This window comes from Nomascus leucogenys, chromosome 17 (genome assembly GCF_006542625.1).
Source record: "Nomascus leucogenys isolate Asia chromosome 17, Asia_NLE_v1, whole genome shotgun sequence".
NCBI classification, from domain to species: Eukaryota; Metazoa; Chordata; class Mammalia; order Primates; family Hylobatidae; genus Nomascus; species Nomascus leucogenys.
Window position 1 is genome coordinate 51,100,328 of NC_044397.1, and position 70,372 is coordinate 51,170,699.

At 38.8% G+C, this 70,372-nt stretch overlaps 1 protein-coding gene across 6 annotated transcripts; it reads right to left on the bottom strand.

The window, feature by feature from the left end:
• Positions 1-27,611: 27,611 nt before the first annotated feature.
• VSTM2A (V-set and transmembrane domain containing 2A) lies at positions 27,612-59,413 on the bottom strand. Of its 6 annotated transcripts, none has more exons than XM_030796556.1 (5): positions 58,661-59,411; positions 56,683-56,849; positions 54,476-54,526; positions 51,303-51,639; positions 27,612-32,257 (listed from the first exon to the last, which is right to left on the bottom strand). In XM_030796556.1, the coding sequence occupies exons 1-5, from the start codon at positions 58,737-58,739 to the stop codon at positions 32,169-32,171; spliced, it is 723 nt and encodes a 240-aa protein (XP_030652416.1). In that variant the 5' UTR covers positions 58,740-59,411; the 3' UTR covers positions 27,612-32,168. The 6 variants fall into 6 exon arrangements, with proteins under 6 accessions (XP_030652416.1, XP_030652417.1, XP_030652418.1 ...); XM_030796557.1 differs by having other exon boundaries at positions 30,322-32,379; positions 58,661-59,412; XM_030796558.1 differs by lacking the exon at positions 27,612-32,257 and adding an exon at positions 32,386-32,517 and having other exon boundaries at positions 58,661-59,412.
• Between the last annotated feature and the right edge of the window lie 10,959 nt (positions 59,414-70,372).

Genomic DNA, 70,372 nt, shown 5'->3' on the forward strand with positions numbered 1-70,372 from the left:
CATTCATTGGGAATATTTAGCTTTCAAATTCTCTAGAGAAATGGTATTTTATTATGGTTGATGGTCTTGGTGAGGCCAGTGGGAAGGGAAGCATTTCCAGGGGCTTCCATCTAGCCTTTTCTACTGGATTAGTGTCTAATTTATTGACCAGAAAAGAAACAAGGAAATTCTCTCAGTAGCTGAGTCTATTAAAGAGTCTATTATCTTTACTGTGTTTTCAGGGACTCGCACAGCACCACAGGTCGAACCCCCAGTCCTTCTAGCTCCATTGTGGGAAGGACACAGGTCATGGCTCCATCTATCACCTGACCTTCACTGCACCACTTTGGTCAGGGGACACAGCAAGCATCTATATCTCCAGGGGCATAGATGGAGAGCTAGAGTCAGAGTCAGATCAGAGCTAGTCTAATTTGAAGAGAGTTTAATAAAGAGACTGTTTACAAATGTGTGGGCAGAGCACAGGGGGTTGCAGTGCTCTGAAGCACCCTGGAATGTCTTTGTTCTCACTGCATCAGTATACTGGTTAATGTTGATAGACTCCTTCGGGACATCATGGGGAGATTTGTGATAGACTCCTGAATTCACATTGCAGGGGCCGCTTCCAAAGAACCCAGCACTTCCTCTGCACCTTTGGACTCCTTCCTCTGGTGGCTGTCAATCTTGTGTGCCAAGTAGAATAATCTGGGAAGCTTCAAAAAGCACTGGTGCTTGGTGCCACCCCCAGAGATTCTGATTTGATTGGTCTGGAAGGTGACCTAAGCTTTGTGAATTCTGAAGGCTCCCCAAGTGCCTCTGATGTGACTGGAGTTTGAAAGCCACTGCTCTAGAATAGTAGAGGAGACTAGCAGCAGAGTAGCTTTTTGTATTTTTAGCAAGTTCCCCAGATGACCCTGATAGGACCAGAGAATCTCTGCCAGAACATGCCAGGGTAGTTGCAGGATTTGCACTTCACAGACTGTAAACCACTGTTGAGTTTCAGCTTCAGTCAGCCAACCTAGTGGATGATCTACATTAGACCAAGAGCTGGATGCAGCACATTAAATACAAAGCCTGAATTGAGTGCGGAGATTTTATTGACAATGACCTGCTCAAACTTTATGCCTAACTCTCCTTGGTCTGATGCACCCTGCAATCTACTCTCTCACATGCTCCCCAGGCCCCGTCGATAGAGTTTGGCGTGATAGTAGACATTTTCTGATAGATATCCTTTTCCAGAGAAGCCCTGGTACTTCTTTGTCCTGGCTGTACTGGAATCTAACTTTAACTATGGGCCTGTAGGCATGGAGGAGAGGGTGTGTTCTGAGGAAAAGTGGCATCAGCTTGTGGCTGTAGTGGTTTAGGTAAAGTCATTTCTAAGGTTTTACGTGAAGGAAGACTGCCTCCTTCTCATGGGGAAGTTAAGGGGCTCTCAGAAAGATGTAGGACTTCTACGTCCTGAGCCTGTCTTCTGGGTCTATTGTCTCATGGGCCCATGCCTTTGTAGCAGGACCCTGATATTGGTGTGAGAGGCCTATGAGGGCTAAGTATTCCTCTGCAGTCCTGTGATCAGACGCCTGGCTTGGTCTTTCATCTCACCTGCCCCCTGACTCCAGGAGATAAGGAGATCTTTCAAATTTGTTGCAGAGACTCTTGATTTCTACACGTGTTCTTAATTTGATATTCACTGCTTTCCAGTCCACCCTAGGGCAGTTTCTCAACTTCATCACTGTTGACATTTTGGGTTGGATAATTGTGGTGGTTGTACATTGTAGGGTGTTTAACTGTATCCCTGGTATCTATCCACTAGATGCCAATAGTAACCTTCCATCCCCAAGTTATGACTATCAGAAATGTCTTCAGACATTGCCAAAAGTCTCCTGGAGGGCCAAATTGCCACCAGTTGAGAACCACTGCTCTAAAGCTATCAGAAAATCCACATAATGCCATGATCTTGCAATCTATATCCTCACTATAGGGACTAATTGCTACAGCAAATCGACTTTCTAACAACTGGCCCTCTACTTGCCCTTTATTCTCTTCCACTTTAATTTGAATAATCATGATCTCCTACATGCAGTTGGTTACTCATGTCCCCATTTCCTATGGCAAAGAGAGTAACTCAATCCTAGAATCCCATGTTGAGGGGCTGTTTCCTGGAGCTATTTCTAGTACCAATTTCTGTATCAGTTAACATCCCAGCAGGAAACAGATGTTACACTCAATTTGAGCAATTTGACAACAGTTTAATCAAGGCACTATTTACATAGATGTGGGCAGAATGTAGGGAAACCAAAAAGAAGTGTACAGCACCCCTGATTTAGTAGTGGGGGAAGGCTCCATTCCCAACTGTAGGACTGAATAAGCCAGAAGAGAAGGGAAGGGAAGTGTCCCGAAATCCTCAGAACCAATCTGGAGAGATGGAGAGAGAGCTTTATGTGGTGGTTGGGGCCCTTGCCAGCAACTCTCCTGCACAGAAGGCTGGAGCCTGGAAAACCAACCCCTCTTCCTTTCTGCTCCTTCTCCCTTCTGCTGGTGGTCCTTATCGGCAGCCCAACTGCAAGATGGGGCAAGGAACCCGCCTTTACCAAGGTGTGACTGATCAGCCTTCAGGGACACACAACAGGATGACGAAAGGTGAAGACCAGATTTAGAGGAGCAAAAGTAAGACATTCAGCCTAGAAGCTGTGTTTCCACTACTGGAAGGGAGGAACACACTGGGGAGAAGAAAAAAATTCAGACACAGAGCACTGCTTGAAAAGATTGTCAGCAGCAAGAGAGATTTAAAAAGAGATGGGAGACAGTTTGGAAGATGGGAGGAAAAAAATCCCCAGAATAAAGGGTATGTGTGTATGCATGTGTGCGCGTGTATTCCTCCTCTTTTCCTCATATTCTCCAAGTTGTTAGGGTGAAAATTCCCATTTTGTTTGGTCAAGGTAAAAATTAAAGTGCTAAATTTTCCCTTAGCACTAAAATCCAATTGCTCACAAACTTAGAGATTCTACCTTGGAAACACTCCTTGCTTCCATTCTCTTCACATCTCCTCAGCCACTGGCTTTGTTCTTTCTTCTAGACCAAGCTTGTCCAACCTGTGTTCCCCTTATTTTGTTGTTGTTATTGCTCTGTTTTGTTTTGTTTTAGGCTGTTAGCAGCCTGAAGCCATGGTATTAATTTCTGTCTCCAGTGATAAGTGGAAAAAATGGATGAGGAAGGGGTTTACTGGCCCAACAGGAAATAGAAACTAAGAATGCATAGCTGTATTCTCTCCCTTGGACAACCCTGTTCTAGATGATTCCAAAGGCCTGACATTTTGTGTTTCAGCTTTCTTTTTTCCAACTTGTCCTCTTCACTACCTTCAATTATGATTCTAAAACAAAATCTGTCAATGCAAATTAATTGATTAAATAATTTTTGTTTTGTAAACAAGGTTTACAAAACTTACCATAGCTTAAAAAGAACCTGCACTGTATTTGTCCATCCTTGTTTTCTGAAATTCTACCCACATATTTCCGGGGTACATTAAACAGATCACGGCCTCTCAAGTCCTCCTCATTCCACACCTCCTCCTGTGTGCTCCTTACTCTACTGAGAATGAAGCCCTCCACACTGCCCCCCATGCTTCTCAGGGAAACATTAGTAGCCTACTTTCAGAAGTCACCTCCACTATCAATATTCCATGAAAGCTTAACCAAAGCTTTTGGGCAGATTTAGTGCTAGGAAATATAATTTTTATATGCATAAAGAATATTTAACACTTAAAAAAATTTTGTTGTGGTAAAAACACTGAATGTAACATCCACCCTCTTAATAAATGCTTAAGTGAATAATGCATTGTTGTTTACTGTTGGTCAACACTGTTAACATAAACAACAACAACAAATTACAACAATGTGTTGTCTTTTGCCTATTAAACGATCATGGCAGGTGTCCCATGCTGGTAGGGATTTGATAGGATGACCACTCTCACAGATTTTCAGTTACATGTTAAAGCAATAAAACATCTTCTGGAAGGGAAAACAAAAGTTACCAATCCAAGTTGTTGCAGAAATAAATTTGGCTCTAAAACCCAATAATTTATTAACAATTAATTTATAAGACCCATTAATGAGACACGTGACTATTACTCCTGATATCAATATTATTTCTACTGCAGCCTCATGCTTGTTAGCAGTTGTTACAGATAGGCATTGGACTAAGCACTTTTCTATTACACTGTTCAAGCCTCATCATGATTCTAGATGAAGAATTCTAATATCTTCATTTTACAGATGAGGAACTGAAACTCTGAGAGGTGAATTACATGCAAAAAGCTATTCAACTAGTAAATGGCACATCTTGGAGTAACACCCAGGTGTCTCTGCCTGCAAAGTCTATGCCTGTAACCATGACACAGAACCACAAGGAACCATCATGAAATTCATTGCAGCTTAATTGTTCTTTCAAACAATTCTAAGAACCATGGATAAAAGTGAAGTGGTATCATTGTCTGGGGTAAATACCTGGGGTTCACTGTCTCATGCCAAGAAGATTTAGGACACAGACACGCATGACAAGTTTAGGAACGGAGGTTTAACAAGCAAAAGAAAGAGAAAGGAGAACAGCTTTCTCCCTTATGAGAGAGAGGGGCTTCTGAAAGGAAAATCCCGCCCATGGCAGACTGCACTAGATTTTATAGACAGGCTTGAGGTGGCAGTGTCTGATTTAATTAGGGCCCACAGATTGGTTTGATCAGGTGTGACGTTTACATAGCACACGGAGAAGGCTGGTTGCCCAACCCTAATCTTATTATGCAAATGGGGTCTTTGCCTGGCTGGTGCCATATTTTCTTTTTACTGTACCTGTGGTTTGGTAAGAGAAGGGAAGATAGAACCGCCATTTTGAACATGCCTAGTCCCAGGTAGCTTTTTCCTATTGGCACAACTGCCAGCATTCACCTGTGCAAGCTTCCAGCTTGCTTGTCTATGTCTGCAGCTTGATATTACAGGCTGCTCTTTGTTAAAAAAGAAAATGGTTTTGGGGCTGCTTTCCATTAAAACAAAAACCTTACTGAGGACTCCCATACCCTCACTATCTGCCTAAGTAATTTCTTCTTAAGTCCTATATCAAAAGAGCATTTTTATAAATCTTACTACTACTATCTTATGAAACATGCAGGCAGTACAATAGGGTTTTAGAAGATATTTGAATAATATAGAAAATATTATATAAATTTGAATAAAAATAATATTAAAAAGGTATATGCCATATAATTCAAATATATATATATATATACATGTTTACGATGTTATTTTCTGGATTATGAAATTGTAGAGGATTTTTCTTTTTCATTTATGTTTTTCTATATTTTCCAAAATATCAGTTGAGATCGTGTATTATTTTCAAAATAAGACTAAAACTCATTAAAAAATAAACCCATGTTAGAAACCTAGAACAGGCCTTAGGGAAATAGGTATGACAAGAAAGACATCTGAGAATTGGGGCACCCAGCCAGTGGCTCTCACACCTGTGTTGCAGCAGAAACCTTGAGAGGGCTAAATGCAGCGTGGATTTGGATTGCTGTGTCCCCAGCCCTGGATTTTGATCCCGTAGATCTGGGAAGAACCCTGAGAATTTACATTTTTCACAAGTTTCCAGGTGAATTGAGAGCTACTATTTGAGAATCACTGATTTAGGGAAAATTGTTAAGAGGCTCTTTCTGGGCAGCAAAACTTATGATGCATTTCGTAACTGCCTTACTGAGATGTTCCTTCTCCTCTCTCACTGCAGATCTCATGGCTTGTAATTTCTTGGCCTGTTTTCTACTTTTCTCCAATGAAGTATAGTCTCTATTAACTTCCTGAGAAGGAGTAGTTAGGAGATCTTCCTTTAAAAATTTTTTTTTGAAATATTCAACTTTGAATTCATTGCCGCATTGTTTTTTGGTGTCAGAAATGCTCTGAAAAGTCAAATGCCCTCCTGATCTCTAGGCCTTTGAAAGGCTTTCTTGATCTGGTTTTCTTTCTTGGAGGCTTTAAGATTTGTTCTTTATCCTTGATGTTCAAAATTTCACAATTATGATTTCTCATGTGGCACTGTTTTTGTTTACTTTTCAATCTGGTCAAGTTCTGTGAATAACTCTTGAAATTTTTATGACAATTACTCTGAATTTATAGATTAATTTGGGAAGCACTGTCATCTTTATGATATTTAGCCTTTCTATCTATGAACACATTGTAAATCTCTCATTTTTTAGCTTTTTTGTTTTGTAATCACATGTGTTATAATTTTCTTTTGAATGGCTTTCACTTGTATTCCTAGATGTTCTTTTTATTCTAACAACTCATGATTCATACTCTCTTGGTTATGCCAATATTTTCATGGAAAATGTTTTTAATACCCTGGCACTTCTCATTTCCTTGAGTTTTCCACTTCTAGTAATCTTGCCCACAATCAATGGTCAGTCATTTTTACCTTTAATATTGTTATTACCAATAATGACAACCCCTCCACAACTTCAGTTTTAAGTATTACACTCTCTAACCACCACTTTGAATCACCTCTGCTTCCTTTCTCTACACTCCAACTTCATTCATTCACGGTATCCTCCAATCAGTTGCTCCACAGCTTTGCCACTGTCCCTCAGACCCCACACATGCCACGCTTCCTTTCCTTCCTAGCCGAAGAAGGCCCCTTGTCATTTGCTGTTGTCACTTTCACATACTTTCCTTTTATTCCTGGCAAAACATTCCATGCAGTGAATTCCAATTCCCCATGCACTTTAAACGAGACTAGAGGAAAACATGCAGTGATACTGGTGGGTCTCACACTAAATTCACAATCAGTGTACTTCAGAGAGTTTTTGGTGACAGTAATCCCACATTTCCCTAGTCTTTTTAATTTCCACTTTTCCAGAAGTCTCCTTTAGTCCCTCCCTCTCTTTCTATTTCTCTAAGAAAATGTAAATGTGAAAACATTCATAGCTCCTGCACCAATATACCTGCATCTCTCTCACACACTCACTCTTTCTGTGTGTGTATGTGTATGTTTTTTTCCCTCCTTTGTCTTCCATTAAATTTACATCTTTCTCCTTCCAAAGATGATTCCTCTATTCCTGTACTCACATTTATTCCCTATTTCAGACTCAGGCACGTGCTTGAATCATCTGTGTTTTGTATTATTAGGTTTTTTTTTCTCTGTTGGACCATTTTAATCATCATACATGTAAGCTAAAAAAAAAAACTAAAAAAGTCCTCCCTTGACTCTGTGTTCCCCTCCAGCAATGCCCTCCTTATCTGCTTATTTTTTAGAGAAATTTCTTGAAAACATTTTCTACATTTCTTTTCTTCGTTTTACATTCTCTCATTCCCTCTTGAACCTGTGCAACAAGCCTCCACTCCTACCATTCTACAGAAACCTCACTCAAGGTCATTTGTGATCTTTATGTTTTCAATTCCAGTGACTATTATTTCTCGGTCCTCATTTTTTTCCATGTGACAGCAGCAGTTAAACAATTTGCTCTTCTGCTCTTGCTTTAAAAAGTTTCTTCACTTGGCTTCGGGGAATAGTTTAATCCTCCATCTCAAGGTATTTCTGCTAATGTAAAATCTCTCAGAGGAAAATTCTTCGGAAGTCAAGAACCTCTAGAGAATTATTAAAGAGGGACCGTTTTCTTAAATAGAAATTATCTTTATTCATGTAAATGGAGGAGGTGAGTAAGCACCAGTTATTTTTCATTTAAAACTCCTTTTCTCCCATTTGCCTGTTTATCTCAGGAATAAGAATTTCGTGGTCAGCAAAGTTTCGCCTTGTTTTATCAATGCAATTTCTTTTGTTGTTTTGTTTAATAAGAAATTAAAGTGCACAATAGGATGCCCACGGTAGTTTCCAGACGCATTGTTCAGAAGGATGTGTCCTTCATGTGCGCATAGCTTTGGGTGGGCACATGGTCTCCTGATGGCAGTCACCTGTCTCTGCTGTTAACTTACCTACTTCTTGTTTAAGATTTATGGTAGTTTACAAAGGAAATTAAAATCCAAGCAGATAATAAATGTTAAAAGTGGAAGCATCAGAAAATAGACTAAAGATGGAGACAAAAAATGGTGCCAGAAATCAGACAAAGTTGAAAGAACTGGGTCAGCCAGAAGCTTTCCAGCAGAGAAAGCAGAAAGGAAAGCCTTTTAGTTATATAAATCATTGTCCACAAGATGAAAATAAACTAAATTTTCAGAAGACATACAACTAATTTCTTATGAGCACCAAAGAGGACTTCCTCTCAGAGGTAATCACTGCATGCGGTACATAAAATTACCCTTGACAGCATCATTTACATAAGCTCCATTAATGTGTTCACAGCTTTTTTATTTTTCATATGATACTCATTAGATGTATGTGCTATCACGCTAAAGTGAACTAGAATGAGAGTAAGAATTCTCATGGCCAGTGTGACAAGGCCTAGCTACTTAGATCTCTGATTTCTTTTGACTTAGAGATGAGGAAGTATCTTCAGGCAGGGAAAGATAGCAGTGTTTCCCCTGAAGTGTGGATTAGCTCAATAGAATTTTAATAAATTCTGAGTAGCAATGAGCTCAAGGCTGTGTGCCCCAGATGAGTAGCTTGAGTGCACTGAATCTGCTTCCTAATGGGGACCAAGCCACATGACATAACAAATAATCACTTGAGGTAGTGTTGATATTCTCTTCTGAAAGCTTGAGATTACCAAGGCATCTGCCCAAATGGAGATATACCTTCCTCCATTTCAATGACACTCTCTCTTACAGGTGGGCAAAGCAGTCAAGAAAACCAGAGTGACACCAAAAAGCTGGTTCATTGAATAAGAGCAGATAATTACAGTCATGTTAGGACACAGGGTATGAGCCCAGGAGCTTAACACCCACTAATGTCGATATAGAATGCTCAATGTGTAGACAAATTAAATACCCACTAGACAAGTGGACATTCTAGATGGTTCCAAATTAAAATTGGGTGCCTTTTCTCTTCATGAGTTTAAAAATGCCTCAATGCTTTCATCATCTCATGTTCCCTTTCTATTTTCAGATGCATGTAAAGTGGTTGTTGGTGATGTGTATTTGTAATACTGGAGTCTTCTCTATCGTGTTCAATTAAACAAATCACCAGTGCATAACAAACAGCCTACAATCACATAAAATTACTCCTGCCTTGTTAAAATCTCATTTGTTATAGGAACTCTTAAAAACTTAAGGTGCCTCCGAGGAAAAATTATTACTACTCATACTGCAATAGGAAATAATGCTCCCTATAAATCAATACCAGCAGGGATGTTCTTATTAAAAAGGGATGCACAGGTCAATTGCTAATTTCCAGTTGACAGCGTAATTTAGTAAGGCATACTGTGCCCTTATGGTGACTAGTGATCATTTTCAGAAAGAGCAGGGGTTATTTTTGTCAGGTTCTGCTAGAAGCAATTTGCGATAGAAATAAAATAGAATCAAAATTTCAGATAGCAACTTCTTTTTAGACATTTTCTTTATCATAGACTTAAAACCGAACGGCAGGAAAATTAGTGACAGGTGACTGTCTTGGCCGGGCCAAGTTTGGTTGAAGGAGTGCTTCGCCAAATGAAGCTGGGACTCCCGAACCCAGAGGCCTCAGGAAGGAGGCTGGAGGGGTGGCATGCAGCCGAGCCTCTGACCTCAGGTGTGAGGACAGCCACACAGTAACAAGCCGCATCTGTGCTCTGGATCAGGGCTTCCTGAACAGCATCTCCCGGGAGGTCTTGCTGAAATGCAGATTTTGATTCAGGCATGTGGGAGGGCGCTGAGCTTCTTCATTTCTAACAAACTTGCTGGTGATGAAGGTGCTGCTAATCTCAGAAACACACGGGGTAGAAAGGCTCTAGTCTATTCATTTTCATCCAAGGCAGCCTTGTCCACCCACTACCCACAGGAATTACCCTTCTATAAGAGAACATAGGAAGGCATGGTGCTGCTTATTTCCATTGCCCGTTACTTTATTTCCTAAATAAGAATAGTAGTTAACATCTTTTGAACACTTACTATATAGCAAGCACTGTTCTAATTAAGAATCAGCCTAGGCAACCTAGTGAGACTCTGTCTCTACACAAAAACTGAAAAAAATTAGCCGGGCATGAATCTGTGTGCTTGTAGTCCCAGCTACTCCAGAGGCTGAGGTGGGAGGATGGCTTGGGCCCAGGAGGTTGAGGCTGCAGTGAGCCATGATCGCACCACTATACTCCAGCCTGGGCAGCACAATGAGACCCCATATCAAAACAAGCAAACAAACAAAAAAAAGAACCTCACACGAACATTACATTTTATGACAACATTTTATTTAATTTTCCCAACAACCTTATGATACAGGTTCTATTATTATCCCTAGTTTATGGAAGGAGAAATTGAGACACAGGGGTTAAGATCTGAAATGATCCCAAAATGTGGCTGCCTGAGCCTGTGCTCATTGCACTAGTTCCTGTTCAACATGGCCTGAGCAACAGGTAGTTTAAACTCCAACTCACTGCATCATCTTGAATGTGTTGTGCACAGTTTACTTCCTTTCAGGTTCTAGGGTCTGGTCCACTTATTTGAATATTATTTATGATTTTACCTTTTTACACTATCTGATTTAAAAGTGTTGTTTTAAACAATGTATAAATACAACTAAAGAAATAAAGAAGCCCTAAATAGAAAGAATGGAATAAGCCACCTAAATTAAGTCAACTTGGAAACAATACATCACTGAATCAACATGCTTACTTTAACAATAATAAAATCCACTTGGATTTGTCTATACAATTGTGCAGATGGTGTCTTTCATACTGTTTATGTTTATCCTGTTGCTCATGTCTGCGTCAATGGATGGTAAAGTTATTTTTTTAGATAAAGTAACATTTTAGAAGTATTAATAGAGGGGCTTTCATGATAAAAATTATTAAGTTGTACAGGACTGTAAATATCCTTGAATCCTATAGCTTAATACAACAGTCAATAGTATTTCTGTGTATAGCCTTCTAGCATTAACTATATGTGTGTGTATACTGTGTGCATACTGTATGCATATGTTGTATACTGCATGTGTGTGCATATGTGCATGATGCCTGTGTGTATATTGTATGTGTGTGTATACTGTGTGTATACTGCATGCATATGTTGTATACTGTATGTGGTGTGTATATGTGTATACTGTATGTGTGTATATGTGTATACTGTATGTGTGTATACTGTGTATATGTTATATACTGTATGTGTGTATATGTGTATACTGTGTGTATACATGTATACTTTATGTGTGTATACTATATGTGTGTATACTGTGTATACTATATGTATATGTTGTATACATGTATACCATATGTGTATGTATACTGTATGTGTGTGTACACTATATGTATATGTTGTATACTGTATGTGTGTATATGTGTATACTGTATGTGTGTATACTGCATGTATGTGTTGTTGCTGTTGTTAATGTAGTACAGTCATTATAAGTGAGGAATCTGAAACCAGAGAGTGATGTATTTTAAATTCTGATTCTACCATACCATCTTGGTGACATTGAGTCATTGAGATTCTACCATACTCTCTTGGTGACATTGTGTCACAGATTCACATTAATTAACCTCTTTGAATCAAGTTTCTTCCTTCAAGTGAGAAAATTGCAGTGTCTACTTCACATGTTTATGAGAATGAAATAAGTTAATATGTGTAAATATCAGAAATGTGGTTGGCACATTGTGAGTACTTGGTAGTATTAGTTATTATCATATTTTGTGTAAAATTTCATGTTTTGATATTTTTCAAAAACTTTTTATAATGTTTGTAAACACATATCCTTTTACCCACCCCCAGAATACTTTGATTATAAAACCTCTGAATTGATATATTATTTTTTCCATGTTTGGATCCATTTGTCTTGGAATAGACTATGAAAAGTGGCTATAAATAATTTAAGGCTTTATATATTATTACATTTATTTAAAACATAGTAGTAGCACTTATATCTGATTGGTTTTGTGATCAACATGTACCTTTTTCATTAAATCCCACTGTTTTGGGTTCATTTATTTTTCAATGTATTTATGCATGAGTTTTCTCTTTTTGCAAAATAAGAACTAAAAGAGAGGGCTATATCAAGACCTATTGTCTGCTTTCGGGGTAGGAGTATTGGTCTCAGCACTTCTAACATCCACCCTGGTCCTTCGTGAGTTCCCATCTCCAATCTGTAACTGCTGAACAAGCAAAGCCTCGGAGTAAATGTCCAGCGATTCACTTCATGTGGTTCTGCTGGACTAAAATCAGATCATTCTTCAGTGCGATCTGGCTTGTTTATTGATGTTGAAGAGATGGTAGCATCGATGAAAAACCCTAATTCCCAGATTGCTTGGACATCAGACCTCTTCCTGTCTTCCCTGACCTCATCCTCTGATTGGGAGCATGCATTTCTCTGCTGCCTCACAGCAGCTACAGCTCAGCCGAGGATGGCCTCTCCTTCCTCCCGGGGAAGAACCATTGTAATCTGTGAGCAGCCAGCCCTGTGTGATGGAGGCTTCTCTGTTTTGAGTGTGGTAGACTCCCAGGGACAATTCTAAATCCAGCTTCCTTGATGTTGTAATTAATATAAAACCCTTGCAAATTCTAGCAGTACACTTAACTGTCAATCTTAGCTTTTAAAAATGGAATGAATTTTCATTAGTCTTCCTAGGCCTTATTTTGGAACTTTCTAATGAGACTTCAGTTTAATTGAAGCACAATCGGTAATCTTACTCAAAACCCAAAGGCATTGTACTTTAAAGAAGAATGTTTCTAAGAATTCTTAAACACTCTTAATCTTTTGCAAGTTTGCTACTTCTTCTGATGTCTTGAAGGCTATTTTAATTGGTAGGTGGGAAGGCATGAGTCACCATCAGTTTCCCACAAACCTTGGTTCCATCCCTAGTAGGGACTGTGCGAACATTTTGTTTAACATTGTTATTTCATAGTTTGGAAAAACATTAAGCCCAAACAGCTTTCATTATTTGCCATGGCAACACAGTAAGAGGTTAAATCTGGTATTTTTAATCCCAGTGCTCGTGAGTTGTCTTTCATGTGCAGATAATAAAATGACACTTTTAATTTTTTATTAGCACTTCAGAAACTTCTTCACATACATTATCTTATTTGCTTCTTGCAGCTGCCATACGAGATAGGCAGGGCAGAACTCGTAATTACCCCTGACAGATGAGGAAATTGGGGCTCAGGGAGGTTAAGTGGCTCATCATGGCCACGACACTTCTCTGGTGAAAGGCATCATTTTTATGGAAAGGAACGTGGAGGAGGAGGAAGACACCGGCTTAGAAAACAGTATCTGTGAATCCTGTCTTTTCCTGTCTTCTGTAACTGGCTTAGCCATGTCATTTAAATTCCCTGAAATCTGTGTTTTTAAATGAGACACCTAAAATGAAACACACCAAATTACAGAAACACCTTAACTGCAAACCCATAAGGCAAATTAGAAGCTTCAGATAATGAATGTGATGAGCCTAGAGTGGGTAAGTCAGGCAGGGTGGACCAGGCCAACAAAGAGGTCAGGTGACAAGGCAGGGAGGGGTGAAATGCTGGCAATGACATGGAAAGGTAGCTTTTGTGACTATTACAGCCATGTCCCACACAAGTTTCGGTCACTGATGGCCCGCAAATATGATGGTGGTCCCTGAAGATTATAGTGGAGCTGAAAACATCCCTATCTCCTAGTGGCTTAACCTTCCCAGTGTTGCAGCACATGCATTCCTCAGGCATTTGTGGTGACGCTGGTGTAAATGAATCGCTGTGCTGCCGGTCGTAGGAAAGTCTAGTAATACAATGATGTACGGTACTTAATACTTGATCATAATAAATGACTATGTTACTGGTTTATATATTTATACACTATACTTTTATTGTTATTGTTTTGTATTTTTTTTGACACAGTCTCACTTTGTCACTCAGGCTGGAGTGCAGTGGTGTGATCTCCACTCATTGCAACCTCCACCTCCCAAGTTCAAGCAATTCTCCTGCCTCAGCTTCCCAAGCAGCTGAGATTACAGGTGCCCGCCACCACGCCTGGCTAATTTTTGTATTTTTAGTAGAGACGGGGTTTCATCATGTTGGCCAGGCTGGTCTCGAACTCCTGACTTCAGGTGATCCACCTGCCTCTGCCTCCCAAAGTGCTGGGATTACAGGTGTGGGCCACTGTACCCGGCTACTGTTATTTTAAAGTAGAGTATACTTCTACTTATTAAAAAAAGTTAGTTGTAAAGCAGCCTCAGGCAGGTCCTCCAGGAGGTATCTAAAAGAAAGCATTGTTATCATAGGAGGTGACAGCCCCCTGCGTGTTATTGGCCCTGAAGACTCTCCAGTGGGACAAGATGTGGAAGTGGAAGACAGTGATATTGATCATCCTGACCCAGTGTAGGCCTAGGCTAATGTGTGTGTTTGTAAGACATTAAAAAAATTTAAGAAGTAAAAATAAAAAAAAAATTTAAATAGAAAAAGTTTATAGAATAAGGATATAAAGAAAATCATATATATATATATATACATATATATACATACATATATACATATAAAAGCTACGTAATGTGCGTGGTGGCTCATGCCTGTAATCCCAGCACTTTGGGAGGCCGAGGCGGGCAGATCACGAGGTCAGGAGATCCAGACCATCCTGGCCAACACGGTGAAACCCCGTCTCCACTAAAAAAAAAAATACAAAAAATTTAGCCAGGCGCAGTGGTGGGCGCCTGTAGTCCCAGCTACTCGGGAGGCTGAGGCAGGAGAATGGCGTGAACCCGGGAGGCGGAGCTTGCAGTGAGCCGAGATAGTGCCACTGTAGTCTGGCCTGGGGGAAAGAGCGAGACTCCGTCTCAAAAAAAAAAAAAAAAAAGCTACATAATGTCTATTTTAAGCAACATGTTATTACAAAAGGGTTAAAAAATTTAAGTTTGTAAAGAAAAAGTAAACTTGTTAATTTATTATTGAAAAAATATTTCTTTATAAATGGAATGTAGCCTAATTCTACAGTGTTCATAATGTCTACAGCAGTGCACAGTAATGTCCAAGGCCTTTCCATTCACTCATCACTCACTCATTGACTCGCCCAGAGCAACTTCCAGTCCTTCGAGTGGCAAGTGCCCTATGTTGGTGTGCCATGTTTTGTCCTTTATACTATATTTTATGTACCTTTTCTATGTTTAGATATGTTTATATACAAAAATGCCTACTATTATGTTACAACTGCCTACAGTATTCAGGACAGTAGCGTGCTGTGCAGGTTTGTAGCCTAGGATCAATAGGCCATACCATATAGCCTGGGTGTGTAGTGGGCTCTACCAGCTAGGTTTGTGTTAAGCACACTCTATGATGTTCATACAACGATGAAATCACCTGAGGGTGTATTTCTCAGAATATATCCCCATTTAAGTGACACATGACTGTATTTGTGATTATTTCCTCTGTTGAAACACTTATCTGTATATATAATTGATGAAGACCTATGACGTTTTTTGTGCTGAAGAATACGTGGACCTTACTGTTTTGGACATTATAACCTTTTCCCATAGTATCTGCTACTTCTTGAAAATAATTGGATGAACAGGTGGTTTTTGTGTGTGTGTGTGTGAAGAGACATTTAAAAAATAGTCTGAGATGTATCATCCCGAGGCTTGGGTTGTGTCACTAATGACAACTTGCAGTGCATTGGGGTGTGGTAAATAGGATTTTTGTTGAACCAGAGAGTATCTGGGAAGAATCAGTATGGGATGGGGCCAAGACCATAGGCTGAGTCCAGGCCATGAAGACCTCTAATTGCCGACTTAACATAATTTATGTTTTATGGACACATGGGAGATATCGAAAAGTGTTGAGCAAAATTATACTATGCATTCATTGGATGGGTTTATTGGTTACCAACTGGATTAAACAACCTAAGTGACTTTAAAATTGGAAACTATTTACATTATATGGTTTGCATATTATTATAATTGTGTACATGTTTCTTACTTTGTTAGATATTTATAATAAATATGATAGATATTATAAAGAATATATAGGTTACTGCCTTGTGGCAATAGTTCATGAAACCATTCAATATGTACATTCTCTATTGTATATTGTGGGAAAACAATACAGGACCTAAGATGAATTAGAGTGCATCAGCATTCATTTAGGATTCTAATTTTGCTGAGTTTAATGGTGACATCAGTAACTCCACCTCTTCTAGTTTTCTTGTCAATATAATTAGTATTTTGATTTTAGAGATTTTCGATGGAATTCTTCCCTATCATGCTTTAAGATTGGTCTCCTGGGGCCATCTTTATTGTTGTCTAGTACCAAGAGGATCCCCTATTTTTGCAATTTTATCTGTTCTTTCCCAATGCCCATACCTACTCTTCTCAAATTTATGAGTTTCTCCTGTCTACCTTCTCAGTCCCTGAAAGAGCATGAAAGGAAGATAAAAGAGAAAGAAGGAAGGTGATCAAATTAATATGCAACAAAAAGAAGCATCATTGTCATCTAAAAGCCTAGTCATGTTTCGACAGATAGGTATAATTTAAGAAGCTTGTATAAATCATTTCCATTCACCAACTGAAACTGTGGATAATAAAATGCAACGCTGCACCACAATAAACCTCTAAAATGATGTGACAGTGCTGTTCATTCCAACCATGCTGTTGCTATAATAAAGGGAACAGGTATGTGTTAATGCTGGGGAATATGAGAATGTGTGCTGTTGCTGCCAATTTAAAAATGAAGTGAGGCTCTTATTAAACATTTGATGCATTCCTGTCTTGGAACATTAAAATATTTTATGCACATCAGCCTTATCTGTAACTGTCATTGAAGCAAATACATACAAAACAGATTCTTTAAGAAAAATCTGCAAGAGGTTTGGGGGAAAATGAGCTTAGTTGCAAGGCAACCAGTGCTGTATCTAACACTTTCTGATATTCTCAGAAATTTGAAATATAAGTTAAATACAAAAGAGTTTGACTATCTTTCTGATTCCTGAAATTCTGTAGGATGGAGAATACTCAGAACTCTCTCAGGCTTAAACAATGAATTCAGGCATTTTCACACACAGCTCAATCAGGAATCTTGATTCTTTCCTTTATATTTATTTTCTTTTGCTTCCCTCCTCCCTTGTTTCCTCTTTCTTTCTTTATATGCATGCATTGTATTTCTACTCCATTTCAACTCCAAGAGCCTACACTACTGCTAGAGATAGATATATTTTAGAGAGACTTATGAAATGGACCACTGGCATCCACCCATAGGTCTGTGATTCACGTTTTCAAACCTTTGAATTTGACATGCAGGCAGAATGAAATCTTGTAGCAAAAATTCTTAACTTGGCATCATGTAGAAAATGTGTATGATGTAGTTTAAGGGCTCATTGCTTCCATTATAGTTTTCTTTGCATAATCAACATAATCATAACATTTTTAGTAGCATAAGGTTTAGTGTATATTTTGCATCTCAGTGTGTGAAGATATAATTAATGTTTGCCTTGATTTTTAGTTGAAGATATTGACTTCATAATTACTTAGTGACATTGGCATTTGACATTAAAGACATAAAAGTAATAGCAAAGTGATTGCTGCAACCCTGTCCAAATCCTTGACCTCAATCATGCTGAGTGGTTAGAGTGTCTCAAATTTTTTTTTGAAACACAGTAAAGTGTGTTGACATATTTTACAGCATCAGAATCACCTTTTAAAAAAAGATCAATAGCTTTTGTTTTTTAGAGCAGTTTTAGGTTTACAGAAAATTGGGCAGATAGTACAGAGAGCTCTAATATACCCTCTCTCTCCTCTACTGTTTTCTCCTATTATTACCATTGTGTACTGGTGTACATTTGTAAATATTGATGAACTAATATTGATATGTAATTATTAACTGAAGTCTGTAGTTTACATTAGCATTCACACTTTGTCTTGTGTAGTTCTAAAAATGTACTTCATGTACTCTCACTATTATAGTATCATACAGAATAGTTCCCCTGCACCAAAACCCCTGTGCTTCACCTCTTCATATTTCCCCTGTACTCATGAATTCCTGGCAAGCATTAATCCTTTTAAGTCCCTATAGTTTTGCTTTTCCAGAATGTCATATATTTGGAATAATACAGTAAGCACCCTTTTCAGATTGACTTATTTCACTAAGTAATATGCATTTAAGGTTCCCCCATGTCTTTTTTGTGACTTGATAACACATTTCTTTTTGCTAATAGGCTTTTTAAAAATTCATACATAATATTTTCCATATATATGGGGTACATGTGAGTATTTGTTACATGCATATAATGTGTAATGATCAAGTCAGGATATTTGAGGTGTCCAGCACCTTGAGTAGTTATCATTTCTACACATTGGAAATATTTCAAGTCCTCTCTTCTAGCTACTTTGAAATATGCAATACATTCCTGCTAACTATAGTGATCCTACTCTGCTATGGAACATTAGAACTCATATCGCCTATCTAATTGTATGTTTGTACCCACTGATCAACGTCTCTTCATTCCCCCAACCCACACAACCTTCTCAACCTCTGGTATCCATCATTCTCTGCATCTGCATGAGATCATCTTTTTTAGTGCCCACATCTGAGAACATACCTTTCTAGCTTATTTCATTTAACATAACGACCTCCAATTCCATCTATATTGCTGCAAATGACATGATTTCCTTCTTTTTTTTATGACAGAATACTATTCTCTTGTGTATACAGATCACATTTTCTTTGTCCACTTTTCTGTCGATGGACACTTACGATTCCTTATCTTTGCAATTTTGAATAGTGCTGCAATAAGCATGTGAGTGCAAGTATCCCTTTTATATACTGATTTCTAGGTTCACAGTAAAACTGAGCAGAAAGTACAGAGAGTTTCCATAAGCCACCTGCCCCATGCATGCATAGCCTCCCACTCTATTAACATCCCCTACCAAGTTGAAGAACCAACATTGACACACCATTATCAACTAAAGGCCATGCTTTACATTAGGGTTCACACTTGGTGTTGTCCATTCTGTGGGTATTGACAAAGCCAGAATGCTATCTGTCCACCATTATAGTGTCCTACAGAGTAGTTTTACTGTGCTAAAATCCCCAGTGTTTCACTTACCCCACCCTCCCCCCAACACTTGGCAACAACTGATCTTTTTATTGTCTCCATAGTTTTGCTTTTGCCAGCATATCATATATTTGGAATCATACAGTATGTGGCCTTTTTAGACTGGTGTCTTTCACTTAGTAATATGCATTTAAGTTTCTTCCATGTCTTTTCATGACCAGATAGCTCATTTCTTTTTAGTGCTGAACAATATTTGATTGTTGGCAAACCACAGTTTATTTATCTATTCACCTACTGAAGGACATCTTGGTTGTTTCTAATTTGGGTAATTATTAATAAAGCTGCTATAAACATCTTTGTGCAGAGTTTTGTGTAGATGAAGTTTTCAACTGTTTTGAGTAAATACTAAGGAGAATAATTATTGGATCATACGGGACAAGTATGTTGGTTTTGTAAGAAACTGCCAAATTGTTTTCCCAAGATGTTGTACCATGTTGCATTCCTACCGGCATTGAATGAAAATTCCCGTTGCTCCACATCTTCACTAGCATTTGGTGGTGTCAGTGTTTTGGGTTTAGATATTCTCACAGTTATGTAGTGAATCCCATTGTTTTAATTTGGAATTCCCCAGTGGTATATGTGCTGAGCATGTTTTCATAGGTTTTGTTGCCATTGGCATCATATTTTCTTTTGGAAAGATGCCATATTTTCTTTGGTAAGATGACTGTTCAGATGCTTTAACCATTTTTAAAACGAGTCATTTTTAATTTTTTTTTTGTATCTTTGGGATGCAACTCTTTTATCAGATATGTGTTTTGAAAATATTTTCTCCTAGTATGTGGCTTGTTTTTACCTTTTTTTTCCTGTTCTTTCATAGAACAGAAGTTTTTAATTTTAATGAAGTTCAACTTATCAATTTTTTTTCTTTCAAGGAGTATACTTTTAGTATTGTATCTAAAAACAAATTGCCAAATCCAGGGCAATTTTCCCTAAGTTTTCTTCTAAGAGTTTTATAGTTATAGTTTTAGAAGTCTTACATTGTGATACATTTTGAGTTAATTTTTGTGAAAGGTGTAAGGTCTAGGTCTATTTTTTTTTTTTTTTTGACATTTGAGTGTCTGGTTATTCCAGCACCATTGGTAAAAAACTATAGTTGCTCCAAAGCATTGCCTTTGCTCTTTTGTCAGAGGTCAATTGGCTATGAATGTGTGGCTCTATTTCTGAGTTCTCTTTTTCACTCCATTGATCGTTTTGCCTATTTTGTTAATAGCTTTATAGTGAGTCTTGGAGTTAGGAAGTGTCAGTCCTTCACCCGTGCCCTGCTTTAGTGCTGCATTAACTTGAGTCATTCTTTCATAATTTGCATTATATTTTCGCATTGTGGATTTGCCCACCATATCAGAAGAGAAACTGCATGCTGATTAAACCAAAATGGAAGTCTGGACCATTCCATAAAGTGATCTTGTCATCAAGAGAAACTACAGAAGGAAATATTTATTTTCATCTGCTTTGTGCTGGATGCTGAGCAAATCACTCTGGGAAACTTGAGCAAAAACAGATTAAAGCAAATGTCTAAACTGTTCATTCTCAGGCTCGTCCTTGATAGTTTTGCCGTATGTGTATATAGTCTCCTGGAGGCAGTTTTTGCTGCCAAAAAGCTACCATCACATCTTACAGCAACAAAAATGGCAGAGAGTGCTAATATTTAGATAAAGGTTAAATAGATAATTTGAGTGAGAGAAAAAATATTTTCACAACAATTTTTAACATTAAGGAATAAAATTAAAAACCCTAAAAGCTTTTAGAAAAAAAAATTGGACCAACCCTAAGATAAAATTCAGACTGTCTTCAGGCATTTTCTTTGTAATGACAAACACCAGAGGTCACCTAGGCAATGAATGTCTGCACAGTATTGAGTGGATGAAAAAGCATTTAATGCCTATATCCTCACTACATGTGTATTTTCAAATATATTTGCATAGATTTATATAAAATATTCTCTTATAATTTTAATTTCCTCTATATCACTTCTGTGTCCCTTTCTTCCTATTTTAAATATATTTTTTTCTTTTGTCTGGTAGCTGTATGTGTCTTTAGCCCATTTTCCAATTAGTCAGTTCTTTTCTTATTTATAATCTCCTTAATATTAAGCGTATAATTCACTTATCTGTGTGTTTTTTTTCCTTTTTTCAAGTTGTGGTCTTTCAATTTTTTGTTTACTTACAGAAATTTTATGTTTCAACACAGTTTATTACTTTCCCTTGTAATTGCTTATTCCCAGTGCTTCATGCTTAGAAGTTTTTTTGCCACTAGTTTCGAAAGTCTTGATTTTTCCATGTAATTATCTAATCCTCTAGAATGTTCATGGGTTTGTGGTGAATAGGGACTATTCAACTGCCTTTTTAATCAAATCATAATTACTGATTGAATACCTACCTTCCCAGTTCCTGTCCATCTCACCTTCATCAGGTATTATTATTTAAATACAATCAAGCACTTTCTGGACCATTTGTTGTGTTTCATTCATCTTCCTGTCAACTTTTGGACCTGCACCACAATCTTTTAATTATTGTACTTTCATTATCTTGGTGGTTAACTCTCCATTCATTTATCTTTAAAAATCTTCTTTGGCTATTTTCCTTCATTTCTTCTCTAAGATCAAGTTTAAAGTAATTTGGCAAAATTCCAAAAAAGAAAAAATCCACAAAAACTATCTAGGATGTATTTGGAGATGCATGACTTTAGGAAGGATTGTTATCTTTATAGAGGCTCATTCTGAAACAGTGTATAATTTTCCAATAATTAATCTTCCTTTGCGCCCTCAGTATTTTACTTTGTTTTGTTTTCTTCATTTAGGTATGGCATATTTCTTGACATTGTTATTCTTGCTATATTTATGTATGTGTGTTCTCATTGCGAATGCATTTCCATTTCCATTATGTTTTTTCTAACTAACATAGAGGAAAATGCTGTTTTGTATATTCATATTTTATCTTTTATCATACTAGAGTCAATTACTAGCCCTAAAAAAGTCAGTTTATTCTGTTGTGCTTTTTAGCAGATAATTATATTACATTCCAATTGTAATGATTATACTCTTTCCCGTTTTTGTTTCTTATTTCTCTTTTGTGCTCACCAGATTATTAGATCAATATTAAATATTAAACATTAATAGCAGAGATTCTGGTTGTTTCTAAGCTTAACAGAAGTGTTTGTAGTGTTTAAAAGTTAAAAAGGTGGTCTGTTGTTAGTTTTAAATAGATTTAATTTCTTTTATTGAGAAAGTATCTTTCAAATTCAAGTTTATAAGGTTGTTTTAAAAATATTTTAAATGTTATCGAATACTATTTATTGTCTGTGGAGGTGATTACTATTTTTCTAGTGTATTGCAGTCTTGTACTATCTTGCCTAACTTCATCTTATCTTAAGTGTATATATATGCTTGCTTGGATTCAATGCCTGGGGCTCCATCACGCAGGGGCTGTTTTGGTTGCTACAACTGTTGAGTGACCAACTTGCTGATAGTAGAAACTGGCACTGAGACCCCCATATTCCCAGGATGCTCTGGTATTCAGTTGGTGACACTGGATTCTCTCCATCATGGAGGGGGTGGGCCTTTGCTTGGGAAAACACAGGCTTTCTGCATGGGGGTTTTCCTCTCTATGATCGTGCTTTTGCCGACACTATTATCCCAACATTGCCTCTGATTAATGTGCTTATTGCACAGAGGACACGTGTTGAAGGACTCAGGCCCAGAGGACTCACCATACTACACCTAGCCTCCCTCTCACCCAGAAGCAGCTAACCTGATGAAACAAATGGCCTGGCCTCGGGAAGACTTAGCTATATCCTAATTGGAACCAACACCCAGAAAAAAAGAAGCACTGTCCTAAAGATCGTAGATGATTTGAATCAGCATGTGATATGGGGTGCTGATTTTTCCAAAGCTTGAATATATGGGTCCAGGAATCAAGGACCAAGTGGGAGTGTTTTCTCCACTATTACACAAGATTTCTCACTCACAGAATTTTTATATTCTTCCTCTATCAAGCTCTACTACCTTTGGTTCCAACGGAAGCATGCCTCTACCAGGTGAAAACACTAGTTTCATTTAATTGAAAGTGGAGATTACTCCCTGCCATTTTAAGCCTTATATGCCACCGAATATGCTGTAGAGTATCATGACATCTAACTTATATTCTTCTGTAGTTTTTTCATGTTTCATCTCTTTTTTTTTTGTTTGTTTGAGATGGAGTCTTGCTCTGTCACCAGGCTGGAGTGAAGTGGTGTGATCTCAGCTCACTGCAACCTCCACCTCTGGGTTCAAGTGATTCTCAAGCTTCAGCCTCCCAAGTAGCTGGAATTACAGGCACACACCACCGCATCCAGCTAATTTTTGTATTTCTAGTAGAGACAGGGTTTCACTATGCTGGCCAGGATGGTCTCGATCTCCTGACCTCGTGATCCACCAGACTTGGCCTCCCAAAGTGCATGGATTACAGGCATGAGCCACCACGCCTGGCTCATCTCTTCTTATAAGTCTTAAAAATTTATTTCTTCCACTTTTTTCTTGACTTTGTTACCCAGAGTTTTACTTATTTTGCTATTATTTGTCCAACAACTTTCTCATCTGTTCTTTAAAGTTTTCCCATTACATAGTTTATTATTTTTATCTTTATTATTTCTTTTTATCCTGTGGTTCATTTGAATGGTAATTGTTACCTTCTCAGGTTGAGAATATAATTTATACAATTTCTTTCTTGTTTGGAAATAAAATATTTAAGAACATCCATTTTTCTAAAATTCAGAATTATGTAGACAAAGCATTAATTACTCTTTGTTTTAGTTTGTTCAGACTGAAAATAAGAATACCATAGGCTGGATGACTTAATCAAACGCTGACTTCCTATGGTTCTGCAGGCTGGGAAGTTCGCAGATTTGCTGAGGATTTGCTTCCAGCCCATAGGTTCATAGTCAGCTGTCTTCTCACTGCGTCCTCACATGGTGAAAAAGGAAGAGGCAGGTCTCTGGTTCTCTTTTATAAGAGCAGTAATCCCATTTCATAGACTTCACTCTCATGACCTAATTATTTCTCAAAGGCCTCAGCTCTAAATACCCTCACTTTAGAATTAGAATTTCAATTTATGAATTGATGGTTCACAAATATTTAGTCCATCATGGTCATGGTGTAATTGTTTTCTTTTATTTTCAGTGAGGCTGAAAATTTTCATGTACTGGCTATTTTTTTCTAGAAAAATTATGATTTGCCCAAATTTTAAATTACTGAGGTATTTTTCTCTGTTTATTGAAATAAGATTTTTAAAATTAATATGTGAGGATACTGATTTTTGACAATTATGTATGTTGGTTTTTTTCCCTTAGTTTTATATCTTTTGATGTTGAATCTATACCTACTTAAAATTTAGGTGCTGTACTGTCATTTACTCTTTTCTCATTTAGATTTTACTTTGCTAGATTTTTTTCAAAGAGTCCACCAATTATTCATTCATAATGCTGTGAATAGCCCTAATTTATTTATTTTCTTTACTGCCCGGTCTTCCTTTTGGTGAATATACAACTTGCTTATATATTGAACTGTTAATGATTGTCATTTATGTTCTTCCCAATTGTGAATTAGTAAAATGTTTCTAAGAACAGTTTTGCATGGGAGATAGATGTGGGGTAATGGGCATCGTTGTTTTGTTCCTCATTTCTGATTATAAAAGGAAAAATATTCCATGTGTCATAATTAAGAACAATGTTTGATAACATTTTTAAAAAATACCCTTTACCAGGGTAAAGATGGATGTTTTTCTGTTCCTATAGTTTTCTAATTATGAATGGATATTGAATTTCATCAAATGCCTTTCCCTCATCTAATGAGATCTATGTATGCTTTTTTCTTTTGTTCTGTGAATTGAGCACATCAATATGTAAGCAAGTCTCCAGCTGCCACCATCTGCAGTTCTCCTACTGAAGACTGTCCTGGAAGCTGCAGAAAACTGTTCTCTTTCCTCACAAGGCAGGCTTGAAGTGCCTGGGTATCAAACTCTAACTTTCTTTTTTCCCTCCCAGGGCCAGCACCCTCAACCAGTGACTGACAGGAGCTGGTATTTATATATTCCAGATTCTCCTTTGGCTGGGGACAACCCTGAGATGTGCGTTTCATGCTATCTGAAATCCCCGTGGGATTAAACTCCTGTTGCATGCAGTGGTAACGAGTTTGATAACACATTCTGCCTAATTTTTTTACCTTATTTCCTCCTCCTCTACTGGTGGTTCCTGAAACTCTTAAATAAATGGATTAGACTCAAATTCTTGTCTTGTATCTGCTTCTGGGGGAAATCCAATCTAAGACTGTTGAGCATTTTATTGTTGGTTTTTCCAACTTTGCATTCCTGGAATAAACCCTGTTTATTTCTAGTGATATATTATATATTGCTGTGTTTGTTCTGCCATTATTCTGTGGATGATTTTTGCACCTACATCCACGAGTTACATTAACCTGTAATGGCCTTTTCTCTCACACTGTCATGGTCAGACCCTCTAGCAAGATAATGCTTGCCTTATAAAATGTTTTGGAGAGCATTCCTTGTCTTTCTATTGACTGCAATAGTTGGTGAAAGACTGGAATTATTACTTCCTTGAATATTTAAAGATATGTTTGGAGCCATCCATGGCTTCACATATTTTATGAAGGTTTTCCATCCTGTAGAGTGTGTATATAAATACATAAAGGCCTCTAAGGTGCTGCTTCTTCCTGATCTCCAGATCTCATCAATAGGACATACTAGGGGATGGTCAGGCTGACTAAATTATGGCTTAGATCTGGAAAATCAATGCAACTTGGAGGCAAAATTATAATGTAAAGGTACTTCCATCCCTTCCAGGTAAAAAAGCAAATAGAAAACAACAGAAAAAACAAGCCAGACACCTCTTTTTAAAACTCTAACTGCAGTGAGATAGAAAATTACCAAATTATAGACTACAGGACAGGAGCCAGGAACTCTTGCTAATTTGCTCCAGTAAGGAGCCCACATGAGGACCAGCAGCAACCACTGTGCTCAGCATGGAAGCAAGCCTGTGATGGCCCAGAGTGAGGACTCCACTGCCCCAGGTACTGCCAAAGAAAGAGGGAGATCCACATTTCCTCCAGGGACAAGACATTGCTTTTTACTGTTTTGGTAAAGAGGAGAAATTCCCAGCCCCTTCATAAAATTACAGCCTTTACAGGACAGAGAATCAATGCAGATTTTCTTCCATCTTTAAGGTATACCTTTCAACTGTATTTTTAGAAGCTGCAGAAATATTACAAGTGGATATAGTGGTCTCCTAGGGCTTAAGGGGGTCTAAGTATTCTATTAATCACTTGCCCCCTAAATCTTTGACTAAGGCACTCTAGTGACCCCAAGATATAGTATTTGTTCTGAGCCATTGTTTGATCACACAGTGAGGTGTAAGTATTTCTTTTTCTCTAATATTCTCCAAAGGCCTCTCTCTGTGGGAGGCTGAGAGTAATACTCCCAGTACACACAGGAAATATTATCGTTGGGGCCAGTGGGCTCTTCAGTGATGGTGCTCTAGGCTTATAAACTCTGCTGGTGGGTTTGGATCAGGGGGTGTGACTTTATTGTGGTGGCCCAAAACTCTGCTTTCAATAACTGAAGAACCATTCTTATGAGGTTATACAAGTCAAGCGTGTCTTCAAGAAGGTTGTCTTTCTCTTTCCTCCCTAGTAGCCCCATGGGCCATGTACCATTCAAAGTTGGTCAGACTAGTGATTACTCAGAACTTCTTCAAAGTCTTCTGCTCACTCTCTGGGTACTCGGGACAGCACAGGTGGACTCACAGGCTAGCATGCTACTCTCCAGTGCATTCCTCAAGCTTTGAAGACGGAAATGTCTTCTGGAAGACCCCATGACTTGTCACTAGGGGTTGAGGATAACTCAAAGGGGGTTATCCTTTGGGGTTCAGAGGATGATAAGCCAGAAAAGAAGGACAGAAACCCAAAACAACATGCAAAGACCACAGACATGAAAAGCAGCCCCATTGCCTCCCAATGCCAACAAGAGTCACAACCACTTTTAGCAGGGGACAAATAATGCATTTTTTTCTTCTTTGAATCATTTCTGACTTCCTGGCTTTTAATAATATAATAAGAGTGTAAAACTCAAGTTATCATTTTCTATGATATATTCTCATTTAATTATGTTTGCTATTAGTATTCTATTTTGGAATAAATACATCTGTGATTTTTATTTCAAATTGTAGGTTGCAAAACCAATTTAATGTTTTGTGTCAAGCATGAACAAAAAAAGAGACAGAACAAAATAGAAAATATTATAATGCACTGCATATACAAAATAAGGGTAAGTATTGTTTTGTGAAACTTTTGTTTCTTTTCACATACAGTGAGATACAATAAAATACTGAACCATTCTTTAGATTTAACACAATCTGGTGGACACTTTATATTATCCCTATTTATTTTCAACTTCACCTTTGATTCCTATCTCAGCTGGGGCATAAAGCCAACATAGATTTCAAGAAGAGTAAATACATGCTATTCTTCTCTGAGCTTTAACTACCTCAAAATGGTCTATTTCTTTAACAATGAAAACATAACTAAGTATGCAATGATTTTATCACAATATTTCTCCCCTGACAACACTGTAATCCATTGTCCTCTGGGGTTTGTATTGTGGAGTCTAAGATCTAATTTTTTGAATGTCTGATAATATGTGTGTGTGTGTGTGTGTGTGTGTGTGTGTGTGGTGTATATGTTGTAGCTCCTTTCCCTTCCTTAACTTTTTAATTACACTGCTTTCTCAGCACCTGTCTAGGAGTCAGTCTCTTCTTTCTGTCCACCTGCCCTTTCAATTTATATACTCATGCTTTTATTTTAAATTGCATTTGTAGTTATTACAACGAGTTCAGTGCCATCTCCACTCAAAGCGGTCCTAATCTTTCACTCTTTCCTTTGGCTCCTCAAAGTGATCAACTGTAAAGCAAAGGTACTGATTGCCTTCAAGCTTTGGGTTACAGGACCTTAGGCTGGGAGCTGATGGCCCCACATAGCTGATCTTCTGGTTTTGTAATGAGAGAAAATGGAAGAATCTCTCTGGAAGGAAATTGAACACTTTAATAGTTCTGCCTACCTTTCTTTGCCAGATCAATTGTAAATTAGCACTAAAATGTCTCTAGAGTTACTAGAGGCATTCTAACTCTAGAAAGTTACAGTCTCTCGTGCCTCCTGTATCCCTGCCATGTCAATAAAAAGGGGCAGCCTGGCCGGAAGACTCAGTGCTGTGCCCCAAGGAGTTTTGCTAACAAGTTAGTTAAGCACCAGAAGAGGTCAGGCTGGGGAGAGAGCCTGTGTCCTGATTTTGGAAGTCATTCATGTTGGAATTTCCACACAGTCCTGCTCTGCCCTGTACTCTCCCCTTGGCGTGGTCTTGTCTGAGGCGCCCTTGCCTGATGATCTTGCCTCTCGCCACTCTCCCCACACTTAATGCTCTTGTCCTCTTTCTAGTCCTTGAGCAAGCCTAGATGGACTTCGCCTCTGGGGTTTTGCACAAGTCCTTCCTTTTCCCTGGAAGGCTCTGCTCCCAGATCTCTTGCCAGGCTTCCTATCATTCAGATTTGCATAATGCCACCTCCTCAGAGCAGCCTCCTCTGACCTCCTAGTCATACCCCTGTATATCATCCTATTGGGTTTTCTTCTTAGAATTTACCAGTATCTTATGTTCTTGCTTTTGAATGTTTATTGTCTATCTCTTCCTAGATCTGGGAAGAGCCTTATCAATTTCATTGCTGAAACCCTGAAGTCTTAACACTTCCTGAAACACTGAGTGCTCCCATAATTAATAAGCAGTTCTGAAAATAAAATTACTTGGGCCTAATATTTGAAATTATGTGCACACATATTTTTTAGCTTCATAGTCTTAACTCCAAAATACAATCATCAGAGTTTTATGTGTTATCTCAGACAGGTTACATTTACCTCCTGCAATTATTTTTCTTATACAAACTAAGTTATGTTTAATATTTTTTACTTTAAAAAAATATAGGATAAATAACAGAACCACTTATTTGAATGGCATCTACGTATCCATTGCAAAGTTACATTGCTAGTCTTGAAAATTCAACCAGCATCATCCTGTATCATTAGTCCATGCTGTTTATAACAAATTGCTATGGCTTTCTTTCTGAACTTAAAAATGTGTTTTTTTGTACCCCCCCACCCCGCACACACCCACACGTGTGTCTTAACATACCTTCCTAAATTATATTCAAGAACTTTAAGGCAAACCAGTTCAAAATTATAACTATCAGGTTTTCTTAGATGCTCAAAATAATCTAAACATTCTTCTTTTAGGCCAGCAAATCATAATCAAATCACTCAGAATCAATGAATTGACTGGCTGTATGAAGGACCACCTCCATAAAACAGATATGCAAAAATATACATGGAATTCCAGTGGGTTCATGAACTCCACTAAGCTTATTTGCTAACTCCGACTAGCGGCTTCTGCTTTAAATAATTTTTATCTTATTTTATTATTTTACCCTCATGTGTTTTCATTTGCATTATTTTATTGCAAGCAATTTATAAGTCTTTAAGAAAGAACAAAAGCATTCAACTTAAATTCAAGTAAGCAATTTTAATATTTTAGGATTCTCTCTTATGATAAACATTACATAACCTTGGAAACAAGGTTGAGAATGTCTGATAACTTATTTTTAAATCTTTATTCATATTCATAGTTATGGTTATTTACAAAGTTATAGTTGCAGAGACAAAATATAAGGTTAAAATCTCTGAAAGATCTTTTTAATTTGTTTTAGTTTCTGTTCCAATTTTTAAGGTTCCGTATTAACTTCTTGAGTGTGAAGCAAATAGTGCACCATGTTCTTTCTCAAAGTAGCCACTGAGTTGGACTCTTGGTGGCACAGTGACAGATAAATCTTCATTATTTTGGACACTGATACAATGAGCGTAGTAGCTCATTCCAAACTAGCACACATCTTTGATTATGAGCATGGTAAACGTTGCTGATACAGGTACAAGTCTGTGTTGCTTTGGAAATGACCAATCTCATGACCTAAATTTTGGGTAAAAGTACATTACATGTAGATTTTTCCCAACTTGACTGAATTTGAAACAGTATACTTACTTATGCTTTAATGTATGCAATCTTTAAGGCCCAGATAAACTTAATAGATGGTGTTTATCTTACCATTATTTTATGCATTTTAAGTATTAAACTTTGAAAGAAAATAAATTTCTAGGTTAATAAAATAGTGCAATCAAAACCTTTATTAATTTTTCTCATTAAATTGAAAAGATAAACCAAATGAATGAGAAAAGTGGCAGTAAAAGATTTAGCATGAAATATTATTTCTCAGGTAATGTCAAGAATATTATGAAAATATATACTTGCTTATAACTGAATCAAAGAAAATGAATGCATTTACCTTTGAAAAGCAGAGGTACTGATTGCCTTCAAGCTTCGGGTTATAGGACCTTAGGCTGGAAGCTGATGGCCCCACATAGCTGATCTTCTGGTTTTGTAATGAGAGAAAATGGAAGAATCTCTCTGGAAGGAAAACTTAGGTCATTTATCTCTCAAGCTATATCTATTCCATAATGTATATGGAACAGTTTAATAGTTCTGCCTATCTTTCTTTGCCAGAGTGGAAAACAGGTTCAAAATAAAATAGTCTGAATTATCATAAAGCCAAAAATAAGAATGGGGTATTTAAAATTATAATTCACTTAACCAGTGAAAACTGAACACATTAATCTTCTTTAGCCGGGGACCTGCCATCATCTTTTGCATATTGTATTTAGCCAACAACCAAATTTTAATTTTTAATTAGGAGACATTAAAATATAATTAGCAGCAAATAACAGAATGACAAAGGTACAGAAATTCATAAAGGTCAAAGGAAGCAGCATTTTTAACCATAGCAAGAAATGTTCTAACATGAATTTAGGGAATTATGGTGAGTGCTTCACCTTCCCCACATTTGCCTCCGAGGCAAATTTTCTAGAAGCAACATTTCTATTTGACAAGAGTATAATGATAATAATACAGAAATAGCTGTCAAAACCAGAGAGTGTACATTCTTCAGAGTCAAGAGACTCTCGAACCTCAGTAAACACCATGTATAAAGGAACACAGCAAATTCCAACTTAGCACAGATGTAACAAAATTAATTCATCGATCAGAAACTGATACAATTTTGAATATGCACTTTCCAGAATGAAGCAGAGGACAAGAGAGACCATCTGCAGCTGTCAAACCTGTGGAACAATGAATTACAAAATTCACGCAGTGTATGAATTATCAACGAAAAACAAATGCTTGGTCAAAAAAAGTTGGTCAGTGGCCCAACACATAGATATTCTTAAGTATATATTTATATATATAATGATAAAAATCAGCTTGCATGAGGGTCGCAGTACATCTACTTTGAAGTTATAGCACACATACTATAAGCAATTTACAGAATTTGTCAGGTTTGCATATACAGGAATTGCAAAATGAATTAAAATACATTGAAATATAGAACACTCAAAATGTAGTTCTATAAACCTCCTAGGATTGACGGAGATTGGCCATAACCAGCACTTGCCACCATTGAACAAGAACTATAATCAAGAAAAAGAAGAAAAATCCAAGAAAAAAGGGGAAAATAAAAAAAAAATTCTTTCTCATGTTATTCCTTATTTAGAGTAATGTCCTCCTTGTTGACTTGCAGTGTTGATAGTTTTGTTCTTGCCCTAAAAAGGGGGTTTTGTCTGATGATAGCTTCTGTTCTGTAGCCTTTTGATCTCTGTTTGCTTCCTGAAGATGCTGGGTCCTTTAGTAGGAAATTAGTGGTATCCATAGTAAATATTCCCTATCCTGATGACATTCAGGCCAACCCTTGAGCAGTCAGTGAGATGATTTTAGTCCCCGAAAGAAAAGGGAAAAAAATAGATCTTGCTATTAGAAAACGTTCTATCACTTCACACTAATTCTTTTAAAATAAAAGATCAGTGTTTTGCCAAAGAAAATATGATCAACAAAGCATGTGATAGCCTCTTCATTTATGCTTCCGGAAGCAGGCGCTCCTTGTATAGTGAATTAGAGTACAGTGGGTGCAGGGTGGTGCTTGGAGTTTAGGGTCAACTTTGCTGTCCGCTCCGTAGATTTTACAGGCGATTTGCTCTTTGCTTTAAGAAGAGAAAGTGATATTGGAAAAAAGTCAGCACTTTAGATTAAAGCAAAGCACCCTTCACAAAGCCACAAACAAGAAGCAGGACAGAAAGTCCATGGCTTGTAGCTATCCTCGCACCTGCGGAAGAAGTTATAAGATATTCGCTCATCTTGAAGATTTCCAACGCTCCTTATTAGGCTGTTTTAAACACATACATATATATATTTAATTAGCTGGCCAGCTTGGCTCTGGTGCTCATGAATGTCTTGGCATGCACTGCAAACAACAACACATACAAAGGATTTCAGTCCCAGGAAGTTGGTGTTGTTTGTTTTGTCTGTTTTCAAACAATGCCATCCCACGGCTGGGAACACTGAGAGGGGCAAATCCAGATACTTTTCCCTCAAGTAATTCCTTGAGGATCATTGCCTAAAGTCATCTGGTTCTTCCTATACTGGTATCTAAAAACACATCCCTTTTTTTTCCTACTGCATGAACATAAATCCACAGGGGATATGACACAACCTGAGAACAGCAGGCTCCTCAACCAGGGGCAAACTTGTTCTAGGGTGGGTGCATTTGGGCATTTACTTTTACAGTGAGGTTTTTTTTTTTTTTTTAATCCTCGAAATCTTGGAGAAAGTTAGTGCTATCAAGAATTGGAAACTCCTGAAAGAGCTCCAAGACTATCTCAGGGAAGAAATTGTAGTTTTGCATTTTTTTCTTCATATACTTTATTTAATAAGCTTCTAGCTACAAATGACATATTGAATACCTTTATTAGTAAAGAACAAAAATGTGATGAGGATCAAAGCATTACCTTCTTTCATTTTTAACTGGAGAAAGATTAAATGTGTTTGAAGGGGTAAGCGTGGGGAAATGCAATCTTTTGAATACTTCATCTAAATCATGTTTGGGTCCACAATGACAATGATAAAAACTGTGGCAGAACTCCTTGCTCTCTAAAAGTCACTATATGTAGAATAAATATTTGGGGCTTCCAAAGTAGCCATTTAGTAAACTCACATTACTGTATTTCTGCTAGGTTACTTTAGTGTTGTTATTAATTTGCCTTACTGGTAGGTGGGCTAGATATTTACCAGTATACAGTATCTCCTTACAGAAACCTAGTGACTGGAGGAAGACCCAGAGGTTAGTAATGGGGCTCTGCAGAGTGGTCCTCTATTCAAGCTGGGTGACAAGTTTCAAAAAATGCAACAGTGATAGCTCAGTTCACGTGCAGTTCTAAGTACAGAGATTTTGCAAGGAAAATGTACACAATCTATGTAGAACCAATAACATCACAGCTTTCCAAAATTAAACACGTATTCTCATTATCTTTTGAAGAGAAACTCTTTGACAGGGATTCATTTAATGAAAAAAAAAAAAGAAAGAAAAATAAATTACTAAATGCTTCCCCAAATAGGCAACAGTCCTTGATTTCACACAAAGTATGTCTGGTATTGAACACAAGTTTTAAAATGCTGAAAGCAAATACAACTTGGTAAAATAATTCACTATTTAAAATGTATTTTGTGAAATAATGGTTTTCTTTTCAGCATTGGCATTGCAGATTGGCTCGAATTTGTTGAAACTGCACCATAATTTATGTCATCCCTTTCTTAATTAATCAACCCTTCATAAGACATGCCCGACCCCATTAGCCCATTGAGATATTATGGAAACAGCTGCTTCATTTTGACCCAGCATTTCCTATCATACTATATCCAGCATGTGCAAGTTAAAGCGTAATTTTCATGAGTATTATAACTAAAAAGAAACCCAATTATGCAGTGTAAAGAATATTTTGAGGCTACTAAAATTTTGAACTTCCATCAGATATGTAATATACTATCGAAGCATGGTACTTTTGTTTTCAGATTGTAATCATTCAACCACTCTAGGTGCATGCATTTACTAGCATATTTTTAATTAAATACAATTCATTTTCACCAGGAAAATTACAAAGATTTTTTCCTATATAGTAAATTCTAAAGCAAATCTGTATTGTCATCAAATCACTGATTGTGTTTCTCTCCTTTCTGTTTTTTATTTATGTCTTGAATGAAAAGATATGTACTTCTTTATCTTTGTAGGCCGAAAGACTTTTAGAAGTGAAATCTGAGGATCTAAAATGCTATAATTTGTCCTGTGAATTTTAACAAATAATCATCATAGTCATTTTCATTCATATTTATACTAATTACATAATGCCATTACTTCTTATCAAACATGTTATGGTTTATTGTATGGAAATATTAACTTTTATACAAGTAAACTTCGGCTACTCTGTGCTCATTTTAAAGATAAAAATGCTTTACTCTTGTGAAATACGCAGAGCCAGGATTGCCGTCAGGACCGCTGAGTTCTGATTTCCTCTGCTGCCACTCACTTTTGAGATCTTAAATGAGATACTATTTCCACATGTTTCCTAAAGTGAGCATAATAACTGTGTAGAATTATTTTATTCTTGTCATATTAGTATGCCAGGTATTGCATTGTGATAGGATTGCCTATTTTGTTTTATTTGGTTTCTTTCGCTCTCTGCTGAGGCCAAGCAGGACTGTTATCGCCTTAATACAGTCACACATTTAAGCAACTATTGCCCTCAGATAATTGCCTGTCCACTTATCTCTTCCTGGTAGCTAGTTGTAATCTCTCTCTCCTCTGAACTTCAGCAGTATTTTCTTTTGCTAGGTTCTTTACCAGGCCTACATTGTGTGTAATTAATCATATTTGTATCTTACCTCACTGATTATGCTATTAGCTCATTCAAAGCAAGGAGTAAAATTTTTTGCAAGTTTAAAAATTACTTTCAATGTGTAAAACAAGGCCTCGAGAGTTTTCAAACTTTACCCCCAACATAAAATGCTCTGTGAAGAAGAAAGGAAGATGCTATTATCTAAATTATGTGAAGAAAATTTACAGGCAGCAGGCCTAGATGAAGAGAGGCCTAATAGGACCTAGAGGTTTCTCTTGGACACAGAATGCCATTTCATAAGTCCTTCGACATCTATTTAATCATGATGCCTTTCATTTGCTTTGTTTTTATGCTTGAAGATTTTCATAGTGCTCTTGTGAGTGTTAATTCCCCCATCTTTGTAAGGCAGAGGAAGTGTTTTCTCCATTTTGTAAATGGAAGAGTCTGAGAAGTCTTAGAAGTCTAAGCAGGGCAGAAACTTGGCTTCCATTTCTCATCCTTTTCTCTTCCTCATGCAAGAGTGGTGTGGGCCTCGCCTCCCCTGAGCTGCATCAGGCAAGCATTTCTCAAGAGAGTGTGACAAATGAAAGCCTGGCCAAGGAGAAACATGGAAAAATCCTCCCAGATATTAACTTCACTATCATATGATTTCAGAGAATAACAGAAATTCCATATATTTCATTACAAAAAGAAAGTAAAATTAAAAACAATCAAAACATAGTAGTTGAGACCTTGGCAGCCTCAGCAGTCTGGCGGGAACGGCGTGAGGCTGCCCCTCCCTCCAGTGGACTGCCTGTTGCCAGCCAGAGAGGGCCACTGCCTGGAGAGGTCAGGGCCTGCTTCCGCGTCACTGCTTGAGTGCTACCAGCTCCTGTTCTCGTGCCTCTTGCCCCTCCGTGCCCCTCTCATATGTCCGCCAGGTAGAAGCGCTCAGCTGCCTTTCAGCACCTTCCTTTTAAGTTTAGACCTCCGTCTGTCCTACCATTTTTTCCCTGCATCTGCAGTCATCAGGCTGGGAGACAGTGGGCATGCTGAAGAGTGCTGCATCCCTTCGCGTGCCCACACCTTGCCCTCCAAAACGGCTGAAACTATTGGGGACCTACTAGGTGCCAGGCAACATGCAGTAGGCACTGTGCCTCCAGCATATTGGTTAATCCTCACAACAATCCTGTGTGGCAAATGTGCAGATCAAGAGTATGTAACCCAGCAAAGTGAAATAACTCATTCTAGCAGGGAGTGATGCAAAGACACAGAAATGAAGAAACAGCAATGTGATCCATCAGCACAGAGCAGAAATCTGCCGCTTTCGGAAACCACCTGAGGCAAGCAACCTTGCTGCAATACCCGACATTTGTTAAATTGAGATGTGCAGCTATCATTTGAATGTATACTCATCTTTTCAGAGGAAATGTACCACATATACCATAGTTCACATATAACATACTTCATACTTGATATAAAACTTAACTTTTCCCCAACTCTGAACTGATAAATATTGGATATGAAAACATTATCAGCCTCTTGGTTTTTCAATGCATTAATAAAATGTAAAGTTTTTTTGTTCTTTGTAATGTACCAAATTTCTTATGATATAACAATATTTTGAACTTTTCATAGCATAGACTTTTACAGCTTACAAATGCTACTCTGAATTCTTTTAAACATTCATTTAATACCTGGCTCCACTATTATTCCAGCATTCCTTCTTCTTTTCAAAAACCTCTTTTCCAAGCTTTTTATTCAAATTTGGTAGTTTGGGCCCAGGAAAGGTTACACTGATGGGTCAAAGTGCCATCATTAGTTAGTGACAGGGAGAGAATGAGAACCAGAGCTCTGCGCTCTAGGAAAGATCCCAGAAGAGGATGTGGGTATTTAATTCAAGGCGCTGAGTGGAGAAAACTAAGTAAACAACTTATTCCATGTACATTTGATCAGTTCTCCAAATATCCACTTTCTCTTGGCTTTGAATATTTTCTGATGGATTAATTTCCTGTGTAAATACAATTTAGTTGGCTTAGATATGGGGCACATTCAACATTTCCAGGGCATTGTTCTGCAGCATTAGGCGTGATTCCTGATCGGCTTTTCTATTCTTTCTCTTCTTGTTTGGGTATCTCATGTAATCAAAAGGAGCAAGAAAAAAGAAAGAAAACATTTTCTACCCCCACTCGTCATCCCACTGTGGCTGCATGGTCTGACTCCAGAATCCTTGTTTTGTAAAAGTGAGTATTAGTGAGGCTCATAACAACAAACCCAAAAATGGAAATCCTCCAATAGTAAAAGTAGCAACAGTCAAATACTTTTGTCTGCGAAGAAGGCCAGCTTATGAAGAACTGAGTGTCCATTACAGCTCTTCGAGTAGACGGGGCCCTTCAACATATTTCTCTTTTATTACAGGTGCCAGCTTCAGAAATGAAAATCGCTGTGTGAGAAAAACCGAGCCAGCTTCTAATGCAATTTTTATTCAGGTTTGCACATACTAAATCACTGTTTAAGGGGAAAGGTCAAATAATAGAATGATTTTAATCCCATAATTTTTTGAGAAGAATATCTTTTTATTAGAATGCTTACATGTCCGGTGCCAATTTCTTCCAGAAATCTGTTTTTTAAAAGAAATGTGCTTCACTTTGACCTAATACATAAATTGCCTATTTAGTGTGCCCTGGAATGCTGGTAGCAGCTGTTTAAATTCCCTTTCTTGCTTTCCTCTAGTCAGCAAATTTACAGCTCTGTTCTAGTTATGAGGGATCTTACTGTAGCTGAGGGAGAGTGCAGTTGCCCATGAAAGCAGGTCTACAGGACAGGGTGCACGGGTGCCACTCCATTCACCAGAGATGGTTCTCTCCTGTTGCTTAGAACCCTGCTCTGCAGCTGTCAGGCCTTTCTACCTCCTGCAGCTACTGAAGAGTGGATGCGTGCAAGCAACGCTGCCTTCCTCCTGCTGGGGACACAGCACATCTGAAAACAGCACATTTTCATGGTAGCACACCCATTCAAGCAAGAACTGATTTTGTGCAGATGGGATAATGGTTATGATAGAAGCTTCTAATAATTTTGAACACTTATGATTTCTTTACCTCTGGCTGTGATCCCAGGAGGTAACCATAATCATTTTACTGATAGGGAACTGAAGCTGAAGGGGATTATGTAACTTATTGGAGTTTATTCAACTAGTAGGTGGTACAGGTGAGACTCCAATACGGTTTCTGTTTGACTCTAGAGCTAACATGGTACAAATATTTGCATCATAATTTCATCTGGCAATTCCTCATATCTGAAAACTTTATACTTTCCCAATTCTGCCTATTAAAAATATATAGAGATACGAATGGCTTTGGCAAAATGCAAAGGAGAACAATATAAATTGGTGGAAAAACAAACAGAAACCTTTCCGAGAATGAAATTCTAATACCGCATATATTTAATAACTGCTTTAATGCATAAATAAGAATGATTTATAATTAGCAACACATTTACTGGTATATAGACAAATGTTGCTAAAATGCTTGAAACTATTTAGTCACAGAGTTTAAAACTGCTTTAATGCATAAATAAGAATGATTTATAATTAGCACTACATTTACTGGTATATAGACAAATGTTGCTAAAATGCTTGAAACTACTTAGTCACAGAGTTTAAAAATGCTTCCTGACTGTCTGCTTTCATTATTCGTTAGCATTCTCTTTATTAATCACGCATAGGTAGTTTTAATCCAGGATTTATTCGAATAATCACAAATTCCATATTAGGAATTCCACATGTGGCTTTGTTGCCCTGATCATGAATGGTGCTAAATTTGACTAAGGGTTTCAGAAAGTGTATTGAAGTTGGGGAATGCAACAGAGACAAATGGCATCCATGTGCACTGGCGTCCTTTCAGCGATCATGCACTCAGAGCCTTTCCCTGGCTCAGTGAGGACAGCTTGCCCTGAATTAGGAAGCCAACAGAAGTGCATCACAGCTAGTATTATTGACTACTAACTGGAAAGGGCAGAGAAAAGAATAACTCGTGAGTTGAGGAAACAGAGGTCAGTTTGGCTGAATATCTGAGAAATCACTAATCAGTTGGTGACATAAGGAATACCTCTCCTTATCCACGCCCTCTTTGAATGTTGCTATAGACCGCCATCACCAATACTGTCAGAGAAAAATTTCTCGCCAAAGCAGGAAAAACAACTCATATTTTTAAAGAAATGGCAACTGAAGAACTCAGAGTGAAAAAAATAGAAGAAAAAGAAAGAAGGAAAGAAACATAGCTGCAAATATGTGATTTCATTTTCCACATATCTTCTTATGTAAATTGAAAAATAAAGATATAGCCATGATTTATAAATATAAAAACTAAAGGCTGGGAGCGGTGGCTCACGCCTGTAATCCCAGCACTTTGGGAGGCCGAGGCAGGCAGATCACGAGGTCGAGAGATCAAGACCATCCTGGCCAACATGGTGAAACCCTGTTTCTACTAAAAATATAAAAATTAGCTGGGCGTGGTGGTGCATGCCTGTAGTCCCAGGTACTTGGGAGGCTGACGCAGAGAATTGTTTGAACCCAGGAGGTGGAGCTTGCAGTGAGCCGAGATCATGCCACTGCACTCCAGCCTGGGTGACAGAGTGACACTCTGTCTCAAAAACAAACAACAAACAAAAAATTAAAAAACTAATTTTTATGGTTCATTAATGTCTGACTTTGAGGAAGGAATTATTGGAGGACTTAATGTCAATAGGACCTACAAAAGCATAAATTATATGGCTTCAGAAACACACCTGTTTTAACACAAGGAAAATGTCTTAAGATTTTACCCATATATTTTCCAAGTTAGAGCCAGTGGCCTTACCCTTTTCCTTAATTTAGCTATTTCAAGTTTTCTTAATTAGAATGCTTTATTAATTATCTTCATTAGTAGAAGTTATCTTCTTAGCTATCAGCATTAAGTAACTAGAAATATTTGAAGCAAGATTTTTAAAATTCACATCTCATTTATCAAGATATACAAATAAAAGGACAGAAGTAAGCTATTGCCTGGAATTCGTTCATCAAACTTCCCAGACATAATTTGTCATTAAATATAATTTTAAATAAATTAATATTATCATCACGAATATGTAATGAAGGATGGTCCAAGGGCTGTTTTTTAATCTTTTCTGACCATCGCTACGTAGGCAGTCTGGGGTTGTTTTCTTAAACGTTCACCAAATTACATTAAACTTCATGTATATTCTTAGCAGTGGTATTATCCTCAGAAGTGTTTTGCACTATACATAAACCAAAATGTAATTTTCTATCCCTAAATATTTAACTCTAAGTACATGCTAAACACAATGCTAGGTGCTGCAATAACACCCGAAGTTCAAGACACAATTCCTATCTTCACAACCCTTATAATATTTTCAGATAGTTTGAAATAGAGTGAGGTTTTAAGTTCTAAAGGTTTTTTTTTTCTATTTAGTGGTTGTGATTCTACTGCTTAATCCCTAAATGTAGGATTTTTCAAATTAACTATTTACAATGCTAGAAGTTAGAAAATTGCCTTCATAGCATATGAATTTGTTTAATCAGAAAAACTAAAGATAAAAGATTATACATATGGCTGAAGAACAGGCTCCTCAGGGTGTGTCTGTAACAGAAGCCGTCAAAATGAAGCAAGAAAAACACTGATCTCATAACAGAGCCCTTCACTGCACAGTGCTTGATACCTTTACATTTTAAAATTTGAAGTATTTCACTGCATTATTTAACTTCATTAACATGTTTGTCTGTGAAGATAATAAAATTGCTTAGTTTCATCTTTAAAATTTTCTCTACAGCTTCATATTTGTCAACTTCATGGAATAAGAAATCGCAACTCCTAGATTTTACTATTTGCTTTAATTCAAGCACTGTTTCACCTATATCAGGTATGTTTTATACCTATAGGATTCTGAATTCATGCAAAAATGCTCTCTCAGAGTCTGTCGTGAAGCAGTTGCATTAAGGAAAACATAATTCTCATTTATAAATCTTCCTGTGTCCGATTTCCCTTGATACTCCCAATGACAATGCATTGCTCCTCACTTTGATCTCCCTTGTAAATTGGGGGTTGTGTGAGTCATCTCATTGACAGGAAAAATGATTGCATGATATTTTATTTACTTGTATGTGTTTATTTAATCAATATGAATTCATCAAGATCACACCTATTTGCTTAGAAAAACAAGACTAACTTGATGGTCAGATTCTCCACCCAGCCTCCAGGAAATAAGGTATAATAAAATACAAAGTTCCTAATTTCAATGCTACTAGCAATTTCTGAGTACCGGCCATTTTCACAACAGTACTTCAGGTACATACATGTACATGTGTAGATATTTTTAAGATTTTGTCATGAACTCTATAATTATACACCATTATTTTACTTTGCTTCTCTTTATTTGTTGAAATATTTTATGTGTTTGCTAATTTATTTTCTCTCTCATGAGACAACTGTTTACCGTTTTTTAATTGGAAAAAATTTAAATTTTCTTTTTCTGCTTATAATAAAGTAATACATTATCATTGTACAAATGTTATAAACAAGCAAAACAATAAAAAATTAAAAATCATAACTTACATTGACTGCTGTACATTTTCTTTTTTTCTTTTATTTTTCTATGCACATGGCTCAGACTGATTTAAAGTTTTGTATGCTATATTTTTTCACTTTAAAGTTTTGTATCCTATGTTTTTTCATGTGATGTTATGTACTGAATCCTTTCTAATGTCTCTAAACATTCTTTGAGAATATGATTCTAGAAGCTGCTTAATGTTCACTGTATGCTTTAACACATCCACTAGGTAACTTTCCTTTTGGTTATCTGTGTATTTCCAGGTGTATGAAAAACTCCATGGTAAGTATTGCAATTCATGACTCGCTATGATATCCTTGGAATTTCCTCTCAGAAGTATAATTTCAGGGACATATGGGCTGCACAATCTAAAGCCTTGTGGCTACTCTTCCCTGACAAATTTTCCTTCACAAGGGAAGTACTGATTCACCATGCCAGTGGCAATGTAGCAGAATGTCTGATTCACTGTAACCTTTATGATGCTTGTTGATTTAGAAAACTTTTGCCAAGATTATATCTGTCAATTTTTTTTTTTTAATGACAAGGGGTTTTGACTGGGACTGCATCAAATCTATAAATGCTTCTGAAAAATCTGACATATTTGCAATTCTGAGATGGGCCATCCAAAAACATAGCATTGTAACTCATTTATTCAAACCTAAACTCTCTCAAAGAAGTGTTTTAGTGGTCTTCATATTCATACTACTTATTTGCAACCACACTTTTTAAAAAAAGATTATATATTTTATATCTTTTACTTGTTGCTACTTTGAGAATTCAATATTATTCCTAAAATATTTTCTATTTTGGTATTGGAGTTATGTAGAAGGTTGACCTAAGTTTATACTTTTATCTTAATTTTATTATATGATCACTTTTATTATCTCTATTGGGATTGATTAGGAGTGATTAGGAGTGAGTTACATAATCATAGCATCTGTAAATATTGACATTTATTATTTTCATAAGTATTAGACACAAATATTTCCTTGTTTGATGCTCTACTTTTTAGTTACATATTATTTAGTTAAATAAAATTTTAAAGTTATAGCAAAATATTTTCACTTGCAAATTATTTTGTAACTTTTAACCTTCAAAGCCACAAGTATCTTATTTTATGCTAATCTTCCTATATTTGATTTTTCTTTTCTGCTTAGTTCTTTAACTGGCATTCATTTGGAGATATATTGTAAACTGTCAGATGTCTCCTTTTGGCATTATTAATTAAATAAATCTTTTTTTAATTGTTACATTTTTAAATTCATTAGATATTATCTTGTATAATTTTAGAGCTTTCCAGGCTTGTTTTTATTTTCTTTAATCTCTATTCATATTTCTGTTTCTTTATTGTCCTCTTAAATAATAGTTATTTTGTAGCATATTTTCCTATCTGGTAGGTAAAGAGGTAGAGAACTAGGCATTGCTGAGCTCACTCGCATGCTAGGTTTACTCTCCTAGATTTTTAAAATCCATTATCTCATTTAATGCTAAAAATGACTCTTGGGAGATAAGTATTACCATATCAGTTTTATACATAAGACTTTAAGGTTCAGAGAGATTTTGTGAGCAGCTCACCCAAAGTAACAAGCTGGTAGACAGCAAATCTAGGAATGAAATCTATATCTACCTGGTACCATAAACTATGAAATTTTCATTATTAATTTATATTCCTATTTAATTTTTGTCTCTTTTTAAGGCTTTACATAATATTCTAACTTGTTTATGTTTTCAGATGTATTGCTAATTACTTTGTGATTTTAAAAACTCAGAAAATTTTTTTTGAAAGCTTGAATTTAATTAAGATGAACACCAGTTTGTATAATTATGGCTTTAGAATACCTGTTATTTATTCAGGTTGCAGTTTAAATTCTTAAAAATCCTTTGGAATTTTATCATGTTTTACAATAAAGATCTAGTTACAACCTTGGGCAAGACAGCTGGTGGCTAATATGTTGTGCTTATTTAGAGGAAAATTTATCATCAATTAATGGCATTGTGACAGAAGAAAAAAAGCAAGCTCTGAAATTATAAATCATAAAACATAAGCCAGAAATGGAAACCTAGTCTTCCTTCCTTAACCCATCACTTCCACACAACCAGCAAGGAAGATATTTGCCTAGAAGAACCAGGTGGTAAAGACCATTAACTCTAATCATTTCATTGCTGATAATTGTATATAAGCATATGCAATAATAGTCATATTATTACAGCAACTAGTCACCATTCATTCAGGGATTATTAAGTGCCAATCTTCATATGTACATCATTTCCTTTAATTGTCAAAACCCTGTGAGGATTATAGTATAGTTCTCATTTAAGAAATGAAGAAACAGGCCGGGCACAGTGGCTCACACCTGCAATCCCAGCGCTTTGGGAGGCCAAAGAGGGTGGATGACTTGAGGTCAGGAGTTTGAGACCAGCCTGGCCAACATGGTGAAATCCCATCTCTACCTAAAATACAAAAATTAGCCAGGCGTGGTGGTGCACACCTGTAATCCAAGCTACTCAGGAGGCTGAGGCAGGAGAATTGCTTGAACCCGGGAGGTGGAGGCTGTAGTGGGCCAGGATCACACCACTGCACTCTAGCCTGGGTGACAGACAGAGCAAAACTCCATCTCAAAACAACAACAGTAACAACAAAAAAAAAAAAAAAGAAAGAAATGACGAAACAGACATATAGCACTGTGAGTGATGGAGCTGAGATGTGAAGCAGCCTTCCTCTTTAACCGCTGTGCACTAGTGCCTCTACCAATGAGTAGGCAGAGCCAGAGGCAGAAGGTCTGAGGAGTGTGTCCCTGCTCATTTACGCCCCTTCACTGCTCAGATGAAGGCACTGGTTCAGCCTATCAGTGGCAGAAGTGGTCCTTGGAAGAAGGAGCTCTTGACCTTTCTTGATCTTTTAGGGTGTGTGTTATTGTGACCAACAGAGTGAAGCCTTTCTAGCAAGTTCTCAACACTTTGGCCATCTAGCCAGGAAGCTGCTCCTCTGGTGGCTTTCTGAAGTGGCAGAATCATGGAATCACTTGAGACGAGAACTTAGAACGCTGGCAAATTCCGTTTCATGTATCCTTAATTACAGAGGAACTAGTAGTCACAAGCAAGCCTTCGTGTGGCCAGTTATGAATGGAAAAGCCCATCCAACCTTGATATTATAGGCCCAAATAGTTCTGAACTTCAATGAGAAAAATTAAATATGGTTTGCAGAATTTAACCAGCATAGACTCTTAATCTACATAATTCTGGTTCAAATATAGCCCTAGCAGATTCCTTGGTCTGTACTATCCAAATCATTCCCTTATATCTATTTTTCGTCTTATTCATAGACCCTTGATTTACATAGCTGCCATTTATATGATAGAATTACAATGATCAAATTAATTTAACCTGTGTAAGCAGCCAAGTTGGATCATTTAAACAAATATCAGCAGTAAGGGCTGAATTATATGACTGGTTCTACCTCAAAGCAGTGCACCATTTACTCACATATTAAATGAGACAAGCACTCTCCCTGCAAAGACCCTCAGTCCCTCATCTCCCTCCTCCCAACGGCTTTGACATCCCGTGTTAAGATCAATCCTGCTGAAAGTGGCCACTCTGGGTTCCTGGCAGCTGTTGCAGCAGCTGCCTCTTAACAGTCAGGTTCACATCACGGTGAACACACAATAATTGTATTTCATAGTTCAGAGAATCAGCATTCCTGCTGAGCTACTACAGACTCCACATATGGAGACACAAGTACCATCTTCACCGCAGCCAGTTTCCTTACAAATACCAGCTGTTGATCACAGGAGTGAACAGCTTCACAAAAGTCCATCCCAACACTGGAAACAGTAAGAGCAACAGAACACAGCCTCTAAAAAAAGTATTTTGTAGCATGACACAGATACACATACAGATATATGTCTCATAGTAAATGATAAGAAGAAAATTTTTTTACCCCGAAAAACTTCAAAAAGCTAATGATTCTTTCAACTTTTGGAACATAGCATACTTATTTCTGGTTCTACACTCAGAGATGCTGATTCAGTAGGCACTGGGTGGAGTACTGGAATATGAATTTTTAATAAGCTCCCTGATGAGTCTGGCATAGGTAGGCTGCACAACTCACTTTGAGAAACACTGTTTGGGAGTCTTGATCAGTTCTAGAGTAGTGGCAAAATTATCTAATTATGAAAACATAATTATACAAAAAAATAAGAACATGAGCCCCACTTGTTCAGGGCACATAGAGGAATTGCAAAAACAAGCTATAATATTTGTAGCCAAGAAGTTATAGTTAGGGTGATCAACTGTCCTAGTTTGCTTAAAACTAAGAGGTTTTCCAGAATGTGTGACTTTGAGCACTAAAGGTTCAACAACACAAGGCACAGTGAGGGCTTCAAAGTAAGTATAAACACATTGCTGAGAACTTGATGAGTGACCAATTCTGACTAAGAGAAAAGGAGAAAGCTTTAACAAAGGAGTTTGCATTTTTGTAGGAACTCAGCAAATAGGGAAAGACTCATACAAAGGAAACAGCATTTGCAAAGTCATAGAGGTAACAAAACATCTGAAAACATTCAGGCAATACCAAATGGAAAGACTGAATGAGATTAGGAACTCAGAAGAAACAAGGCTGGAGTTAGACTACAAAAACTAATGTTGGCACTTTGAAAATAATAATCATTTCACACATGCTCTGTTGTGATACGTCCCTTGTATTAGAGTAAAAACAAGAAATTCTTATTGGAATAGATTGGATTAGATGAGGAAAGTGAAGAGGGCCTGTGTTGACAATGAAACCAGTATTGGTTAGAACAGAAAAGATGCAGTTTCTCAAGGATGTTTTAGGGAGACAATTACTAGGACAATTCAGTATGGCAGCTGACAGAAGAGATGAGAACATTTTCAAGGCTTCCTCAAGACCAATGACTGTGATGAATGCTATTAAAAGAGTTTGGGATCATAGGAGGAAGAACATTTCTTTTTGGTGAGAAAGCTAAGATAAATTCAGTCTTGAATATTTGAGTTTTAGATGTCTGATCTGGGTATCTATCATGAAACAAACCTCACTACAACCTAGTGCCTTAAAATGACAGGAGATCATCATCTGCCTCTGTTCTGCATGTTGTCTGTACTTAGCTGGGCAGTGTTTGCTTGGGCTCCCTCATGCTGCAATGACAGCCACTGGAGCTGTGGCTGGAGGAAGGCTGGAGTGACTGGATGCCCAAGGCTGCTTCCAGGCTCGCACACCAAAGGTCTTGGCTGGGCTTCACTCAGTAAGGTGGGTGCACTGCTTCCACAGTGGCTGGCTTCCAGGAGGGCTCAGCAGGTGCTGCCAGCCCCTGTAAAGGATAGGTCTAGAATTGGCACAGCTCACTTCTTCACACTTTATTGGGCACAGTGGTCACAGGCCAGCCTATGCTCAGGGGAAGGAAAACAGACTTCAATGGGTGGGATGGAGACAAGTGTGCAAACACCCTTACTCTGCCACAGTTCTTGCAGGATATATATGTAGATGCTTTGGGGACAAGAGTGAACATGAGTCTGGATCTACAGAAATGAGTCAGAAGTACAAAGGTGACTGGAACAATTTTCTAAGAAAAATTAGCAGTCAAAACCGTGGAAGTGGATGAGACGATCAGGGAGTTGACAATGGGAAAATAACTATATTTAAGAGAGGAATTTAGTCAGGGAGGAGGCCAATAAAGGAGAGAGGAGAATGCTAGGAGCCAGTAAATAGGGGACCAGCCTGCAAAGAGAAGAGAGGTAAGAGTGTCAGGAAGGAGTGATCGAGGGAGAAAGGCTGCCTAGAGACTGGGAAGGACGAGATGTGAGAGGGTGGGGAATTGGAAGCAGGGGACACCAGTGACTTGCATGACAGCTTTGGGAGTGCGAGCGACCTGGGCAATTTACCTGGAGGAGCCAGCACGCAGCTCTGCACACCAGGAGTTGATCCATGGCCAGGTTGGGGAAGAGGAGCAGGAAGCTGCTTCACAGTTGTGTGTGACGTTGGGAAGGTGGGAAGGGGATCAGTAGAAAAAAGTGAAGACAGAGAGAAGAAAGGAAGGACTAGTAGAGGTGGTCTGTGGAGATGTTTGACTTCTGGAAGGATTGGAGACACTGGATGAGACAGGAAGAAACAAGTAGAGAATGGCTTAGTATATTGAGGTATTTGGGGGCATGGTGGAGGGGCATTGAGTCCTGTGTTCTCTGCGAAGAGGGACCTAAACCACTCCATCCTGGTCAAGATCCTGGGACTTCCACAGTCAGTTGTGCTTGGTGCCACCCTCCTCTCCGAAAGGTCTTTCTTCTCCATATTTGCTTGTATGAACTCTCCCTATCCTCCAAGTCCCTTCTTCCAGGTTGCCCTCCCTGACTCCTCCAGCAAGAAGCAGGGATTCACCTTCTCAGAACTTCTATAGAACATTTCTTCTGCTTCTAACTCTATGTATTGCTTTCCTGGTAACATCATATTTATTGGCATCTTCTCTTGATAAGCTTCTTGCGAATAGAGCCAAAAAAAGTGGGCAGAGGGGAGGGGGTTTGATATGATCTAAGTTGGTCATGGTACACAAAACTGGAGAGTGTTCAGAACAATTGAAGACGACAAACTTCAAAGGGATTGCAAAAACCAAGTTTTGTTTATCTGTTTGCCTAACCGTTTTGCTTCATTATTTTGTTTTAATTGCTGATTACAAAATGGAGGTAGAATTCAAATAATTTTACAAGTGAAGGATTCACAAAGATAAAAAAGAATTTTAAGTGGGAGGGGAAAGTCACGTGCTCAAAAACTTTTGGAAAATATCTGAAAAAGGTATGGGACTAGCCATATTAAATAACAGTTAGCTTTATCTTGTGATAGGTAGATGGTCATAGACTATCTTTTCCATCTTCTTCTATTCATGTAAATCTCTGCTCTAGAAAAACTGGTTAAATTAATTGTATGAAAATTTGAAGATTTCATATAGAATTATTTTCAGCTAATATGTTTTCCTTCATAAAAACAGAAATTCTTTGAAAGAAAAATAGTATCAATTAAGAGGTGAGTGTTTCAGTTTAAATAATTTAGTCAACTAAGTCAAAGATTATGATGAAAATAAAGGGCCAAACAGGCCAGCTTTTTGTGACAGAGATGACAGTGTCCCATATACCATAGATGAAGGATGCCTCTTTGTATCAAACAATAAAAGATAAAAGGCTAGTACAATATAGCTATTGGCTTCCAAAAGCAAGATTTTGATTTTTGTGCTTTCACCACATCTTGCCTTTCATAGAATAATGAAATAAAGATGGATGATAAATGGATTGTATAAATATTTTGTTTTCTTGCAAACTAAAATACAAACTCCTTGAGGAGAAGAAGTGTGTCTTCCTTGTTTGTGTCCCTGTGCCTGGTATGTGAGTTCCTGGGAGGGATGGAAGGTGAATAAATGAATGAATAAATGAAGCATGGGTATTGAAATAAGCTTTATTTGAATATAATCTGAAAATTGTAAGGTAAAAATCATAAATCAGGATGTGGGTATTACAGTGAATATAATATATAAATATCCACCCCGGATACTGAATCATATATGATAATTGTGCAAGTATAGGAACTTACACATAAGTAAAGTGAGTGGTTGGACTGCCCAGCTTCTGAAACAGAAATTAAAAAATGTCGATAGAAATATATAAAAATATTATCCAGTATTCACTGGTTGGAAATATTGAAATTAAATATTTTGAGATATTTCAGGTTGCTCTTTGATATAAGCAGATATGTTTAGTGAAGACTTTTAATGAATACAGACTTCATGAGTCACTTTTTTCTCTCCTACCTTTAACTCTAGAAAAAGCAATTTTGAATCTAACAGCAAGGCTGGCAATGGGATGCAAAAAGAGCAGTACTTTTTATTTGATAATTGTTAGAAGAGATCTAGAGTTTATCATTTAGCACTAATCACAGGGCTGAGATATGAAAATAAAATAAATAGGTATTTTGAGATTGCATTATTAAACTGCAAAAGCTAAGAAAATATTCTAGAAATAGATAAAGCATTTCTTTCTACCGTTGGAATTCTTCACTTGGAATAGGTAATCTGTTTGATTTTATTCTGCTGAACAGATTGATGACATCTAACTTGGAACAGTCTATGTAGGATAATATTAATAATTTCACTTCCACGATCTGGAGTTCTTGCTAATTAGGCTGTAAATTGTCTGCTTAGGCTACTCTGTAATCTTGCCTGTAGTGTCTAACTTCTTTTTTGATAATGTGAAGAAAGAGGGGAAAATCACTCCAAAGACATTAAATCTTCCTCAAATAATAGTCACAAAGTTGTAACCATCATTTGGTTACCATTCCAATTTAGCATATACCTGTGTGTTTAGTGTGTATGGATACACACATGTATGTTCCAGCTATCTTTGTCCTTTAATTTGGGAAACAGAAAAGATGATAAAGAAAAAATTAGACAAATCCACACACATTGGGCTTCAGAGAGGCTAAGCCATCTATTCATCAGACTGACATAAATTGCAATGACCAAGGCATGCCAGGAGAGTTGCTCATCTACATTATAAGGCAGGGCAAACTCAGAGAACCCTAATCCAAGTGCCCTACAAATCTGCAAATCACATCCATTAGGAAGTAAAGCATTAAGAGAAAACCTATTTTGGCATACAGTGTTTTAAAAACATTTAAAAGCATTGTTCACAAGCAAGGCCTTAAAGATACATACCTATACGTATTTCTACATGTATATATATATTTGATATATATAAAGTCTATATTTGATTAGGATGATTTCCGAGATATGTGTGTGTGTGTGTGTGTGTGTGTATATTCAGGACGATATGAGATGAGATCTCAGAAATCATCCTGGTGAAGTAATCAGACTTTTTAATTTAATGGCTGAAGAGACCTTAAATATTAGCAATATAATTTTCCATTACTGATGGTAGCATCAATACTTCTTTAGGGAAAAACCTAAAGAAGGATAAAGTTGGTATGTTTGTGCTCCCTTCATCCCATGTCATGTGTTTGAGGAAATCGGGACGGCCGCGGGGTTGTGCAGGGTACTGCTCATTCCACGAAGCCTTTATCCCACATCAAGGTTAAAACTTCCACACGTTTCCATTGGCTGAATGACTGCATACATTAATGCCATTCAGAACAGCTTTAACTTGCACAGTAGCCTTCAGAATCCTGTGACTAAGCTTCTAAATTGGCCTGGAAGGCACATTCGCAGAGGAGTTGCCGTATCTCTACACCACTTAATGTCTTCAATCCCCCCTCCGTCCTTCCATTATCATCATCACAGGCAGCTGAGGTTTCTCCTTCAAAATCAAAAGCCCTTGGAGAATAGTCCTGCTTAGAGCTATGGGTCGCTGAAAATGCATGATATGGCATGTCTCTCTCATTTACATTTTGATTAAGTGAAAGCCTCTTAATTTGGGTCATTATTGATACATAAATCTGTAGAGAAAATGAACATGCATTTGTAATGTAACCAACATTACATGATTTATTGTTCTTATAATGTGTAAATACAGAAGGGATAAAAGCCAGAGTCCAGCTCTCAGATGCCCTGGAAATGAAGCACCACTAGGGGACTGACGGGGCGCACCCACATGCTTTGAGCTCTGAGTGAATCGGTGCAGGCTCGGCGCTCACCTCTCATAATCACTTGCACTGAACTAGGTCTCCGATTTTAAAAACCACCATTCATAAATCTGTCTACTCTATACGACTGACCTTTCTGTGGAGGGTTTGTGAGTGGTAAAATAAAAGGCTCGAAATGGGTTTCCATACCTGATTGTGGACTTTGTTTGGGGATTTTGGCTACCGCTTGAGGGCTGGAGGTGGAGTGCGTTGGTTGGTTGGCAGAGCCATGGATGCTGCTGGGGACGGCTGCGGAGACGTTCTTGCGGGGCTTCATATCCTGCAGCCACATGGGCGAGGCTTCGAAGGCCTGCATTCTGCGGGCATGGCTGTTGGCATTGACTTTCAGATAGGCCTGGGCCTTGTGTTCCTGAAGCTCCCCGTAGTTGGCATCAGTCACCCTGCACTCGTATAAGCCTTCATCCTTTTTCCTCACTTTGGAAATCTGAAGCTTGTGGGAGATGTCATTGCCTTGGACTTTCACTGTCTGAAAAATTGCAGGTAAAAAAAAAATAAAGTGTTACATCAAATGATTTTGTTCCCATTTTTTACCCTGAGCTTGCTAATATTGGAAAGCTGAAGGGTCTTAATGGTCCCATAGCCATAGTGAAGGAGCTTTTTATTTCCTTAATGTCACATCTGAAGGCCTTGGCTATCCTATTCCACCAACCACTGCACTTGCAGACTCGGGGGCATAATTAGTTCAATGCAGCCAGTGCCAGATTCTGTCAGCCACGTGCCCCCCATTGTCTACATGCCAGTAGCAGCTCCTTCATTTTTCCATCATGGGATTGGCCTCTGCCTGCTTAACTCAGTTCAATGAAGCACAAACCAATAAGGCCAACTGTATAGGTGAAACAACCTCTTTTCTGCCCTGTGGGCTATAAACTAACCCCCTCAACTCTGAGACGTCACAAAAATATTTCGTTGGTCACGAGTTTGAGTGAGAATGCACTTGCATCCCCACACCGGGATGACTACTAAAGGTGCTATTAATGAACGTGGATATTAATATTTTTCTTCTTAAATTTTAGATGCAGTCTTGCCTCTAGTCATGGGGTGGCATGGCTTGGGGTACAGCTTCATATCACCTGAAGTCTTCTTGCTCAAAGTATGTATCCCATGCCATTATAGGGACTTTATGCTACAGGGACTTGGGATGCTATCGATAAAACACTGGCTTGATTTTCAAAATTGAAATTGGCTTTCTTATTTCTTCTAATAAGTTTTATTCCAGATTAATAGCAAGATCATATATCTGATAGATATATTAGATATATGATTTTATATTATATATCCTATATTATATATATATAAGCATCTTTATCAGAGCAGTTAGGTTTAATACATAATCACATGTTCTTCACAACTGAGACAATGATAGGGTTCATAAGACATTTGGGATTCAAGAATTTGGTTGATTTTGAAAGATACAGAAAAGAAATGAAGGAGGCCAAAAGTTATTTTTTCTGCTAATGGCCACTACACTTTCAAACGGCTATAAATTACTAGGAAAACCTGAGAAGCACTCATCTGTTTTTACATATAGAGGTATATATACAAATAATTTCCAATATTTGAACCCTATGGGTTTATGTGTATATAAAATTACATATAAATATACTAATACTATAAAAATGGAAATGAATACTTCCACATTTATTCTGGGTTAAATCTCCTAACAAGTTTGAGGTAGCTAGAGTATTTATATTATTATCCCATTTTATAGTTGAGTAAACTGAGGCTTGGGGTGTTTGGGTCAGTGATTTTCAACACTGAGTGTACATTAGAATCACCTGGGGTGCTACTAAAAATACTGGCATGTGGAGTAATGCAGAAATATTAAGTCTGCATCTGTAGAGGGTGGAGCTTATATCAGTATTTTATAACAACTCTCCTGGGAATTCAAAGTTAATAACTATTGGTTGAGAACATATGTTCAAGGTCACACAGTGGGTAAACAGGGAACAAACTACTTTCTGCCTCAGTTTGTGTCTAAAACTCTCTTCTACTCATTAACTTTTATGCATTATTGGCATAGGTAATACTATCAACAGTTGTGTGTGTAATCATGTTTCTCCATGTATGCATCAGGGGTCAGGATGTATGAGACTAATTTTGTTACTGGCCTTTAGATGATAGGGGGACGGGTGAAGGGTGAAGGAAGAATAGTCACCAAGCAATCTATGTAGTTATATATGTATGTGAAAAATAAAATAATTAAGAAAAAACTATATTTTACCAATAAAGCTTTTCTAATATTGTAGGAAAACAACAGCTTCTGTGATGTAAGAATAATTGAAGTATTCTAAAAAGTCAGTAATTTTATGAGTTTTAAATCAGAGTCCATGGTTGATATTTCATCTTTGTCATTTTTTTCTTCCCTGTTGAGATTACACATTTAGATCACAGAACTACATTCTGTGTATAATATATTTGTACATTTTTAGTTATGATGTAACTCCAATCTTCTACCACTTTACGCTATTGTAAGAGCCTTAAAATACATTTTCTTTTAAAATGTAGGTCATTGGGATTTTAGATTTCTAAAAACAAATAATAACAATATGTTTATGCTTAACAGATTTCCTCCTTTTGTATTTCATACCTATTTCGTTTCTATTTATCAAATGAAGCAGTATTATTAATATTAACTGATGCTATGCGGCTTCATTTGAGGTATAGTAAAAAAATAAGACTTTCACTTTTTAAATTTTATGCACTTATTAAAAGTAATAAGCAATAGTGTGGAACTGTAAGTTTACATTTTCAATAGGTCAAGCTCCTATAATAATGGTTTTACATTTATATTGGCTTTTGGCATTATATTTATATATTCTTAATAACAGCACTGGAAATACATTCCATGCATTAAAGTGACATTCAAAATTTAGTTGCTTAATTTCATCACAGTTTCAGTATCCCGTTGGATGCTTTATATTTTTCTCCCTAAAAATTTTTTCCTATGTTAGTATTTTACTTTCTACCAAAATATAATTATTTCCATAATTTTGAATAGATATTAGCATTGTATTTACTCTTACTGTTAGGTAAGTTACAAAAAGCAAGGAAAGAAAGTGTCACACAACCTCTCTGGATAGCAAACGATCCTCTAGAATGTTTAGACATTTACGTGACTAAAATATGTAATTTTATTTAGGGACTCTAAACGTGCTTCCATTTGTATGTATCTAATGAGGCAAGCAAGGGGCACCCGGCTGTCCGGCTGTCCTGCAGCGCTGGCAAGCCGCCTTGTCGGGGACAGGGAGGGGCTGTGCGTCCCGGGCCTGGGCCAGCGGCCCTCGGCGCGCCCCCGCACTCACGCTGATCTTGGTCCCGTCGCTGTCCGGGTCTCTGTCGGGCAAGAGCTCCACCTGCGGGCAAGGAGCGAACACTCAGTCCCGGGCCAGGCCCGCCCGACCACCCGCCCCCAAGCGAGCACAGCCTTCGCGGCTCCCGGCAGGGCCGTCAGGGTGACCTGGAGACAGGGGAGCGACCAGGGGCGTGGCCACCCCTGTCCAGGCCCCGACCGCACCGCCCCCACGCCGTCCCCGGCACACCCCACGCCGTCCCCCGCACACCCCACGCCGTCCCCGGCACACCCCACGCCATCGCCGCGCTGTCCCCGGGGCCGTCCCGGCGCTGTCCCTGCGGCGCCGAGGCTGCGCTCCGGAGGCGGGGCCGGGAGCCGCCGGGTCTTTTTCGCGTGTTGACCCATGCGGATGCGCGCCCGGAGGTGGCGCGGGAGCCGCGGGTGGGGCGACCGGCATGAGTGAAGGTGAAGTGCCCCAGGACGAGTTTTCGCGCCTTTGTTCCGGCCGCCATCCCGCCCGCCGTCCCGCCCCGCGCTCCTGGCCCCAGATTCTCTTGCTGGCTAGCAGGGACGCCGCCTCTCGCTCAACTAGGTCTCCCTCGCCCGGACCCCCTTCCCCTCTCCCCTCCTCCCGCTATTTTCCTTTGCCTCATCTCCTCCTTTCTCCCTCTCCTTCCTCACCTCACCACCCTCTCTCCTGTCTCTTCCCAACTCACCCTCCGTCCCCTCCACGCTCCCCATTCCCCTACTCCCTTCTCTTCTCGCTTCCTCTCTTCTCTCCTCTTCCTTCTCTTCTCCACTCTCCTTCTCTCCTCTCCCTGCCCCTTCCCTACTCCTCTCTCCCTCTCTTCCTTTCCCTCCCTCTCCCTTCCCTCTCCCTCCCTCTCTGCTTTTCCTCTCCTTCCCTCTCTCCCTTCTATGCCCTCTCTCCCTCATCTCTCTCCTTCTCCCTCTCATTCTCTCACCTCTCCCACCCCTTCCCCCTCCCGTTCTCTCTCCTCTCCCATCCCTTCCCCTCTCTTACCTCTCTCCCTCTCTCCCCATTCTTTCTCCCTCTACCCTTCTCCTTCTCTTCTTTCCACTCCAATTCTCCCTCCCTTCCTTCCCCCTCCCCTTCTCTCTCTCCCTCTCGCCCCCTCCCTCCTTTTCCCCTACCCTCTCTCCCTCTTCTTTCTCTCTCCCTCCCCTCTCTTCCCCCCTTTCCCTTCCCTCTCTCCCTTTTCCCTCTTCCCTCTCTCCCTTTTCCCCCCCTTCCCTCTCTCTTTCCCCTTCCCTGTCTCTTCCCTCTTTCCCAGCCCCTTCCTCCTCCCCTTCGCTCTCTCCCTCTCTCCCATTTCTTTCACCCTCTCCCCCTCTTCTTCTCTCCTCCCCACTCCAATTTTCCCTTCCCTCCTTCCCCCTTCCCTCTCTCCCCCTTCTTTCTCCTTCTCCCCCTCTTCTTCTCCCCTCCCCACTCCAATTCTCCCTTCCCTCCTTCTCCCCCTCCCTTCTCTCTGTTCCTCTCCTCACTCCCTCTCTCCCTCTTTTCCCCTTCCCTCTCTCCTTCTCTTCTACCTTCTTTCTCCCTCCCTTCTCTTTACCTTCCCTCTCTCCCCTTTTTCCCCCTTCCCTCTCTCCATCTCTTTCTCCTTCTCTGTGCCTCCCCCGGTCTCCCCCTTTCTTCTCTTCCTCTCTCCCTCCTCCCTTTTCCCCCTTTCCTTCTCTCTCCCTCTCTCCCCGACACCCCACGTATCTGTTAGAGGTGGAGGTGAGAGGAGCGGGCCGCCTTGGTTCTCTGGTTGTTCAGCCCGGGGGCTGGGGTCCCAGATGGTGCCTGGTGCCCCGAGAAGGGAGAGGATGTGGGGCGGGGGGGTGGAGGCCGCCCACCGATTCCCCTCCCCCTCCTTTCGTCCTGGAAAGGGGCTTGCGGATGTCCCGGGATGTGGCAGCGCGGTAGGGGCAAGGCGGGCATCTTCCTAAGTACCAGAACTTACAGGAGGAGGCGCTTCCCGGTTTAACAGGAAGAAACTGGGCAGCAGGACTTCCTTCTGGGTTTTAACTTCGCGTCCCCAGGACAAATTCCCTTTCCCTCCCTGGAAGCCCTGGGGGTCACTCGCTTCCACAGAACCGGCAGGTCCCCAGGGGTGCCCAGGCAGCACCTCGGCCCCCAGCCCCATGCCGGACACCCTGAGGACCGGGCGAGCGAAGGGGAGACGCGGGGTCGGCGGGCTCCGCTACCTGCGCGCCGGCCCCCTCGGCTCCGGGCTCCAGGTCCTCCGGCCCCCGCAGGAACCACCATTGGATCTCCAGATACACCGAGGCGGAGCCGCTCTGGAAGGCGCAGGACATCTCCACATTCTGCCCCTCGGTCGCCGTCACGTTCCGCGGAAACTCGGTAAATTTTGCTGCAAAGCAGAAAGGCATCCTTTTGGAATATCCACACCCCTCTTGCCAGAGTCTCTTTCCTTGAGAGCTCGCTACATTTTTCCTGGACTTAAATAGCAACAAAACCCCTCTCTTACATCCTCGGCTCCGTCTGGTTCCCCCAGCCCCCTTCCTTTGCCTCTTTCCTGTCTAACTTTTGGTATCATACCTAAATCACTATGTTGTTGATCAAATCCAGATAATGGAAAGGTTAACAAGCTTGCCAATAACTCTTAGCCAAGATCCCCGCAGGTAGATCCAAATACCTTTTGTCAGATTGCAGTATTCCACAAAATTTACTGAGTCAGTGAGATACAATTTAGGCAATCTGTCAAGCTGATATATGAGGAGACTCTCTTGCCTCTAAGTTTCTAAACAATCTACCACTAACTGGATGTTTCATGTAACAGAGTAGATCATGATTATCTGTCAAAATGCACATTCCTGATACATCAAAACGGTTATTAGCAACACCAGTGAAACACGCCTGCAGCAGTGAAACAAGTTGCACAGTTTATAAACTGTATATGTTTCCTTCTCTCCAAATTAACCTTTATTTGTTCCCATCAAGTCACTGTATTTTGAATTGCCATACATCTTAAGATGTAATGATCACACATCCAGGCTTAGTTCAGATTAAATATTGTTTAGAAGTCACTATGGAGATGTTTCTCAGCCTTTTCATTACCAACCTTGACACTGCTAGTTTGCAAGATTCATGGAACCCTGGTGAAACTCACAAAAATATAATGCTTCCTTCCTCCTAAAGGCATTTCTTGAACATGCAATGCTCTTATATTGTTACCAACATGGTTGTTCTTATCTTATCTAAGGGGCACTTTGCAAAGAGCTGATGGTTCCCTAAAAGTAGTCCTGGAAAGATTTGTATGGCCAATGGAAATGCACAACCACAATGTACACTTACGGAGAGGAGGGCTATGGGGACTGCAGAAATGGTTTGGGGTGGATGCACTCCTCCCCCCACCCCTCACCTCACCCCCGGTTTAAAGAGAGACACGGTCTCTTTTCAACATTTTATGAAATCCCAAAAATGATCTCTAGTGAAATGAAACTATATTTATACCTAAAACAGGGAAGCTATTAAGGAGACATTCTGATCGGAAAAGGACTTTTCTATTCTAGCTGGCAGAAGGAGTATGGCATTTCTGCTTGCAGAAGTGATGCAGTCCTTTGGCAGCAGAGATGTGATCTGTTCATGGTGCTGAAACGACCACTGCAGCCCTACGAAGTCCTGAACAATCGGGTTCAGCAGGCTGCTGCTGTTTGTCATGCAAGTTGTGACTTTTTATGGGTCCTCAGAGGAGTCTGTCCTTCGATAAACACACATACAAAAGGAGTCACACGGACCTAGAAAAGGGAAACTCTAAGCCCAGTCTGACTACACAAGGAAGAGGGACTGGCAATGGAGAGTCCCCATATCCAGCCCCGTGTTTGTTTGCGATGATTATGTATGCATGAGTGGCTACCCTGTGCATGCACACAGAAAGCACACACACGCGCACACACACACACCACACGACCCTGTGTTTGTGCTCACCGAGGAGCCCACCTCATTGTCAGGCACCAGCCAGATTTTCTCTCCAGCCTAGCTTGTCTACAGTTTAATAAACTTTAAAGAAAATCGTGAAACGGAACACTATTTATACAGCCGAAGCCCACTGTTACTTGCTAGGAAGCTTATTCTGTCTGCCTGTCCATTCTTTTTGAGTGTAGGAAACACACACACACACACACGCAAGCAAATGTATATTTGCCATTGAGCAAGACTTACCTTGAGAAGAAAGCCCTTGTTGTACATACAAAACGGAAAAGAAAACAAATCCAACATACACCAAAAAGATCCCCATCATTCCAAAAAGGGAGGGGGGGTCACATCGGTGTTGCCAACAGCCGAAAAGCCCTGAAAGAAAGGCGTGCGAGTGGATGGCAGGCTCAGTCTCAGAGCCCTGGGCGCGACACTGCAAACATCCTGCTGCTTGCTCGGCGAGGGCTGGCTGTGGGGAGAAGGGATTGCGATTCTGGAAGGTTAGAACCAGCTGGCTGGGATTCAGCGAGGCTTCCTGCGGAGCCCAGGCTGGAATCGCTGGGAAGTGTCTCGGCTGCCTGGTTGCCTGCTTCCAGCTACCTGGCAGCTCGTCCAACGTCAGCCCGCCGCTCCGGCTTGCGTGATCACTGCCCTCCCTAAACACGGAGCCGGCTCGGGAAGTGGGGAGTGGGCAAGTGGGGCGGGCTGAGGACTTCGCTGGGCTCGCGGCGCCGCAACTTTTCCCTCTAATGGCTGCGATGATGCCTTTAACTCTGTGAGCGCTGGACAGCGCCCCGCCCGGGAGCTCGCGCCGGGCGGCCGCGGAGGGCTCGGGGCTCGGCGGCGCCGCCGGGGTCTCCCTTCTGGAGAGCAGGGACGTCGGTTTTTTTCCACTTTGCTTCTCTCCCCCATCGGGTGTCTTTCTGGTTCGGCGGATCAGATCGCTCGGTGCCGAGGAGGACAATACAGTGGCGGGATTGCGGCGCTGGCGGGGGGCTCGGAGCGAAAGGTTCCGGGAGGGAGTTGGGGCATTGCTGAGGACCGGGGAGCAATGGGATGGGGGAAGAGACGGGTGGGCTGAGGAAAACAGCCATTTAGGGAAATGCCGCTTAACCAGTTATTAACTGCTCCAACCAGGAGCATCACATGCTACGATTTCACACGAATTTCTTGCTGAACAGCCTTCAGTACAAGCAGCCCATGCAGGAGCCATATCGCTCCAGCTGGCAGACGGAGAAGAGAAAAAGTACAAAAAGTCACGCATTGAGGGAATTTTCTCGAAAGAAAAGCCCACCATACTATGTTTACTTTTTAAAAAATTATATACCTCCTGCCTTCTTTTCCTTCATCTTCCATGTATTTTGGAGGGGGGAGGGGTTTTAAATACCATTAAGGTCATTACGTGATTTTGTTTTGTTTATTTGCTTTTCTTTTGCATAGCACAATACTTATGTAATGTTCCCTGGGACTAAGTGAATAAGGAATCTTATTTTAGACACAAAAAATCACAATAAGTTTCAGGATGTGGAACAAATCTACTTATCTGCCTTGGTGAAGATTTGAGATGTACATTCTATTTTTTATGAAGAACTGAAACAACAATGTATATTATGTTAAAGACTCTATCTGTCCTTATGCAATCCAACTATTAGTGGATTTAAATCTTTTTAACAAAATTAATAGGCCATCTAAGAAGAGTACACATTTTTTATTCCCATTATTATTTCTATGCAACTATGCCACAAATTTTCAGTATTAGTTTGAAATATGAATTAGTCTTAATAATGCTATCAGGAAGCCAATGTAGGGTACGTATTTTCATTTTACAGATAAAGAATTTGTAGTTGGCTAATGCCTTTACTGGCCAGAAAAACAATAAACCTTAACATAGCGGTTGCATTTTAAATCACTTATCTTCTATTGCTGAATGCAGCAATAACTTAAAGCTCAGAAAACTAAAGACACAATAACGTCATCACAATATTATTTATTTTCCGAAAATATATTTATTTTTTACTGTGAGTAGGGGCAGAATATGGGATTTGGAGACAATCATGGGAGATATTTTATATCTGTTCATGTTTAGGCCAACCAGACTCTGTATATTCCTTGTATTTAGCAAAGGATTTTGAAGTTTATCGTTCTAAAAAAGAAATCTCTTTATGTTCAAACATTCATGGACAATGAGTTCAGAACATAGAAACATAATCCAAGTTAATACACCGGAACCATACTAAGCATTACTTGGAAAGTAAACAACAAAACCTTGCATATGCTTTAAATGTTATGCCTAACAGGATGTTTTCAATGTGCTAACATGATTTTGGCTTTATTTCAACCTTTAGCATAAACATGGGTATAATATGTCACGGAAATGACCTGACTTCAAGGTTATCTGCTGTTAAAACTGTTCTCAATATAAAGGGCATTTATTTTAAGTAAGAGGAGTTCTAAATTAATTTAGCAACACATTTCAACTATTTAAAAGAAGTACTTGATCACTGTAACAATAAAAGTTCCATAAAAATAAGCTTAAGAGTGTGAAAAATAAAGTGTGAGAAAGCTTTTATAGTACAAATAAGCCATTGAATTACTTTAAAAGAAAGTTATAAGCATTTAAGCTATGAAGGAAGCAAAGAAGAAAGGAAGGAAGAAAAAAAGGAGGGAGAAAGATGAAATTGGAAAAGCCTTTTGTTCTCCTTATGAAAAGTGCCTAATAGGTATTTTAGTTGTGCCAATGTAGACCAACGTTTTTTCTTAAATATGTGTTATACCATCTCAAGGACTGTAAATAGTGCTAATAAACATGTATGCATTATCTTCTATAGGTCATTTGCCTTGTTAATGACAAACTGTCTCTATGTTAACAGTTTGAAATGAGAAAATTTAATTGAGAAGTAAATATATTCAGTATATCACATGATCACTGTTCTGAGACTGGGTCCAATTCTTTATACAAGTTCTTGTAAAACACTGTACTCTCCTACAAGATTGGAAGTAAATTATCAGGAAAGACTTATATAAGAGAAATATAAGAGATATAAGATATAAGAGAAATATTTCCTGCCCATTTCTCCTTTGCCAGAATGATTGCTGATGCCTTATCCTATAAAAATAACTGCAAATCTCTTCTTAAAAAATACCTACTGATAGTGCTCCAAAAATCAAATTCTACCATCTCACTTTTTGATTGCTTTGTTGTCCTCTTAATGAGCTTTTGGTCATTATTTTGCTTCTTAAAAATTCAGACATTTCCCCCCAAAACCTAAAATGGGAATGTTTATCTGAATATGCTCTTTCCTCAGGCATAATAAAATCTGTTGGAGATCATTCCATTGTGTTCCTTTGGCATCTTATTTAGATTATATTTATTCATTTTTTTACGTATTCAAACTTGGTTAACTTACCCTTTCAAACACTGTTTCTTTGTGAGGTCTGTAGGCTTCTACATAAACTTTGAGAGCAATTGATCCACCTAAGAGCTAAACTGGCGAGAGGGAGGGTCTTTATATTTTGTGACTCTGTCCTTTTCTCCTAAGGATTTGGAGACATTTTTCCATCTTGAAGTTGAGGGAGATCACTGTATTTGACTCCCATAGGCTCATGATAGAATGGCTTTCCATATCACACTTTCGAAATTTGTCACAAGTTGAGGCTTAAGAGCCAATGTAAACTTTAAAAGTTTTTCATAAGTAACTGGAAGATACAAAATTAGATATTTCTTTTAGAAATAACTTTTAAAATAGCCATCTAAAGAATTGGAAGACAATCCTCACTGAGTTAGATGAGCTGTTCCTGTCCATGCCCTTCGATGTGCATCCTACTGTGTTCTTGAACACTTTTTTGGAGATGATCAAAACTGCATATGAGAGAATATTTCAGGGTATTGAGAAACATTTTCACTCACAATCTCATTCCTGGATTAAATTCTTTTCTCACTTCAGGAAATAAAAGGAAATAGTACAGAGTCTTTAAATGTTGAAGCAATATAAAAAATATCCACAAAGAAATTCTATTTCATTTGAAGAAAATAAGAGTGCAGGAGAAAGCTGCTAACTCATACTAACCAAAGATGAGCTTTTCACATTTGCTTTCCACTTAATTATACCAGTCAATGCTTTGGCCTGCTGAATGTACCAGTCTCTCCCTGTTGCAATTTCAAAGACACAGGAGAGTCTGTCACATGATAATGATGGAAGAAGCAACATGAATAATACCTCTTTCCATATGTGTACAGTGTCTTCACAGCATGTGTGAATTTCAGAATTGGAATAGAGTTTAATAAGCAATTAATACAAACCACTCATTCTACATATAAGGAACCTGCCATAACTAGTCACTTGTGTCACAGAAGCAAATCAATACTTTATTTCTTCAGGATCCTAAGATCTAAATTGCTTTAAAGGTAGGGTAAAACATTAAGTGTCTTGAGGCAAGCAAATAAAAGTTGTTGTTTACTAAGAAAAATACCACATAAAACAAAATTAATTGCACTCAAACTCTTTTCTAGACACTGGTGAACAAGTCTTTTAAGGTTCCAGAATCCTAGATAGTCCCCACATCTCAACACAACTTGTTGTTTCCTCAGAGCTTGTGTTTTATAAAGTAAACAATTGGCAGAGAGAGAATAACTGCTGGCCACTGGAAGTGTCAAACATTTTAAAGAGGCAGGTGACCTATGTGGACACTAACTGCCCATTACATGGCTACTGTTGATTTTAATCTTCCAGATGGCATTTCTCCTTTTATCTCTTCCTTGTATACATGACTAACATGTAAATTACTTACATCTGGCTTTCATTCTATGGAACTCTGTGTAACTTTGTAATTGGAGTTCACGAAGTTAGACCTCAAATTATTCATGAGGTCATGTTACATCATTTTAAATCGTAATATCTGGCTTAGAGGCAACATCCAGGAAAGGCAAAGGGAAGCCTCAATATCACAATCCGCTTAGATGCCCTCTACAAAACTCATGGCCGCTTACATTCATTTTTTTTCTCTTATGAGAAATTAAAATGGGCTCATGATCAAAACTAAGCAGTGCCTCTCAATTTCTTCATTAGCAACACAGTTAGCATCAATATTATGTGTCCATCCCTTTGTGAAAAAAATCTTCAGCTAGAGGCCACCAGGTAAGAAAAGCTGAGGATGTTGTGGCTGAATCTACTGTGTCAGAAATGCTCCTTCCTGCTTCAGAATTATGCTGCAGTTAAAGCTCAGGATTTGTGATATTTAATAATTTCAATATATGTGTTTCTCATTAAAAATTCTGTTATGGATTTTTAGCATGAATAACCAAGTAACTGCCTTCCATATCTATTTTTTGTGCAGCAGATAATTATTCAGAGAAAGAAAACAAAACTATGAGAAAAGCAGCAATTTTTGATAAAGTCTATAATTTCTAAGTTTGTCTATGGTTCTATACCTCTATTTACAGTTTGAATGAATGTAAATAATGACTTAAAACAATGCTTTTGGAAATCTTTCAAGAAACAAAACAAGTTATAAACATTTAGCTAGCCCTACATTTTTTAAGTATACACATTCTCAGTTAAAAGTGGTTTCTGGTCCAGGTGCGGTGGCTCACGCCTGTAATCTCAGCACTTGGGATGTCGAGGCAGGCAGATCACGAGGTCAGGAGTTCGAGACCAGTCTTCCAACATGCAGAAACCCCGTCTTTACTAAAAATACAAAAATTAGCCAGGTGTTGTGGCACATGCTTGTAACTCCAGCTACTCAGGAGGCTGAGGCAGGAGAATCGCTTGAATCCCGGAGACGGAGTTTGCAGTCAGCCGAGAGCATGCCATTGCAACCCAGCCCAGGTGACAGAGCGAGACTCCATCTCTAAAAAAAAAGTGGTTTATGAGTTCTACCAACCTGGAGTCAAATTTCCTCTCAGTATTTATTGTCTATATGTTCTTAAGCAAGTGGCTTACCCTTCCTAGACCTCACCCACTTTCCTTATAAATAATAGTTCCTCTTTCATATTTTGTGCAGATCCATTGAGATAATGCATGCAAATGCTTAATCACAGTTTCAGGGATACAGTAGTGTTCAATAAAAGCTAACTTATTTTTATCGTCATTTATCCCTATCTTTGACGCATGAACCTGAGGCTTTGTAAAATTCAGATGGAATGAAAAGGGAAGTCTCATTAAACCTTATAGTGATATTTTTAGGAGAATGCATGGGAATATTCTGAGCTTCTCCTGAGGCAAACTGTGGTAAGTATACTCTGTGGATATTGAGGAATTAAGAACTAATATTTGAAAGAAAAACTGAAATTAGTTGAAAACAAGACTACATAAAAAATACACTAGGGCCTTGAGACTATATTTATGAGATATGTGTGAAAAGAGGGGCAGGGCAACAGTCTGGAGTTCTATATTTGATTTAGCTAGTGTTCTAGCAGAGTTATTTTCGGAAAAGTGTTTTGGTATGATTCCAGTATGTATGGAGCTTCCACCCATCCTAAAGTAAACTGAGCCAGATATGTTATTAAATGGCGATGAAGTGATTCTTTATGATAATAAACTTGATTGGAGTTATTCAGGTCACAGTAGGAAGGGCTCAGTGACTTAGGAAAAGGATCCTAGTCATCACAGAGCTCTGTGTAGTCCCTGGACTCTTAGAATCCTGAGAATTAGGGGACCATCATGGAAATCCTAGGTTGGTTAAAAATGTGACACCACTAGAATGGTACTGATTTATGTCAGTTGTCCCATTGTAATTATTAATAGCACACACTTTTATTATACTGTCAAAAGCTGTGCCCTTTGGATGGTAAATGATATGACTACCCTAGCTAAAGAGTAATATGAAGACCTTAGATTCGATATCAAGTTAAGCATCATGACTGGGTAACTGGCAAGGTACAAGACGAAAGATCATTCAAGAGTCTTATAGGCTGGGCGTGGTAGCTCACGCCTGTAATCCCAACACTTTGGGAGGCCGATGTGGGCGGATCATGAGGTCAGGAGTTCAGCCTGACCAACATGGTGAAACCCTGTCTTTACTAGAAATACAAAAATTAGCTGGGCGTGGTGGCATGCGCCTGTAGTCCCAGCTATTTATTCAGGAGGCTGAGGCAGGAGAATTTCTTGAACCCAGGAGGTGGAGATTGCAGTGAGCTGAGATCTCGCCATTGCATTCCAGCCTGGGTGACAGAGCGATACTTTGTCTCAAAAAAAAAAAAAAAAAAAAAAAAAAAAGAGTCTTATAAACAGAATTTAGTTGGGAGGTTATTTGAGGTGGATAAAAGTAATTTTTGATCCCAAGTCAGAGTGTTCTAAATTCAGGAGTAGGAGTCGGCTTACATTCTCTTTGGAGAGACCTATAGGTCCTGTGGGAGTAACCCCAATGGCTGGGCTAAATCATCAATTAGTCTTGGTAATTGCTAAGATTGGGCAAAGACACTTTAGATTTAAGGAAACATGGGTACAGGAAATTATACTTTGGAAACTGCACTGCAATTTAAGAAGGAGAAAAGAAAAAGATAAAGTAAGTCTTCAAAATTTCCTGGGATTTGTGCTATATTCAGAGGGCTTGGTTATTAACTGCGAATATTGTGTTTGATGCTCCATACTGAGAGGGGTGGATATGTGTGTTGTGTGCATGCATGCACGTGCACAGGAATGGTGTGCTACGACAATGAATTTCAGGGGTGTGATAGAACTGGAGAGAAGGCAGTAAATGTAAGAGTAAAGGGAAAACGGTAGCTGGCACTCTTTTAGTTGCAGTCTTTTAGCCAGACAACATGACTGGACCACATGTGCTAGATACCCTCATTCTCCAAGCAAGATGTACCAGCCTTCTATACTCTATGGGACCCTCTCTTTTCCATAGTGGTCCAGACCTTCTCCAGTTCTCTCCATTGCATCTTAGAGTTCTCTCTTCTTCTTTTATTTTATTTTTTTGAGATGTCTCACTCTGTGGTCCAGGCTGGAGTGCAGTAGCATGATTTCGGCTCAACGCAACCTCTGCCTTCCGGGTTCAAGAGATTCTCCTGCCTCAGCCTCTCGAGTAGCTGGGACTACAGGCATGTGCCACCATGGCCGGCTAATTTTTTTTTTTCTTTTAGTAGAGATGGGGGTTCGCCATGCTGGCCAGGTTGGTCTCAAACTCCCGACCTCAGGTGATCCACCTGCCTTGGCCTCCCAAAGTGCTGGAATTACAGGCCTGAGCTACCATGCCGAGCCTAGAGTTCTCTCTTCTAAGATTAGAGACATAGAGAAACGTCTCTATGTCTTCTCCCTCTTCAGTAAATATTCTCTCTCTATCTCTCTCTCTGTCTCTTCTTTCTCTCTGTCTCTCTCTCACACACACACACACAAACACACACTCAGTTCTTAATAGAGATCTACTCTCTGGATGATACCACATGCCTAGTCATGTTTCTGTTGACCAGATCTCAAGTCTTTTATGTTTTTTCCCAGTTGTGTATATTGGGTAATACTATCTATCAGTAGTTGCATATTTAGTTTCTAGGTCCATCATGATTAATGGGCCACAAGCAGAGATCCATACCGGATTAAAACCCCTGGATGGCCATGGCATTATTTGGCTTATTACTGCACTTTTGTGCTTAATTAAATGTTTAAGTGCTGCCATGAAGAAGCCATCCCCATCAAAAAAGGAGCCCATTACAATGTTGCACTACAGAAGGCTGACCCCACAGAGCTGGCTTTATGGAAGCTAGTGATGCTTCACTGATAATTGGTAATGTCTTAGAGAACAGGGTGTCTTCTGAGCCCTCCCAGGGAATAGTGGGAAGGTAAATGTGTTTCACATAATAAATACATACAGCATTCCTATCTTCCTGAATCTTTGGTATCTGTCTCCATATATTTTTTTGTTTTTTATTATACTTTAGGTTTAGGGTACATGTGCACAATGTGCAGGTTTGTTACATATGTATCCATGTGCCATGTTGATTACCTGCACCCATTAACTTGTCATTTAGCATTAGGTATATCTCCTAATGCTGTCCCTCCCCCCTCCCCCCACCCCACAACAGTCCCCGGAGTGTGATGTTCCCCTTCCTGTGTCCATGAGTTCTCATTGTTCAATTCTCACCTATGAGTGAGAACATGCGGTGTTTGGTTTTTTGTCCTTGTGATAGTTTACTGAGAATGATGTGTTCCAGTTTCATCCATGTCCCTACAAAGGACACGAGCTCATCATTTTTTATGGCTGCATAGTATTCCATGGTGTATATGTGCCACATTTTCTTAATCCAGTCTATTGTTGTTGGACATTTGGGTTGGTTCCTACTCTTTGCTATTGTGAATAGTGCCGCAATAAACATACGTGTGCATGTGTCTTTATAGCAGCATGATTTATAGTCCTTTGGGTATATACCCAGTAATGGGATGGCTGGGTCAAATGGTATTTCTAGTTCTAGATCCCTGAGGAATCGCCACACTGACTTCCACAATGGTTGAACTAGTTTACAGTCCCACCAACAGTGTAAAAGTGTTCCTATTTCTCCACATCCTCTCCAGCACCTGTTGTTTCCTGCTTTTTAAATGATGGCCATTCTAACTGGTGTGAGATGGTATCTCACTGTGGTTTTGATTTGCATTTCTCTGATGGCCAGTGATGGTGAGCATTTCTTCATGTGTTTTTTGGCTGCATAAATGTCTTCTTTTGAGAAGTGTCTGTTCATGTCCTTTGCCCACTTTTTGATGGGGTTGTTTGTTCTTTTCTTGTAAATTTGTTTGAGTTCATTGTAGATTCTGGATATTAGCCCTTTGTCAGATGAGTAGGTTGCAAAAATTTTCTCCCATTCTGTAGGTTGCCTGTTCACTCTGATGGTAGTTTCTTTTGCTGTGCAGAAGCTTTTTAGTTTAATTAGATCCCATTTGTCAATGTTGGCTTTTGTTGCCATTGCTTTTGGTGTTTTAGACATGAAGTCCTTGCCCACGCCTGTGTCCTGAATGGTATTGCCTAGGTTTTCTTGTAGGATTTTAATGGTTTTAGGTCTAACATTTAAGTCTTTAATCCATCTTGAATTAATTTTTGTATAAGGTGTAAGGAAGGGATCCAGTTTCAGCTTTCTACATATGGCTAGCCAGTTTTCCCAGCACCATTTATTAAATAGGGAATCCTTTCCCCATTTCTTGTTTTTGTCAGGTTTGTCAAAGATCAGATAGTTGTAGATATGTGGCATCATTTCTGAGGGCTCTGTTCTGTTCCATTGATCTATGTCTCTGTTGTGGTACCAGTACCATGCTGTTTTGGTTACTGTAGCCTTGTAGTATAGTTTAAAGTCAGGTAGCGTGATGCCTCCAGCTTTGTTCTTTTGGCTTAGGATTGACTTGGCGATGTGGGCTCTTTTTTGGTTCCATATGAACTTTAAGGTAGTTTTTTTCCAATTCTGTGAAGAAAGTCATTGGTAGCTTGATGGGGATGGCATTGAATCTATAAATTACCTTGGGCAGTATGGCCATTTTCACGATATTGATTCTTCCAACCCATGAGCATGGAATGTTCTTCCATTTATTTGTATCCTCTTTTATTTCATTGAGCAGTGGTTTGTAGTTCTCCTTGAAGAGGTCCTTCACATCCCTTGTAAGTTGGATTCCTAGGTATTTTATTCTCTTTGAAGCAATTGTGAATGGGATTTCACTCATGATTTGGCTCTCTGTTTGTCTGTTATTGGTGTACAAGAATGCTTGTGATTTTTGTACATTGATTTTGTATCCTGAGACTTTGCTGAAGTTGCTAATCAGCTTAAGGAGATTTTGGGCTGAGACAATGGGGTTTTCTAGATATACAATCATGTCATCTGCAAACAGGGACAATTTGACTTCCTCTTTTCCTAATTGAATACCCTTTATTTCCTTTTCCTGCCTGATTGCTCTGGCCAGAACTTCCAGCACTATGTTGAATAGGAGCGGTGAGAGAGGGCATCCCTGTCTTGTGCCAGTTTTCAGAGGGAATGCTTCCAGTTTTTGCCCATTCAGTATGATATTGGCTGTGGGTTTGCCATAGATAGCTCTTATTATTTTGAGATACGTCCCATCAATACCTAATTTATTGAGAGTTTTTAGCATGAAGGGTTGTTGAATTTTATCAAAGGCCTTTTCTGCATCTATTGAGATAATCATGTGGTTTTTGTCTTTGGTTCTGTTTATATGCTGGATTACATTTATTGATTTGCATATGTTGAACCAGCCTTGCATCCCAGGGATGAAGCCCACTTGATTATGGTGGATAAGCTTTTTGATGTGCTGCTGGATTTGGTTTGCCAGTATTTTATTGAGGATTTTTGCATCAATGTTCATCAAGGATATTGGTCTGAAATTCTCTTTTTTGGTTATGTCTCTGCCAGGCTTTGGTATCAGGACGATGCTGGCTTCATAAAATGTGTTAGGGAGGATTCCCTCTTTTCTATCGATTGGAATAGTTTCAGAAGGAATGGTACCAGTTCCTCCTTGTACCTCTGGTAGAATTCAGCTGTGAATCCATCAGGTCCTGGACTCTTTTTGGTTGGTAAGCTATTGATTATTGCCACAATTTCAGAACCTGTTATTGGTCTATTCAGAGATTCAACTTCTTCCTGGTTTAGTCTTGGGAGGGTGTATTTGTCGAGGAATTTATCCATTTCTTCTAGATTTTCTAGTTTATTTGCATAGAGGTGTTTGTAGTATTCTCTGATGGTAGATTGTATTTCTGTGGGATCGGTGGAGATATCCCCTTTTTCATTTTTTATTGCATCTATTTGTTCTTCTCTCTTTTCTTCTTTATTAGTCTTGCTAGCGGTCTATCAATTTTGTTGATCTTTTCAAAAAACCAGCTCCTGGATTCATTAATTTTTTGAAGGGTTTTTTGTGTCTCTATTTCCTTCAGTTCTGCTCTGATTTTAGTTATTTCTAGCCTTCTGCTAGCTTTTGAATGTGTTTGCTCTTGCTTTTCTAGTTCTTTTAATTGTGATGTTAGGGTGTCAATTTT

Excerpts from the sequence above, each read along its gene's own strand:
- VSTM2A (XM_030796555.1), bottom strand. The coding sequence starts at position 58,739 with ATGATGGGGATCTTTTTGGTGTATGTTGGATTTGTTTTCTTTTCCGTT. Across the intron at positions 56,850-58,660 it reads ACAAGGGCTTTCTTCTCAAG|CAAAATTTACCGAGTTTCCG; the intron begins GTAAGTCTTGCT and ends TCTGCTTTGCAG. Across the intron at positions 54,527-56,682 it reads CCGAGGGGGCCGGCGCGCAG|GTGGAGCTCTTGCCCGACAG; the intron begins GTAGCGGAGCCC and ends CCTTGCCCGCAG.